At 36.2% G+C, this 70,959-nt stretch overlaps 1 protein-coding gene across 1 annotated transcript; it reads right to left on the bottom strand.

Annotated features, from left to right (window-relative positions):
• Window positions 1-11,746: 11,746 nt before the first annotated feature.
• LOC145684038 (uncharacterized) lies at window positions 11,747-50,110 on the bottom strand. Its single transcript, XM_081755864.1, has 7 exons — window positions 49,961-50,110; window positions 42,516-42,720; window positions 38,715-39,451; window positions 33,149-33,352; window positions 28,837-29,007; window positions 24,846-25,035; window positions 11,747-15,991 (listed from the first exon to the last, which is right to left on the bottom strand). The coding sequence occupies exons 2-7, from the start codon at window positions 42,606-42,608 to the stop codon at window positions 15,404-15,406; spliced, it is 1,983 nt and encodes a 660-aa protein (XP_081611990.1). The 5' UTR covers window positions 42,609-42,720; window positions 49,961-50,110; the 3' UTR covers window positions 11,747-15,403.
• Window positions 50,111-70,959: the final 20,849 nt, after the last annotated feature.

Raw genomic sequence — 70,959 nt, 5'->3', positions numbered from 1 at the left:
TCAGAACGGATTTGAAATAAACTGGAAAAACTAAGTTCATAATATTTTCTCGAAGGAAATTTCTATTACTACTTTAAATGTCACCAATATTCAATTGCCTAATGAACCTTTAATTAAATATTTAGGATTATTTCTTGATTTAAAAAAAATTAAATTGGAGACACAATTTACAGACATAACACAGGAAGTAGACAAATTTTCAGTTGTTTCTTTACGTCTCAGCAAAGAAATACGGCTTACATCCTTGTAGTCTTTTGACTATTTTGAAACAATGTGTTGTAGTTAAATTTCTTTATGATGGAACTCTTTAATTCTTCCAATATGAAAAAAAAATCCTATAAGCGACTGGAACAAATAGTGTACGACTTGGTTAAAATTATTTTTTCTCAATGTCTGTTCTGTCAGAAAAACAAACCTCGTTACGGCTGATTACTAAAACTAGCTGATAAATTTATTTTAGCAAGGCTTAGTCGCACTTATTCTTTAACGATAAAAAAACTTCAACGTCTTGAACATCTCTTTCATACAACACATCCTCTTATTTTAATATTGTTCTTGGATTATTCAAGTTTATCTTGGACTAGAACATTTAGAACTTTTTATTCAACACTTCTTTCTTGTTATTGTTGGCAATACAGTGTTATTTCAGGTACTCTTCCTAACTATAAGGTATAAATATTGATAATCCAGAATTCTGAAATAAAGTCTATCGACATATCTGGACAGAACACTTAAAAAATTTAAGACCTGATACTGTTTTAAGGTATACAGATGCATCTAAATATAAAGATTTATCAGTGGGAGCTGTAATCCTCATACGAACTAGAAACTTGACTATGAAGCATAAATTAACAGCATCCTTGCAATCCAACATTTTTGAAACAGAGGCGTTTGCTTTTTGCCAAGCTTTAATATATATCAAACAGCACATCATCTTCATGTATTTGCACACATTCGCTTAGTGTACTTCAGGCTTTGTATAATATCCATTGGAATGCCAAAGTTGTGTGCAACTTTATAAATATTCAACATCTGTATCCAATTCTTACAATAAAATTGAACATTATTATTTTTTATGCGTTTGCATGTGGGATTAAAACATAGTGATATTATAGACTCCGCTGGAAAGAGTGCATGCACAGATGGTAAGGCATGCCCTATTACAATTTCTTATCAAAGCTATTATTACGTCTTAGATTGCTATTACTCAATCGACTTGAAACAGTGGTAATAGAATAACAGACATAATTCTGGACAATTCAATTGGAGTATAGTGGGAATTCATCACCTTAAACCAAGGGATTGTACAACTAATTGGTCATGATTAGAAATTATTACTTATTACAGAATACTATTTGGAACTGCACTTACACCAACTAAATTATTCCAAATTCGTAAGAAGAATACTTACCATTGCTGATGCAACAAGGGTGTAGGTACTCTTTATCATATCTTGTTCGAATGTCTACTTTTTCAACAACATAGGGTAACCTTTCTCCAAAAATTAACTTATTTTCTCGGTATGGGTCAATTTTCATATTAATATATCATGGCAACTTACAATTGTATGGCTATAAGAGTTACGGTTAACTTCCTACTAATTAATGGAATCATATTATAAAAAATCAATTAATTATTTAATTGTATTACAAATTAGATAATAAAACAAGGAGGAATTACATATTCTTAATTTTCAATTTTTACAACAAGATCATTGCACGAAGTAATCCATTTTGAGAAGCTTTTTCCTGACGAAGAAGATAACTTAGCTGTTGACTGAAATATTCCTCCTTCAAAAATTAGAATGAAAAATTGCTCTTCGATTTATTTTTGGTTTTCTTAACAAATGTAACACTCGTAGCCTACTAAGACATCTTTAAGTCTGAGTACCGTCCCCCCCCTCTTCCTTTGTCACTGATAATAGTGTTAAGAAGAGAAAAACTGAAAATTAATAATAACAACACGTCAATCGCTTCTTTTTAAACAGAGTATTGTATATCCCATCACTAAGAAACATAAAGAATACTGCAATTCGTTAATCATACTTGTTGTGCGTTAATGTGCTTTTAATAAACACGTAATTATAACTGCTAACAACACCAAGTATGGAAGGAATAAACGAAATATCGCTGGAAGGGAACGTGGAATAAAACTTGTAGATTTAAACAAAAGTTTCAAATCTACATCAAAGTGCCAGGTCATTAAAATAAATCAACGGAAGTCAATGCAGCCATACTACTTATGAAATTGAAAAAAAAAAAATATATATATATATATAAAAAAAATTAGTTAATACATTCAAAGTAAGTAGTGAAGAGGTTCAAAGTTTTGAAAATATTCTTCAAATCCAAAGGAAAACATTATTAATGGCAATATACATATTTCACTGTACATTCAAGTTGAATGAAATTTGATTCGTTTGTAACTGACCTAAGAAAATTGGTAGACACTTACGAGTCTGCACAACAAAAAGACAGTGTCACAAGAGATAGAATAGTCGTTGGATTAAGTGATAAACAATTACAACAATGAATGCTATACGACTATATGGTATACTACACAAAGTGCATAGCATCCCAATTACCCCTACATCGAAAATTGTGCTCCACTTAGAATAAAAGGCGGGATCACAAGCAAAATATGCATGGCCATTGGCAAGAGTTATGTAATGCTTAAGTCAATAAGAAAGTGCATATTAAGATACTAAAATTGTAAATGAAGATTGAAATAGTTTTCATGAACGGTAATTGTTGTGTAGTAACCCAACGCACATTTTATAAGTAAATTTAGAGCATGATAAAAGTTCTTCAAGCATAAATCAATATATGTGTACATATACGTATATTCTCTCTTTCACAATATACATCATGATTCAAAAAGAATATACGTATTTCAAAACTGTGTGTTATCGAACCTACTAATTACTGAACAGCATGATGCTTCCTGGCGGAAGATAATATCTAGTTTCTATCAATTGCCGCTAGATGGATCATGAAGCACTTTTTATCTTCACGACTCTCACTAACTCACTCTGAGTGAAAATGACGACTCAGAAGCAGAAGGCTTTTTGTGTTGCCAAGTTTGCTACATGTAATTTTGTGATTACAGTGTATATATTTTCGTGTGAAGTAGCAAATCAATCCCCTTAATGAACAGAAAATTTACAGATGGTATGAACAGTTCGTAGACCGGTTTTTTAATGTAAACAAAAGTGCCCTTTAAGGCCGCGTGAATCGCGAGAACCGAAGCTGCTTCATGCAAGTCGGGAATTAGAACTTCCTCCGATAACAGTTAGAGAAGTCGGTTGGTTATAACTGCAGCACAAATTGCAGTTAATACATGTCTAAAGTAAAAAGAGTGCAAATTTGCTACTCAAGATAATGGATGCTGTTGAAGAGAACATCGATTTCATGGGACGAATGTGTTTAGTGACAAAGAAACAATCCATCTTAGTAGTAAGGCAAATAAACATAATAGACGAATTTGAGGCCTACAAAATTCATATGTTTACGTTGAGCAGGAAAGGGATTGTCAAAATTAGTGTTTCGTGCAATATCCAGTTCATCTGTATAAGCCCTTATTTTTTGATGTAACTGTTGACAGTAGAAACTACCTTGCTTACAAAACCAGCTGCTTCCGAAGCTGAATGAAAAACCTCCATTCTTCAACAAGATGGAGTATTCCTTCACTGGCGTTGTCATGTGCGACAATTTCTCAATGAAAATCTTCCGAACAGCTGGATTGGTCGCCAGGGTGCTAACGCCCTGACACTTTTCATGTGGGTTTCTGATCACCGGATATGCCTCCCTGTGACGACTTGTAGACACATTAAGGACAGTTTAGGTACCATCATTACCACAATACCCAGACGAGGTCCGCGATGGCTTAGTGGCAGACCGCTCCTCTGGCGCGTGAGGTCCCTGGTTCGATCCTAGCTCGGGGTTCTTCCGTTTCCTCACACTTTCTTCATTCCAGTATCACAATTACCATCTTCCTTAGCCTCGGTGTATAACCGTGGGACATTAAACTTAGACGACCTGGAAGAACTGAAAAATCGGATCACCACTGTTGCATCATCCATGATAGTTGAAATGCCTGCCCAAGTATTTGAGTAACGCTATGATTTTCGTGCCAGTGGTGGATGACATTGAACATTTGTAGAGAACTTTAGACTTTTAGTTGTACTATTTATATTTTCTCAAATATTCCTGTTTCAAATAGGTATCATCATTTTTTTTTTAATTATCTTGCATTTATATATAGAAGAAAGCCAGAAACAGGAATGGAAAATGAATTATTAGAAAATAATCAAAATACTATCACACAACACGAAAGAAAGCGAACAGTTTATTTGGAATCGGATTTCGAATTATGATATGATGTCAAATGACACTTCATAACTACTTCCATGTTATTTGCAGGGGCCGCGGTGGCTCAGTGATAGAGCTTTTACCTCTGGTGCATGGGGTCCCAGGTTCAAACTCTGCTCCCGCCAAGTGAACTTTGTGGTGGACAAACACCGTGTGCGTGGGTTTCCTCGGGGCTCTCCCGTTTCCTCCTACTTTCTTCATTCCACCATTTCATTAATTTCTCATAATCACCGTCTCCTTTAGCCTAGCCGGCATAACCATGGGACATAAAACTCGAAGATTTCATTTCATTTTTTCATGTTATTTACAAAAAGATATTGACGAATTTTTCGATATATTTTCACGGACGCTATTCAACGTAATTATTATTAATTCAACGTAATTTTGTTCGTGATTGTATTTTTAGTTCATTACTCTTCAAATAACTAACTAAGAACAGTGAAAGAAAACTTCAGAACTCAATTATGATTAATTAATGGATTCTTTACCTCTAAAAACTGCTATGTAATTCTGCCTTCGAAATTGTTTCCAAGTACTGAAGTTAGCTACCTTCCACAAGTCAACGTGTAAGTTCATGTGCTGAGAAAATGATGAGAGAAGTAGATTCATAGGTACACATCCGCACGATTTCACCAACCACGAATACAGGAAGTCAATGTCCTTATCTCGAGTCGAGAATCAAAACCACTTCACTTTTCGTAGTCGACAGTACTTGCGACTAAAGACTTACCAAGAGCAACATCATTTTAGTGCTGGGCCCAACAGATTGATCTACTTCTCTTGGATTCTATCAATCATCTATTCTCTACATCAATATTCTGAGCTATATATATCTTTCATATTTGTCAATGCCTAGCCATAAGTCAGTGTTGAGAAGTTACACATTAAAAACATTTCCCGAAAATCCTATTCTCAATAATAATAATAATAATAAAAAGAATGTTCATGAATATTGGTGTACGAACTATCGATGTCTAGATTTCTACGAAAGTTGGTTATTGCTATGATTACGATACCTCTCGCGTACGTCCCGTTCTACATAAATCATAGATAACACATAGCATAACCACAAAATTTTAAAAGACGGTTTAATAGCGTCTATAAGACTTTCTTGAACTATTTCAGCCAATTGTTCTGTAGCCTTTTTCAACAAGTAGATCACTCACATGATGATCGAATCACTTGTGAAACCACTTGTAAAACTACCCTCTTTTCAATTTTATAAAGAACCTTCGTACCAAAAGTTCCAGAAGTTTCCATCAAGTGATTTGCTCTTCATATCAGTGACTTTCCCGTAGCAAAGCACACAAGTGGCTGCAACAGTTCAAGAAGACTATAGACATAATTACCTCCTTAGCACCCAGAATAAGTTAAAAGATACATTTAGGTTTTGATTAAGATATCACTTAGGTGTCTTTGTATGTTGTAAATCTTGCATATAAGAATACTGCCTGTGTAATTCTAGTTTTAAGTTGAGCTATACAAGCTGCTTTACTTTGTATAATTTCAAAATGATATGTTGACTCTTCCATCTGCCAAGTTTAGCTAATCTTTTTTACTCTGTTTCACATAATTGACTCTAACATTCCCTACTGAAGAGATTGCCTGATACTAGAGACCTGCACGGGCCGAAATTTTCGGCCCGAGCCCAATCCAGCCCGAATGTACCTAGGCCCGGCCCAGCCCGGGCCCGAAAAGTTTTGGAGATTTTCGGCCCGAGCCCGGCCCGGCCCGATGTGTTTTTTTTAATTCTTGGCCCAAGCCCGGTCCGGGCCCGATAAATTTTAGAAGTTTTTCGCCCGACCCCGGCCCGATAAATTTTTTAAAAAATTAGCTCGAGCCCCAATCTTTCTCAAAATTTAGTATTAAACTTGACCTAAACCTCAGAAACATTTTCTAAACTTTGGTTCTCAACCTGACGCTTGCCTCCCGAATGGTACCATTGCCTCCTAAAACTTTGCCTGTCATCGAGAGAACAAAAACTCCATTTCCTGTAACAAAAATCTAACTTAATTGATTTTTAGCATAAAGTGAAGATGGCAATATTGTTTAGCGACAGGCAAAACTTTCCCACCCCTTCTTGTCATATTTGGGTTCAGTGAAGGTCAAGGTCAGAGCTCAATTTACCGCGCAATGCCTGAAATCCTCTATAATGATTGTGGGACCGCTAAGCAACACAAACTGTAAATAACTATTGCATTCTTTGTAACATTTTTCACGGGCACACTTCTTCAACGTTTGGCTTTATTCCAATTATCGTTTAACGAAAGTCAATAATTATTAAAGAATTGCAATTAATCGGCCCCAGCCCGGACCGACCTGAAGAGAAATCAGTGTCGGCCCGCCCAAGCCCAGCCCGGCCCAAAGAAATAACAGAGTCGGCCCGCCCAAGCCCGGTCCACGGGCCGGGCCGGGTGTTGTGTTTGATTCTGATTGAAAAATATCGGTGTACCTCTCAAGGTACAAAGGTCACTAGCTACAGCAATCTTCCATTCATTTCCTTATCGTTTAGAATATCTTTGAGTTTTTTGACTTTTCGAGATATACAACCCAGCCCTCTCCACTGGCCAAGTGGCTAGTGCGTGTGTGTGATGCCGGATTCGACTCCTGAGAGATGAGAGACCACAAAAATTTATATTTCACAATCATTTACTTTCATTAATCACCTGTCTCCTTTAGCCTAAAGGATATAACCGAGAGACATTATACTACAAAAAATAAACAAATAAAAGTCCTTTTCATTTTCGAAGCATTCAAGAGTGAAAGATATTTTGAAAGTGTTTTCTAAAGAATAAAGATCAGTAGGTATCGAAAATACCGAGGTGAATTTAACATTTATAGCATTGGAATAACGTTTCAATGTTGTCAGTTCAAAGTTACACAGGTAGCCAACTTAGAGAGTAATAAGTAATATAAGTCTTATGGGAAAATCCCGATTCCATAAGAATGAAGCCAAATTACGCAGATAGTAATAGTATTACAATGACATTGCTACGATGCTGCTAGCTCCAACTTAGACAAGTAGCCAACTTACAGAGTAACAAGTAAAACAAATCTTATATGAGAAAATGTCGATTCCATAAGAATGAAGCCGAAGTTACAAAAATGCCGAAGAACGAAGTTACCAGTTTCACTGTATTTTCATATACCCACGTTGAATTACTTCGTTCTAACTAGCTGCATATCTGGACCTTAACAGGGCCAATGTCCAAAAATGTCAATTTTGAGCTATTCATATCGTAGATCGAAAAATAGTGCTCTTTCTAACTGCATTAAGGATTAGGGGCCAGTGTTCTTCTATTTTGCTTTATATTAGGGTGGTCCTTAATTTTCGATTTCCGAATTTCTTTGCTCCCAACCCCTAAATGGTTCCATGTCGGACCAAATTAATCTGTGAAAAAAATGGGCTCAATCGAAGGATATTTAACCGACCCCCAAGCGACCTAAACATCTGAATGCATTTACAATGTATAGTATATGGCAAAAGTTTGTAATAAACTCTTGTAATTTAAAAATGGCTGAGGGAAAGGAATCATATTTTGGATAGAGGTTGTAGAAGTAGATCCATACCTGTTACTGAGTAGTGACTGAGATTAGGTATATCTTTACGTCCACCATCTTGGATTCAGGCACAAAATTTTAAATAAAAATGACCTCGTATGATATATCATTTTGAGGTAGCTTTTGACGACAAACAAACGTCTGCCTTTATTTTCCACATATCTCTGAGCATGTAATAATTATTAACTATGGAAAATAAAAGCTCCGAAGTAATAAAACTTAATATTCTGAGAGTTTATTTCTCTGTACGGGCTGCAGATTTATAAGATTGTTGAATAGTTTCCATTATTTGAATTAAACCATAAAGTAAAGAAAGAAAGCACATTCGTTTCTCTGCAGTGCGCAAGAAAAAGTAAGTATGATTCTTTCCTAATCAATAATTTAAACAATATGTTCCAATTTATCACTGAAAAAAAATATTCAGAATGGTTATTTATCTTTTAGAAAGGGGACTAGTAAAATGCATATCTGGGAACACTGAAACGATAACAGCAATGCTCAGCTCAGTCAGTTTATTTGAAGGCTTCGAGAAAGTACGATTATTTTCCTATGCGATTGTTTGTTTTAGTTTCTTCGCACACAGTGCTGTCGAATTTGTAGTTTTTTTTTACGAAGTGTAAACAATTTATGCAATGCAATGGCATTATCCCCGAAGTCAGCTTCGCGCTGTTTACGCAAAGACTACGAATGCGCCCTCATTGGACCTATTAGGAACCAAACTGTAGGAACAAAACTGCCTTCAAAACGACAAGTACTTAGTGTTTTATTTTTCAATTTGCGTGTAGTTAAGTTGACCACAGACGAAAGAGCGACTTTAATTGTGAAGGAAGTTCTTGTGTTTTGGGAAAAGGCACGAATTCCTACAAAACGAAGTGATCACTGTATTGAGAAAGTTCTAGTACTATACAAAGAATGGCAAGATTTATAGAAAATGTTACACAGAAAAACTGATGTGGAAGAAACTAAAAGAGCGACATTTATTTCCCAACTAGATGACTTGTTTGATACTGCCCACGAGAATGCGTTAGATTGATCAAGAAGGAAGAGGATAAGCAATTTTTAGTAATGCAACGCATGAAAGGACGACAAGGTTATATGGGTGGCATTGACCGCAAACTTAAAGAAACTGAAGAAAGAATAAAGGAACGTAGGAAAATGGAAGAACAAAGAAGAAAACGAACTTACGAAGAAATGGAACGAAAAGCCACAGTTTCGTCAGCAACATTATCTGGCAGTGATAATGAAGATACAGATTTCAATTCCTATGATTCCGATTCCACTCCACCTACCCAATCATGTTTAGGAGATCCAATGTTGGTGAGTGAACCAAGTGCCTCGGGTACAAGAGGTACTCAGGATATTTTAACTCCACGTCTATGCAAAGTACTGGACAGATGCAAAATCAGCGACCGCAATACAGTTCATCTTTTAGTGGCAGCAGCAAAAGCTTTTCACTGTAATATTGAAAGCTTAATTATTAATCTCTCTTCCATTCGACTTCGCAGGAAAGAAATGCGGGAGAAAAGGCAAGCAGAAATTAAAGGGAGATTTGATTTCGCCGATTCTGATGCTTTGGTGCTTCACTGGGATGGCAAGCTAGTTCCAGCTACAAGTAATATAGGGAAAGTTGACAGACTGGCGATATTTGTAGCTTTTAACGGCAAAGTACAATTATTAGGCATCCCAGAAATACCGTCATCTACAGGAGAAGCACAAGCCACAGCTGTTTACGAAGCGGTGGAGAAATGGGACATAGAGCACAAAATACAGGCGTTGTGCTTCGATACAACTGCAAGCAACACCGGCAAAATAAAAGGCGCGTGTGCAAACCTTGAAAAGAAATTTGATCGTGATTTGCTCTACCTACCGTGTCGACATCGCATATTTGAATTAGTTCTTCAAAGTAGCTTTCACGCAGTAATGGATGGTGCTACAGCTGCCAGTACAAGTCCCGGGCCTGATGTGCTTTTGTTTAAGATTTGGGCAATCCTGGTCGTCAATAGATAAAAGCAATTACCGAACTGGGGTAGATGATGTCCCGGAAGATATCCGTGTCAATATGTTTGAATTCATGCAACAACAGATACATCAGAAACATCATAGAGATGACTGTCGCGAATTATTAGAATTGGCCATGATCTTCCTAGGCGGCACCCCTCCACAAAGAGTTTCATTTCGCATTCCTGAAGGTGTGAGCCATACTCGGTGGATGGCAAAGGCTATATATGCGTTGAAGATACATTTATTCCAAGACCAATTTGAACTGACGAGAAAAGAAAAGAATTCAATCAAGAGACTATGCATTTTCCTCGTCCGAATCTATTTGCAAGCTTGGTTCCTTCCACCATTGGCTGTGAAAACTCCGTATCACGATTACAAGTTTTTACAGAAATTAATCGAATACAGGGAAGTAGATCCAGAAATTAGCAATTGTACTGTGAAAAAATTCGCTAACCACTTATGATATCTGTCACCAGAAACTGCGGCATTTGCATTTTTTGATGATGAAGTGCCACAACATGTGAAAGAAAAAATGGTTCTTAATATAAAAGGGAGTACAGAAGAATGTGATGCACAAAACCAAATAAAGCGATACTCTATAAATAGTGCGGAACTCAAAAGCTTCAAAAAAGAATTCTCAGACTTCCTTTCCGCAGATTCGAAGACATGTTTCTCAAGATTTTCGATAAATACACATTCTCTGCAAACATGCCCATATACTTGGAAAGAAAATGTGAACTTTCAACGTGGGTTGAATATATTGGGGGAAAAAAAAAGTGGTGGTGAATGATTTGCAGAGAGAGGTGTGAAACTGATCAAGAATACGGGGACATTTTAACAAAGGACGAAAAAGAGAAACAATACATATTGCAGATAGTCAGTGAACACAGAAAAAAGTATCCAGATGCTACAAAAATTGGCTTAATGATGCAGTAGAATTTGGCTAGTTATCCACAGCCTTCAGCTTTCTTTTATTATCATTTTAAACATTCATTATATTATTTATCTAATTTCATTTCATATAAATAATTTCTATATAGGCTGATGTGTATTTTGACGGAATGTAATTATATAACAACATATATAATTATTTCCTTGTTACATGTATGTAATAGTTTATTAATATTTCAGTAACCTATAAAGAAAAAAAAACAATATTGAAGGATAATAAACTATTCTTTCAAAGCTAAAAAGAATTAAATGACCCGAGATAAGTTGAAAATATAGGAAGATATGTTTTTATAATGAAAGGTTACCCAAAAACGGTCACAAATAAACATTTCCATTTAAAATTTTGGGTCCGAATACAAAATTGCGGACTTCAAAATGGCACCACCATGCTATTTCTCAGGGTCAGATGTGGATTGCTTCCAATCCCTGTATCCAAGATTTGGTCTCTTTCCCTTCAGCCGCTTTAAAGTAAGAAGGGTTTATTCCAGACTTTTCCTATATATTAACATATTGGATATGCATTCAAACTTTAGGTCGCTTGGGGGTCGGTTAAATATTGTTCCATTGAGCCTTTTTTTTTTTTTAATGGATAAATTGGGTCCAACATGGAACCAATTTAGGGGTTGGGAGCAAAGAAATTCGGAAAAAAAATTTCACCATGTAATTATGGACCACCCTAATATATATATATATATATATATATATATACATATATGAAGCATCAAGAAAAAAATCTGAGGTTTTGTGCCCCAACTTTGAACACCGTTTACTCAAGGCTTGGGTTTTGGACATTGTCCCTTTTAGTTCTAAAGTGCAGATATAGTTGTGTGTGGTCTTTTCTTAAATATGTACAAAACTTAAAATAACTTAAGAACACCACGTTTATTAAAATTTTCTGTAAACACAAGTAATTTCAGCGCATCTGCTAGTGTTTTCTCGTTAAATTTATTTTATACACTATTATTTTAAACTGCATACAAGTTCTGACACTATTGATGACATTAAAAATACATTACGTGATGCATTACATAAATAAATAAATATTTAATTTCGTTCCTTTTCTTCAGAAAAGATGAAATTTCGATTAATTTGAGGGAATGTTTCCCAGAACATCTATTATATATATATATTCATATTAAATAGATAACTATAATTTCGATTTATTTCTTTAAACAGCACAACCGTATTATAAAACACAGCTATTGCGTGTTACGCAAGAGCTAATGAGCTACCCCACATACCTTCAACAATGTCCAAAACTTATTTGAAATTATATAAAATAACATTTATTGTGATTTAATCTAGTAAGTGCAGAAAAAAAAAACAGCTATCAGCTTTACGAGTACAATTGTTCACAGAACAAATACGTATAACGATTACCAGTTACAATTAATTTTATATGCTTTTGCTTGAATAATTTAATTCAAACCGATCTTTCCAAGATCATCTCTACAATCGATATTCGATAAAATTCACGGTAAGAAGGTACGAAAAATTTCTTGCCAATAATTTTATGACGAGAAGTTTAAAGAATTAAAGAGAGAAAAAAAATCTGATGCAGTATTGTTCGACAAATACATGCTTTCAGTTATAAGGTACCGGGAATTCGGAAAATAAGTTCTTAACTCATAGGAGTGTAAAAATTATGAAATCTAACAAAGCAGTTTAATACCTTATAAACAAACGACTGCATATTTCAGTTCAACTTTAATGTTTTACGCGTTCATTAGCCCATTCTTGTCAAAGAATAGCCACTGCAATATACACAGCAGTAGTGTGTGTGTGAATTGTACGTAATTATTAGTTTCTTACTAACTTTTTAACAACAAGGATGTGTATATTCAGAAGTCTTTGAGAGTTGTCCTTCAAAAATGTCCCAGGTCATATGACATCTAGTCAATAAAAGATTGTCACTCAGAAAATTATTAGGTTAATTTTCTTCGAAGGTCTGTGAATACTTTGGGTATAAAAGGACAATGTTAACAGTATTCGTGGAACAACCAGGCGATATTATGCAGAAATCTTGTAGAATATGGTGCTATCAGGATCTCCACCGCGAATTGTGTTATCTTGAAAGACCTATCCCCGCACCTGACATTTGCAGATTATTTTCTATCTCATAAGAGAAATCTACAAAGAAGAACCGTCTACTATACCAAATCTCTAGGGAAACATCACGACCAAAAGACTTAATATTAACGTAGGTAAATTGAGACATCCATCACCAAACATGATAAAACGAACACAAGTATAACACTGTGGGTATGGCGGCATCTTCGGCATTTGAGGTGACGGTACGTCATTTTGTCAGGAAAACACAGGCTATTTGATATTATAAGAAGTTCGAATGTTTTATACCAGAGAAATATTCACATGTGTGACATTCCTAAATATTATACGCCACAATTAAGCTAAAGTCACAATTATTGTAGGTGGTGTCTTTGGAAACCTATTCTCAATCTATTAGTGTACCTTCCAAGTAAGTTTCAGATACAGTAGAAAGAAAATGTCCACCCTATCCCTGTTTTACTGCTCTACTAGCCCAGTCTACCGACTGGTAAATGGGCTGGAACATTCTTTGGCCACAACATATGAGCTCTATCGAATTTCCACGTTTGATAACAGTAATGAGCTTGTATAAAGAGTTTCAGAACCATGACGGTACAATTTTGTATATTTTCCCAATTTTCCTATTAAATTATTGACAAGAAATTTATAGGCACCTTGCATATACAGAGTAATTCATAATATTAGTGTCAAACTACGGGAGATCATTCCTAACACCAAATGAAAAAAGTCTTCCTTTAGGAGCCAGAGCTGTGAGAAATTTTATCAATGACAATTTCTTAAAGCTGTAACTTCCAAATAAAGCAACGTAGAAACGGCGATTAGATGTCAAATAAAGGAAAATATATTTGTTTAATGCCTTCACGACAAAATATTCGGTAAAGTTACTGCGCACTGTGCAAGTGATTCTCGAACATTGATGTTTTTATTTTTACCAAGGAGTGACCATTTCTCATCGGTTGTGATCCCAACGACCAAACATCTTAAATAAGAATAGTGTGTTATTTTAGAAATCAGATTCTAAATTTCCATTGATTTCTCTATAATAAAACCTCCATATATAATAGCCAAATCTCAATATGCTGAAATTTATTCAAGCGAAATACTCCTATTGACAGAAAATTTACTAGTGCATTCAAGAATAGTTCTTTCTGCTATTCTGTTGATCTTTGGTAGATCCTGAAATGCGAATGAGCATTATTTTGACACTCAAGATATATAAGTTTAGATTATTCCCTATGACAACATGAATAGATTTCAGGATATAAATACTCGCCTTATGAAGCAATTAAACACGTAACTTTTTGTAAATGGCATGGTGAATGGTAGGTAGTGACACACGGAAGCGGAAGGATCTACGTCATTGAATTCTCCGAGGTTGTCAATATCTTAATCTCGCATAACATCACGGTATCAGCTTCAAATGGGGTCCGTTTCGGATGTGGCTTAGTCGACGGGACAAGGTCCAGAAGCGGTCATGCTGTATATTGTCGCACTATGCCATTCACAAAGGAACACCGAACTATAAATCCACAACTCAAATGCTACAGTTTACTCTGCGCAGAATCAACCTACCTTCAGTGCTATTAAGACTTCGCTGACCACCACACTTAGCAAGCACACATATCACACACTTCTGTCTCAGTAGTGCTGTTTTTACGTTTCTGCGGTGTACCGTGTCTTTTGCATGTTGTCTGTATGGAAACCTATCAACCTCTGTACTCAGAAGATTTTTTTTTTTTTTTTATTTCAAAATCGCTAGGACTTTCGTTCTTATATTGTAAATCAATATGCCATTAGTAACTACATAATAGCAAAATTTAGGATTAAATTCAAAATATGAGAGGGGATGCGGTAGTTTAGTGGTAAAGCGTTAACCTCTGGTGCTTAAAGTCCCTGGTTTGATGCCAGCTTGCGCCAAGTATGTTTCGTGGTGCAGAAATACTGCATGCATGGATATTTTCGGGATTTTTCTGTTTCTTCCTACTTTCTTCATTCCACCATTTCATCCATTCTCATCATCACAATCTCCTTCAGCCTTCAGGGCATAATCGTGAGGGGTAAAGTTGAAACAAGAGGAAGTAAGTCAATGTGGTAGTCTGTGTCTTTTACTACTACATTCTTGTCAAAGTTACAGCTTTCTTGAAAATGTAACCGACACCAATTTCTACAACTCTAGCTTCAAACAAAGCGTTTTTAGAGAAAACACTAGAAATACTTTACTCAGAACGACAGACAGCGGGATTCAAAGCTTGTAACTTGAACTGCAAAGCAAGAGCACTTACTGTTCATCTAGTGTCAAGTATGACCTACCGAAGTGTTCCACTTCTATTACACATCATTTTGTATACGAAATACTTAACTGCATTTCACAATGCACTGTTTGAACAATGCAATCTATTATGCAATTAAAAGTTCGAGGACAGACTGTTTAAAAAATTAAATAAAATATATTACTTGCTTGGTAAAAGACTTGGAACAAGTGGTGATGAAGTTATGCTAAGATTAGCTGGGTTCACCTGAAAGTACTTATCACTGGAGTCTACATAGCTATTCATGGAGGAAGAGTAATTAATAACACCTTGATTGAGGGGCATATTAAGTGACGTAGCTGTGGAGATCTCTTCACTACGGGGAAACAAGTTTTCCATGAAATGGGCACCACTCTGCGAAAAGGACTTACACGAGGGAAGTCCAGTTCCTGACAGTCTTTCAACCGTTTGGTCACTAAAATCCTCTGTAAACCTCAATTGATCACTGTCTGTTGTTTGCATTATCGTGTCCTGATCTGCACCACTATCATTACCATCTTCACCATCCAAACTCGTCGCTGCTGCTTCGGCACTTTGTATCGTTGTAGATGAAGCTGCTGACTTATTAGCACGTATCGCGTTAACTGCTGCTTGAGCCAGCCTCAGAGCTTTCCATTCTTCCGCATGCATTCGTCGCTTGTGAGCACAGCAGTTGGCGGAATTAGCAAAGTCACGTGGACAGAATGGACAAGAATAGGGTCGACTTCCAGTATGAAGCCTATCGTGGTTCTGTAATAATTACAAAAAAAAAACTTATTACATGTTTTTAATGAAAACTTGTTTCTACTCTTCCACACTACTGAAAACTACAAACACGAACATTATCATTATCTAAATGAATGAATTAATTACTGAAGGTAATAAAACAGTAGGTCTCAAGAATAGCTTTAAAACCTTCTACGGATTTAGGAAGTACTTAACAGAGTATATAAGTTACTACACTGATTTAAGAGTTCATTCTGGAATTTATGAAGTTAATTGACAACCCAAGCTCATATTCACTGGTATCAAAGAAAATGTCAAAACCAGGATTAAAAAAAAAAAAAAAAAAAAAATTAAAAAAAAATTTAAAAAAAAATAATCTAAACATAACAAAACACCAGTGTCAGGATTATCCAAATATCTTACGGAAAGTAACTACACCATAAACAAGTTGTACTATAACTACCACCCTACGTAGTACCTACCGGAATAATTCATTTACTCCGGATAAGGTAACTACCGGAAATGGAATAATTCATTTACGAATCGTATTTTATTAGAACTAAGGAACCTAAGTTAAACCAAGGTACATGAACTCTGGACAAGAAATAGTATAACATTATCAACTAATGGACACAAAATATATAAATTCACAGCAAGATTCAAGATCTGGAATTCACCACATAATCAAAAACATCTACACAGAATTAAGAATGGTTAACATTGATATAAATATGGCGGATTTTGTTGATGTTTGATAGTATAAGTAAGATCAATCCTTAAAAATTTTAATCAGGTTATTATCTTATATATATAACAAATTCAGGACACCAGAAGATAACGTAAGAATTCTTCAGGTATCAGTTATTATATATTCAAATAAAACCCAAAGTCAAGAAGAGAATCAAGGTATATGATAATAAAAGTAAGAGTGTTACATATACACCAGGTGAAGGAGTTTGGTTTGTATGTCGTGACATTTTCTCATTTAATATTAAAGTCTGAAGTGGTAGTTGATTTCTACCACTTCCGGTTTTAATAGTGGAGATGGAATTTATTCTTAGGACGTTTTATTGGTTGCAGGAAATCGATTTTCACTAACCAATACAGTTTTTACTCTATAGCAATCACCGTTGAAAGCGAAAGTACTTGACCTCAGCCACTTCCAATTTTAACAGAGATATTAGAGGGGAGACAAAATATATTTGGAAGCTTAACTGAATGAGAGAAACAGCGTCTCTCTATACATTACCGTTTTTGTTCTATAGCAATCATCGTTAAAACCGGATGTTGCTGATTTTCTGCCATTTCCACTTTTAACAGAGAGATTCGAGTGGAGAGGAAATATATTTTTGGGACGCTTAATTCATTGCAGAAAACCGGTTCTAGCTCTCTGTTACTGTATCATCGTTAAAATCGAAATTGGTTGATTGCAGCCAGTTCCAGTTTTAGTACAGAGATTACAATGGAGATGGAATATATTTTTCAGACACCGAAATAGATTACAGAACACCGCTTCTCACTATTATTATTATTATTATTATTATTATTATTATTATTATTATTATTATTCTATGGCGATCAGCGTTAAAAACGGAATTGGTTGGTTTCTGTCATTTCCGGTTTACGTAGAGATAATTCAGTGGAAATAAAATGTATTTTTGGGATACTTAACTGACTGAAAAAAAAAATCGTCGCTACCTATTAAGGTTTTTACCTTATGGCGATCAACGTTAAAACAGGAAGAGGTGGATTTCAGTCACTTTTGGTTTGAATAGAAGGTCAGGAGAGAAGAACGCTAAAAGATTTCAAGAAAAGGCTTTTCGCAATATCTTACTGTTTTTGCTCTATGTATGCCAATATTGAAACCGGAAGTTGTATTACATTTCTACCATTTCCGGTTTTAGTACAGAGTGAAAGATGAAATGTATTTCTGAGACGCTTAATCGATTACACGAAATCTCTTCTCGATATATATTTTCGTTTTTGTTCTATAGTTGTCACGGTTAAAACCGGAAATGACTGGTTTCTACCACTTCCGGTTTTAATATAACCTCCATCAACAAATTCGCTCCCCCACTTTTGATCTTTTACATCCTAACCAAAATTGATGGTGATCAATCAACTAATTCTTGAGAGTTTTGTCTCCCGAATGGACGGACACACGGACAGACAGGGTAAATATATCAAGGAATTTTGATTGGTAAACGAATTCCTTAAAAATTCATGACCATTTCTTTGTATTAAGATTATTGGAAAATTAATGAACGGTCGCTTGATAAAAATGCATGCACTATTTTGTGGTTAAGAAAAGCTGGTGTCCCGACAGCTGAACAGACCATATGGTGCATTGGAGATGTTGCAACAATCTTAGAACGTTTAATAAATCATAGTTACATAATCTTAACAATATACCAGGTTTGCTTGTAACGTGTGTGTTTCAAACAACATAAACCATAGTATACTTGGAATATTTGACATAAGATTCAACCTTCAATATCGGGAACAACCCGGTCAGTGACCTTGACTGGGTAGAAACAGCGTGAAAAAATACTTCCAGTTGTAATAATTTTGAATTAACGGGTTCCAAGGAGCGAGCGCCCAATCGAATGCCAAACGAGAAATGTATGTCTACATTATATTTTTCACAAGGGAAAAACGTATATGTTGGAAATCAAATTCAAAGGATAGGTATTATAATATCTATCCTTTGTCTATATTCCACATACTTACAAGGTTGATTATGAGATAAATATAATAATAATAATAATAATAATAATAATAAACACAAATTAAATTACATTCCTGTGCAAACCAGAATATCAGATGCATAAGAACAATTTGTAGTTAGCTGTCTGCACAAAATCTCAACTCTCAATTTTGAGCGCGTGCTCATTGCCCTGCACATAATTTCAGACCCAAAGTGTTTTCGCCAGAAAACACTCTCAAATACTCTACATGTTGCAATTTTTATTCTTGCGTTGTCTATAAGCGTGTCCTTATTGACTATTACAGTTTATCTACTTGGAGCGGAAGCCTGAGATCTGCTAAGCAACAATTCTCTCATGGTCTCGGAGATAACTAAGAATAATGACCTATTGTATTCTAGGAATAAAGAAAATTGAGACCAATACACAGGAAATTGTCCGAATAAGTCCATTTTATTCTCATAAAAATAATGTTCAAAATAACGTAAAATAAAGCTATACTATACATTAATTGGCAAACAAGCCTTCATTCATTTTGTTTACAGCAGGTACAGCTAGCTATCTGTCAGGCACCAGCATTCCTTAACCACAAAATAGTGCATAGATTTTTATCAAGTTACTAATAGGCCACTTTAAAAGTTTTCCAATGATCTTACGATACTGATTTCAATCACGACGGTTCACTCGTATCCGGGTAAAAAATAGCACGAACATTATAACACGCAAGAAAGTTTTCAGATGTGCTTCTTAATACCCTGTCGAAATTCGAGTTCTGCAAAAGTAAAGCCAAACGGATTCTTGCAATATCGAGAGAAGAGTGGCATTGTCATCGGTCGACATCACAACTACGGGAATGATATTTTAACAATTTTACATATTTGTCCGAGTTCCTTGTTTACGCATATTATTACGCAGATTTGCTAACTATTGAGCTACACCAATCATATCACTTAAAGCAACAAGTTTCCAAATTTCTCCTGAAGAGTCATCATTCGATCAGCGAACGAGTTAGAATCATGTGCTAAGAAAGTTAATTTTTCATTTATAATTTTAGTTCATTTTGTTAAAAAAAAGAGAAAAACTAAATAAATACAATAAAATAAATACGTAAATGTGATTTGTTTTATTACATGACGCTATCTCTCTCTGAGTTCTGCGCAGTCCGCGTGCCACGCTTCCATTACAAGTTGACCTACTCTGGCCTCGATTAAAATCAACTTCTAAAATTTGCACTGAACTTGGATCTACCATAAAAAGCCATTAAGGTTAAATATGAATAGGAGTTTCTAATCTATAATATGTGAAATGATCTTTAACTTTTTACGATAAAGTATGTTTCTGTTTGCCTTCATGTTTCCACACAATTTCAATACTACAATTTTGATCGGCAAAGGACCATGGCTTCGAAGTCTGGCTGTTTATTACACTAAGATATGGATATATGTTATTATTATTAATGTGAGTAATTAGGCTAAAAATTTCGAGTTTTGCTCACCTCAGTATATATATAAACTACAATTTACGATTTTTAACAGGAGCTTATCAGTTATCACTTTACAGAACGTTTGTGCTTTCCTATTCAAAAAATATGTTGAAGGCGGCCTCTTGGATCTCAAACTATAGGCGTCAGAATAAAGTTGGATGGTACGAACATATTTTGTTCTGAGCTTTTTGTGTATAGTTGGAGTTCACCGATTATAAATCTAATCACTGTATGTAAAATTTTGTTCAAGCTTGGCAAAGCTAAAACGGAAACCTAAAGGAATAATGAGTAGCCATTACGTTCGGCTACATCCGACCGCTACAAGCGGAGTACTAGAAGGGAAGTCATTAGAATAAAACAAGAAGAATATTTTCACGCTTCAATGGTTACGAGTAAAGATGGACATTCTTGACGTTTCACCTAGACTCTGTATGTGACAATCACCATTTATAAGCAATACGGAAACCTGATTCGTATCAAAAATTTGTATTTACTTCATTAAATTTCTTGCGCTTTCTGTCAAATGATATATCACAATGATTTTATCTTTCTTCTGATATTCATCCGATCTCAATATGTAGTCAGTGCTGACTCCACATTATTCCTGTCCCCCTTCGCCCTCAGATTTATTTATTAACCTAGTCACCGAACACAATACAGATAATTCCACGATGGGTTTAAGTGCGTTGCATGGTGCTGGTTCTGGGAAGTCTTCGGGAAAGCCCTTTAGATTTACCAAGAACACAAGACAACATGAAGTCTGATCGTGGAGAAATACTTAATAATAATTCTGATTCATTTTCTTTGGCTAGTTATATTTTACAGGGATCCCAAACTACTTTTGAGGTCAAAATTACTGACTTTAAATCTGAAAATACTGACCGAATACTGAAAATACTAACTATATATTTATAAATATATCTATTAATATGTTAAAATAGCCACCCTACTCCCCACTGAACAGCTGTAAGCATATGTTAACTCAGTTATTAACTAATCTTGCAATAAGTATATTCAATTCAAAAAATGAAAAAAATACCAAGATTGTCTTTGTAAAACTGTCTAAATGTAAGCAAAACCAAGTACATAGAAAACTAAATTGCAGTAAACTCATTTTCATAAGTTGAAAAAATAATTACAGCTGCTCAGGCCAATTTCCCTTGCCTCCTTTTATTCAACCAATCTTAAGAACCTTATTATGATATTCACTCTTTTTTTCCCTTGAAAAAGGTAGTAATATGAAGACTTTCGTTTTTCTACACTCTTCTGAATTTTATCAGTCTTTTATTTCTTTTCATCAGCTTCTTTCTTCTTCTTTGTGGCACTGTCAAGCATTACTTGTGCTACATCGGCTGCAACAAAATCCTTGTTCTTAATAGCCTCTCTCAACCGTTCATTTGCTTCCTTCAGTAACTTATCACATGTTTGTGTCTTCTCTTCTTCTTCATCCTTTAGACGTTTTAAAATACATTATTTTTCTTCAATTGTTCCTTTCTCAATTAAAAGTTCTTTTTCCAATTCTTTTTCAGCTGCCGGTTGTTTTTCCTTTGCTTCTCCTTCATTTTCTTTGTATCCTTCTTTTTCCTTTGTTTCTTCGATTTCCTCTGCTGCTCACAGAACTTTCTGTAACTCTTGTGAGCAGTATGTGCCAGATCTAAAAAGCTCTTTAGATATATATATATATACAAGATGTGCCTTCCTTTCATATATCTCATGTACAGCTTCCAAATGAGCATTAAGAACCCTCTCTGACCTGTTAGCTCTATGAGGGGTAATAATGCATAGGGAGCTTGAAAACTCTGTTTCAACTTCAGCTGAGCCATATGAAAGTGAGATGGCTGCTTTCACAATTTTTAACACAGTTGGAAATGCATGCTCTCCTAAAATGTTAGTGGTTTGGAAAAATTCGTTCCAATAAACATCTATTCTTTTTTTTTCACTAGTTGTGATATCATCTTCTAACCTTAATATTCTCCACTCATCCAAAAGTGTGCCTTCTTTGTAAGGAATAGGCAAAGTTTCAGCTATTTTGACAATTTTCTTCCAGCTGTCCTCTTTCGTTCTTTCTTGAGGATTAAAATATTCCAAATGTTTTAACAAATGCTTAGAATCCAGAGACGTCTTGTTGAAAATATGCTTACAACTAGCAACATAGATGCAAGAAAGAAAGTTTACTCTTTTCTCCACTCTTCTTTTACACCTTCTCCGATGGAAATTTTTCTCATCACTGAATGTTTCCACAGAAAACCGTGCTGACGTTTTGCAAATTCGGTTCATAAGAGTGCTTGTTACGAACCTGAGCATATAATGCATGGTGTGCACAAGTGGCTCTTCCATTTGGAAGTATCCCGTGAATTGAGTAAATAAGTGAGCACTTGAACATACAAACAGTACTTCTGCTTTTATTGTGTCAATTTTCAACAGACTTACAATGTTTTTATATTGTGAACGTTTCATTAAATGACTTTTGTACTTTAGGATATATGTCAAGAAATATTTCATTACTGCTGGCAAAATTTAACACCTTTTACAAATTACTAAATTGCAGCACCTCCATAAACTATTAAGGCCCTTCAGTTATGCTTCATTCATCATTGGGAGCATACACAAAACACTGAAATTGCTTTTAAAATTTGAAAATTTTTGTTTAACCTTCCAAGGAGCCTAAAATACTAACTTTTACTGACCAGTTTGCATCCCTGTATTTTATTTCTGTGGCAATAGATTTTTGGATATTTTTAACTATGGAAAGCGTACATTATCAGAAACCTAGTGATAATATTATATTGAGTATATTTGTGTATTACTAGGATCTGACCAAGAACGTATGTAACTATACAAAAGTAAACACAAAAGCGCCAAACTTTTACCTAGATTTTTGCAGATGAATAATTAATTATATTCACGAAATAACAGAAAACAGTATTCACCATTCGTTAGTCCGAAGAACTCAATACTATATTTAAGCCTTAAGCGTCACTCGTCGGCTGTTACGTTGAAGTAAACAGATGTCTAGTACTAAATGTAAAACTCAATAAACGGTGAAGTGCCGGGATAGGTGGAGTAATTCTGTAATCCAGCTATCCTGGAGGTTAGATAGTGAGCTGCAAACGTCCTATACTATGAGAGTTAATCTTACAAGACAGTCTCTGCACTGAATTCCAGTTCCGCTTATGGTTCGGAGCAGTGTCGAAGCGGGAAAAAAGCAGAGGCGGTATGTTTTATTATGATTTTGACTCAACATACCGGCTATTTAAATATTGTCTTGATCACTAAAAAACTGGACACGGTATGTCCTCATTACTGAAAAACCAGAGGCGGTATGGCATACTACCGCATACCGTCTCACTTCGACCACTGGTTCGAAGCCCAGCTAACAATAGGCAGCCATTCATGGCCTCGGTGCCGTGTAACATTTAAAAAAAAGATCACACAAAACGCGGGCGATGATTTTATAGTGATTTTTACCCTACCATACTGCTTGGTTACCTGCTTTTACCTTCCTACGTATTTGACTGAACATGTTAGTTCACAAGCTATTTAAAATCAAAAATAAATGTTTAATACTTATTTTCGGATGGTGAAAACTTTTTCTTTTTTTTCTATCTGGAGAGTCTAATCTTTATTTTTACTGTGTTCATCTACCTGTTTATGCTTATGTTTGATAGTAGGGGGAGGGGAGGGAAGGCAAAAGAAATTAAACAAATGACTAAGAAAATAAATAATACAGGGTGAGACAAAAAGATGTTACCATTAAATAGATGTTCTTTTTGTTTTTGTTTTGTGGATTAAACTATGGCGTGCCGATATTCCATTGAAAAACGAAAGAAAATAGCTGCCTGGATGGAGGTTTTCTAGTCCCCAAGCATCGTACAAGAAAAATTCACGGCCAGAACCGAACGAGATGCACATTCGGGATTCTTCCAAGGTGAATGTTTCGTGTGTAATAAGCAAATTTGGAGTGATTAGACCCTTCTTTTTTGAAGAAGAGACCATTAGGGGAGAGAATTACCTTGCTATGCTGCTAGCACGTTCATGAAGGAGAACATGCCAGTTGTCATTCTCCAGCGAAGGTACTTTCAGCAAGACGGCGACCCTCCCCATTACAGTCATATGGTTCGGGATTACCTGAACGACACGTTCGATAAACGTTGGATTGGTATAGGTTGTCCTCTCCCATGGCCAGTACGTTTTCCCGACCTGACGCCATGTGAGTTTTGGTTGTAGAGCATGGTCAAGGATCTTGTGTATGCCAGCAAACCTAGCAACTGGGACGATCTAAAGCACCACATCACTCAGGTCATCGCTCTCCCAAAATGGCCCAGAGGGCCATACAATCAACAACGGTCAGACTCCATAAGTACATTGAGCAGGATGGGTGCCAAATTGAAACCCTGTACGTTGAAATCCTTGCCTTGTAATTTCACGTGAGTAAACCTTCATTTAGTGTCAACATCTTTTTGTTTCACCCTGTATTAACCCTTCACTGGACAAAGTACTAATTCGAAAAAGAGAGAGAAAATATTGTGGAACATGCACAGACTGGTAGTAGGAAATAGGTGAAGGGCAGAAGTGGAGGATTTCAAATATCTTTCACAGTAAAATCGATTGAACGGAAGCTTTGCTTTGATATACACAGAGAGATTATCTATATGTTCCTACAAATAATGAACTCCTCTAATCTTCTTACCTTTAAATCTTTTGACCTGCGAAATGCCTTACCGCAGATGGGACACTGATAAGGCTTATCACTTTTGTGAACCACTAAATGGTTACGGAGCGTTCTTCTTGATGACAGCTGAAGACCACACTGTGGACATTGATACGGTTGCTCACGATGAATGTCTGCATGGATTTTCAAGCGATACTTCGTCTTGAATCTGTAAAGTAAACAAATTTCATTTGAATTTATGATTAAATTTGTAAGTATGATAATTATAATGAATTCATTTCAACCATTAATTCATGAACTACAAGGCTCATTTCATAAATAAGTTATACCCAAAAAATCTGGAAAACGACTATGATTCTTATATATTTGTTGTTTTGTGATGGCAACCTAAAGCTATTTACATCTAGAGCTGGCACGCATGCATCACGCACGGGATGCTTGGAATTACACAAGATGACAGCATCCTTACAGAAATGCTCCAAGCTGAAGCAGTGAAGTGTAGTTAGATTTTTTTGTTCAAAGAAGGCGTAAGGTCGATAGAAACTCATCGCCGAATGACAGTTCAACACACTTACAACTGTAGCAGAAGGGAATGGAATGTAAGTGTATGAGGGGACTGACAAGTTCAAACACGCCATAATCATCGTTGAACATTCTCCGCGTCCAGGTTGCTCTTTCACTGCAGTCACAGAAAGCAACTTGCTACTGTGGATTAATTTTGTTTCGGGGTCACAAGTAGTGAATTCTTGAACATTACACGTCCAAACGTCCTAATATAAACAGTATGACCTCATGACTCATAACAATATATTTTTTCTTGGTGTATCTAACTCAACAGTTAATTTCCCACAATCGATATTTCAAATTACGCGTAATGATTGTTCCCTGAGGAGGAGGAGAAAGAAAGAAAGAAAGGAAAAAAAACGCATGTTGTTAAGAAAGTTCGTTCAGGCCAAATAGTAATAATCACTAATTATGTGATATAGCGATACACATTCGAGGTGTATAACATAGTGTGAAACTGCTTCCCTGAACTGCATACAGAAACGAACACTACACTACATACCTGCACTCTCTGGATAGGTAACACCCTATCTATCTGTATATAGGTTAGGCAATTCTATCATTACATAACTTCATCGTCGGGATTAAACAAGGAGTAACACTAGTAAAAATATAATCAAACACACTACAAAGTACATTATAAGCACTTTTACTAAAATACTTCATCAGATAGGAATGGAAGAAAATACAAAGTCAATCTGAAACACACAAAAATGGTAGTGAGGACTGCATGTGAGGGCCTCAGTTGTTTCATTTTTTCTCTCTCTCTCTTAACTCCTTCTCTTCTTATCTGGTGAAACGTGTTAGCGGAAGAACTAGTAACGTACGCTTCATACTTACAAATCATGCTGTGTTAAGTATGGGAAGACTTATAGGACGCTAAGGCCGTGTTTCAACAAGTATCAGAGCAAAAGCGGTAACAGATAGCAAGAAGCAGTTTTTTGGAACAAGTTCAGTATACCGAGAATAGGTTTCATCTCTGTTAAACTCTATTAACCATTTCCAGTTACAACATTGATCGCCACAGAACAAAAACGGCAAGTGAGAGTGATGAGCGGTTTTTAGGAATCGATTTAGCGTCCCAAGAATATATGAACTCTCCACCTTATTTCTCTACTAATATCAGAAGTGGTAGGCATTTACTACTAATTCCAGTTCCAATATTGATTTTGATAGAGCAAAAAGGTAAGTTAAACTGGAAAAATCCCACTTAAACTTTTGAGAAATTCTAGCATGGTTTCAAACTAGTGTACGTACAGCTATTATACTAAAATGTGATGACAGCAGTAAGCAATATTGAACTCTGTCCGACTCACAAGTTACATCGCCGATGTGAAATTGACGGCGAGGTATTTTAAATATACTTTGAATAATATGGATACACAAATTTAGTAATATCAAATCAAGTCACGATATTCTGTGTGACTCGAAATCTTGTCTAAGAAAGGGCCAAGTGAACTATTCTTGAGGAATGTTGGAGATTCAAGTTACTGTTGTGTTAACACTTTTCTTCGACTAACTACTTCATGATTTGATATTAACTGACTCCCTTCGCAGAATATATTCTGCTTCAGGTGTCCACAGCTTGGAGTTTTCTACAGAAACTAACTGAGATGGAAGTTATATTTTGAAGCAATTCCTGCACGATTTCAAGCCAGAGATAACGTGAAATGACTCTTTGATATGGATTCAGCGTCTCCAGAATAAGTTTCATCTCCTTCTTTCCCTTCTACTCAAACAGGAAATGATGGAAATCTATGATTTCCGGTTTAAACATTGCTCGCCATAATGTAAATACGGTAAATAGTGATAAGTTTTATGATGTGAATGCAATACCACAAGAACAGACTCCATTACGTACTTCATTGTTCTACTGTACCCGGATGTACTCAAAATCTACCAGTTCCAGTTCCAAAATCGATCTCCATAGAAAGAAAACGGTAGGAGACAAAACAAAAAAGTTTGATATGGATTTAGAATCCAAAGAATATCTTTTATTTCAAGTCTTCTACTGAAACCGGAAGTTGTAAAAATTAACATACCTAGATAAGTTCCGGTACCAATATTGATTTCTGTATAACAATAATAATTGTAACATAGAGTTAGAAATTGTTTTTCGTACCGGATTCAGCATCGGAAAAACAGGTTCAATCTCTGATTGCAACCGGAAGCTATACATCTATTACTTCCAGTCTCAATATTGACTTTCCATAGTTTCAAAGTCATCGTACTTTTAAATGTGTAACGAAACTTCTAACATTTTGTTACAAAATTAGAGAACTTTAACGGAATCAAACAAACTAGTGGGAGAACGGCGAGATAGTTTTAGTCAGAAAGTGGCGGCCATTTATGCTCATTGGTACTTCAGAGTTTAAAGTGCTACTTGGGAAACAAATCGTAATTATTTCATTATTTTAAGAGTTCTGTGTGTTACTGCTAATACTGTGCACATTCCCATATGGTCTAGAAGTGACACCGGATGTAAAAAAAATACATGTTTTTATGGCAAATACTAACATAATTTATAATAAATTTTGCAGTTTCTTCACTTATTCCGAAATAAAAAACATGTCTTACGTAAAATTTCATTTTGGCGGTAGATGCCAACTGCTTGAAGATGTTTGCTACCATCTAACTGCACGATGTGTAACTCTAGCATTCTACTATTACACGCTTTTTTCAAACAGAAAATGGGATCGCAGTGTACATCGATAGAAAACAAGCCATTACTGCGATAGCCTCGTCATGGACATTCCCAAGGAGATAAGGATTTTTTTTATTAATATATATATATATATATATATATATATATATATTACAAATAATTAAGTTATCAAGACGACGTCATTTCCAAAAATGATTTTATATATATAAAAATGTTTCTAGCTTAGTGTGGACATCTGATATACTTGTGATATAAAGTAAAACTTAAAGAAATAAGGATTCTCGTTCGGTTTAGTTTTATTAAAATGATAAACGTCCTAAAGATGAGACTCATTAGAAACTTCCCTCCTCTTGTTTCGTTTTGTAAATTTATGTAGTAAAGTTATATTCTGATTTTTTAAACATTTTTTTATCAGAACCGTTCCACGTCAAGGTGTGTCCACAATGGGTATAATATAACTACACTTGAACAATATATTTTTGGAGCATATTGTGTAATGACTTTGTCTGGTGTATGTGACTATGTTTTCACTATTCTCTGGTAAGAATTCATTTTCTATTCCCACTTCGGAATTATAAGACCCACCTGATTTAAATTACGTTCTTTTTGTAAATTATATGCATAATAGTATGTATTTTGTCATTACTTACGTACTTTGAAACAAATTATTAACTAATACAATAGACCTAGGGATACGTCACACTATGAATACTGGAAAAGAATATACGAGCAAATATTCATTCCAATAGTGTCTTCATCATTTGCTCTATACATACCTACCCTTTGTTACAGTGAATGCAAACGAAAGGCTTCTCCTCACTATGAATGGTCATATGCTCTTGTAGCACTCCTTTCTGAGCGAAGGCTCGTCCACACACTTCACACACAAAAGGCTTTTCGCCAAAATGAACATGTTTCCTATGTACATATAACGAGTTTTTAGTTCCAAAGCTGTGGGAAAAAAATATTTCATATTATTGATTCTGTGATATATATGTATAAAAAAAATTGCACAATCACAAAGCTAATGGACAAACAGTTAATCACTTCCTGCCATAAGATACCTCCTCTTGCTTTAAGACTAGCGTGCATCCAGTCCAATAATTTACTAGGAACGCTACGAGACAGCACATATGCAATTCAAGTTCCATCAAAATAGGTCGATAATTCTCCCAGCATTTCATTTACAGTTTCAAATGACTCAATAAATTATCAATAAGGGTTATATCTTGTAGCTTGATAGGTCACTGTTACTCAATTTTCTGCATTCCACTGTGACAAAATTTTAACCCAGTTCATTCTGGGATAAAGAATCCGTGATGTACTGTGAATCCACGAAATATGGGACAAGAAGCACAGTTTTGTCATTTAAAATGAGAAAGTACACATGCTGGCATATGTTTATTGGCATTTTATATGAAAATAATTCTAAAAATGATCGTAATAGGTTTGGCTATTTACAAGTTTAGATGAAAAGCGGAATATTATTAGAGTAAAACATAAGTGACATTCCCCTAACCGAATTACTCGTTTCATGTCTTTCAGGTGTATAGTTTTGATGCTGCCCAAGCATTCCAAATGTGCAACTTTATTATCTGATATTACCTGACTCCTCTTGCAGAATATTCTGTTTCAGGTCCAATGCTTGGGAGATTCCTAATGAAACTAACTGAGATGAGAGCCCCACTTAAACTTTGGAGCAATTCTTGCATGGTTTCAAACCAGTATACGTACAGCTATTACACTAAATACAACGACAGCAGTGAGTAATACTGAATTTTGAGTTGAGTTGATTTTGAGTTTAACGTCCTGTTCAGCAGCGAGGCTATATGAGACGTGGACCTACTGATTAACGTGGAATCCGAACCACATGAGCTCCCGCCGGGAATCGAACCTGGGTATCCCACGCCAAAGGCGCGTACGCTAACCGCTTAGCCACGGATGAGTTCAATACTGAATTCTGTTCGAATCACAAGTTACATCGCCGATGTGAAATTGACGGCAAAGTATTTTAAATATACTTTGAACAATATGCATCATTTAGTATTGAGGAATGTTGGAGATTCACATCTGTTGTATATTGGAGATTCCGTTTAGTGTTAACACTTTTCTTCAACTAATTAAGTCATTAGTGGAGTGAAATAAAACATAAGTGAGACTGAGAACTGTTTCTTTAATTACTATTAATCACCTACATAGGATATCGGTTAGTACTATGACTATGTAATTTGTGCAGTAAAATTTTCCCCTGCAGTAAAATTTACTTTAGTGTATTTCACTATATAAATACAGTAATTCAAGTAGTGCAGGATCTGACAGTGCCAACAAAAATGGTTTCTGCTTGTAACAGTGGCTCCATCCAGCGGGAACAAGCTGAAGAAAGAAACAAGTAATAGCATGAAAATGAGTGAGTAGTAGGTGTAAAAGACGAAATAAAACAAAAACAATACACCGTAATTCCAGACCATTCTATTGCGATATAACTTCTGTCTCATCATGCGAAATAATCCCATAATTAGGAATTAAAATGTGGTGAAATATGTGAGAGAAAATCGAAAAGTCTCTGCGCCTTTTTTTCCCAAGCGTGTAATATATTTTAATACAAAATCGAGATATCTATATATATGAGCGATGCAGTAGCCTTCATTTGGAACGGCTCCAGTGTAACTTCCGATCTCTCCCAACGCAAGACGCTGTTATCAATTGCCAAAGATGGCCGGAGTACTCAGAATGTCTAAGCCATATAAGCAGCGAAGTGTTATTCCTTTTCTATGGTGCAAGGGACACGCAGCCACAGATACTCACACGGAAATGGGTAGCCAGTGTAAGGTGACAAGCATTTAGCAATGTAAAGTGTGAAGTGGTAATGAAAAAAGTTTAAAAATAGACGAGAAAATATCCAGGACAATGAGTGATTAGGCTGACACCAGACAACATTACACGTGTTGGCGAAATAATGAAAACGGATCGACTGTTCATCTGAAGGACATTGGTATTTCCTATGACTTTGTCCACGATTCGTTGTGATATCGCAAGGTGTCATGTCGGTGGATTCTTAATCTTCTTAATGATAGCAACATGAGCAAGCGAATAGTCATGTCACTGAACATTTGCAGCCTTATGTCGAGGAAAGAAACAGTTCCCTGGCCCTCACTGACAACGAAACGCGGATACTGCATTACACTCCCGAGTTAAAACAACAGAAGTATGGTGTGGAAACATCCCGGCTTGCCAGCAACGAAGAAATTCCGAAAAACACTGTCGACCGGTAAATTGAAACTCTCAGTGTTTTAGGACAGTCAGATACTCCTCTTACTGGATTTCCTACCGAAAGGTGAAATCAATGACGCACAATGCTACTGTCGTACACTTTCCCATCTGCGAGCAATCATTAGAAAAAAAAGTGTCGAGTATTCGGGATATTGACGATATGATTTTCCTTCATGACAATGCAAACCCGCACGCCGCGAACAAACTATCACAAATTTCACTCTTTGGGGGTGGAAGATTATGGAGCACCTCCTTACAGTTCAAACCTTGGCCCGACTGATTACTATCCTTTTGGTCCACTTAAGAAATTCCGGGCAGGACAGAGATTTACGAACAACACCGAAGCGCAGAATGTTGTTCGTAGTTGGTTTCGTGATCAGCCGGCCACCTTCTACGCAGCAGACATCGAGAAACTCATAGTACAGTGGGATGTGGTGGTTAAGTGAAAAAAAAAAAAAAAAAAAAAGACAAAGGTGCGTAGAATCTGTAGATCTTGTTCCTTGTTTATGGTTTGTAATCTAGCAATAAATCAGTAGAGGCAAATATATGTCGATTTTCCCTCGTAGTAAAAAATGGAGAACAATCCATTCTTAAATGCAAATATCGACAAAGTTATTACAGTGTCATGTGAACCACAACTATATTAATTAATTCTTAATTAACGATACACTTTGTAAAGGTCCGAGATTATTCTTATGTCAGAATATTCTCGAACAATTTTCGAGCATAATCACAACAAACTAACGCAAACTGAAGTAAATAGTACAGTAACAATAAGGAAGTTTTTCCTCTTGGTCAGAAATTACTACTTCTTAAAAAACGGAGTTTTCTGCTGTTGTGCAACAAGCTCAATTCTATCTGGCACTGGAATGCTTTCTAGTTTCAGGTTCACAAATTTGCCGCAACATAGTACTGAAAGTATTTGAGAACAAGATCCTGAGACGAATATTCGGACCCAAGAGGAACGGGATTGGGGAATGGCGGAAACTTCATAACGGGGAACTACATAATTTATACGGTTTACCCAACATTGTTAGGGTCGTCAAGTCTAGGAGGCTTAGGTGGGAGGGTCATGTAGCTAGAATGGAAGAAAGTAGAAACGCTTTCAAAGTCTTGACTGGAAGACCAATCAGACAACGACCATTAGGAAGACCTAGGCGCAGATGAGGGACAATATTAAGATGGATCTCGCAAAGATTGGAATACAAAGTAGAAACTGGATGCAGTTAGCTACGGATAGAAGTCAGTAGAGAGCTTTTGTGAACGCGGCATTGAATCTCCAGGTTCCACAGGCCATAGAGTTAGTAAGTTATAGTACTAATAGTCAGAAACTGAACAACAGGTTCCTTGTGAATGGGAAAAAAGGTAGTGCGTTCGAAGGTGGATGTAATGGTATATGTTGGAAAGAGGTTATTATTATGTCCAGAAACAGCACAATATGCGGTAAAAGGTTAACAAATAAACGGAGAGATACAGGGGTGTGCAAGTAAGTACATTGTTCTATATGAAGATGTACCCTAAAACATCTATCACTAATTTACTAAGTGTTCCTTCTTTGAACAGTTTAAATAGTAATAAAAAAAAATGCAATAATACCTAAAAGACAGCGCAATTGTATAAATGAATTCGATACAATTTCGTTCATATAAAGTAGTTTGTTAACACCTCGTAACTCATCGCTCTATTTTTTATATGTCACAAAACTGCGAAGTATTAGATTTCACTTCGCAAAGTTTAACATTCGTTTCATTTGTACTCGTTGCCTTATTAAGTTTAAATTTTTTATACTTAATAAAATCGATTAACAAAATATATATCTTACGATTTACTGCAGATGTCACAGACCCAAGTATATCGTTCCTCAACTGGACGATGAATATTTTGGTGATGTCGAAGCAAAGACTTGTTATGGAAACGCCTACCACATTCATCGCACTGGAAAGGCCATAGCTCCTTTGGCCAATGAGAGATTGCATGAGATTCCATGGCGGCTCGATTAAAAAAACACTTCTTGCACTCATTACACCTGAAAAAACAGACACATGAAAAAAAAATAATTAACATACTATTAATTGATATCCTTACTTAGATTAATTTTACAGCATCTGATAGCTTTAACATTACTGTACCCACATGATACTTTAAAACCCAAGTTCACAGAAGATATTATAAACCCTTTAAAGTACACAATGAAATTTGTCGATGTTATAGTCATTTTCTTTCATAAAATTAAATAAATAAATATTAATGGGGTGACTGTTCTTCCTACAATATATATATATATATATATATATATATATATATATTCAAAACGTTCGTAAGAATTTCAAATCCTCAGATGAGATCTTTATTAACTCAACTAGAAAAAAATAGAGTTTGGTACTGGATTTTAAATTTTTTTTTCCGCATAAAATGTCAAAATAGTAAATTTAGTTGAGAAAAAATAATATACAGGGATCTGAAGCACACACAAGGAGCACAAGCTACAACAAATTTTATACTAATTCTGCTACAGGATGTTACAAAGTTAATTTATATATTATACATATACACACACAACAATTTTCAAAATTTTGCTGCTGTTTTCTGTTAGATGATCGAGAAGATTACTGGTTTATGTTTGTGACTACCATCAGTATTTAGTTAAACATGATAATTTTTATCTTTACGATACGAAGAAACCTGTGAACTTCGGCTTTATTTTGTTCAACTTATGTTTTCCTTTACGACACAAATCACATATTACTCCGTAAAAGTTCGCCACTTGCCCATCTTGGAATCTGGCCATACTGACAAAGCGATATATATGATGTTAACGTTAAATTCACTTCTGAATGGCAGACACATATGTATTCTTAATTTCCCAGAAAGCCTTGAATACCTCAAGATATTAATAAGCTCCATGGGATGAAAACAGAAAACTTGTCCATTGAAAGTAACTTCTTTATATATATATAAACATTAGAATTATTAACTGCTTTTTTTTTATCTTATTGCCAGCGAGCGTATGGATAGTTGGAGCCTATTAAGACTTCCCGTTCACGTTCTGTATTGTACGACATTTCGTAGTTTAGTTCAGATGGATTTTGAAGTCCTTTCTTACGTCAAATATATAAATACTTTTCCTTCTGAAAGCTTGTACGAAATTTAGAACAAATGACAATCGGATTTATGTTACAAGGCGCTATAAAAAAAATTAAAAAAGACAACAGGACACTCTTTATTCTTCTGCTCTTTTGGTTGCTGGTAGCAGGGCGAATGTAGCTGTTTCTAAATGAACAACAGGGTCGCTTTTGGTGCTTTGGTGCTTAGAGGGGTGAGAAAGTATAAATATCCGTGAGATGTTTTCTATATCTGTTGTCATAGGTGGGGGAGATAAAAGAATAAAGAATATGTCGCAGCATTTTTACGTAGTTCGTACGTTGCAATTACAACACAGTATGTGAATGACGAACTAAGACAGATATTTATGACATACTGTATTTCATAGTGCAGAAATAACTATTACTATACGCTATCTATAAAATGCAAACTATAATAACGCGACAATAATAATTAACTACTGCATTAAAAGTGCATATTATGATCTATACTAATTTTTGCTTTGAAGCACGTTGTGACGCGAAGGTGGAAGCAGCAGTTCGGCAATGGTGTCGCAAGCAGCCACCACAATTAATCCCCGACGGCACGAAAAACCTAATTTCTAGTTGGTGCAAGTGTGTTGCCCGTAACGGGGACTATGTTGAAAAATGATGCCACCATTTGTAGCTGAAATTACACGCTTTCCACTGATACTTGTATTGGTACTATCCGTCAAAACACAAATAAAGGCATCACCTTGGAAGCATTACTTTCTGAATCATTCCACTAACTTTCAAAAGCATGTAGAGACAAGCAAAGGAAACCAAGTATAAAACAATATTGAAACCAATGGCAACATACGCAAGATCTGCATGGACCCTAGCAAAACACTGTTACTGAAATGGGAGAAACAGATTTTGAGACAGATCTATGGACCAAAAAGGATAAAGTAGTCTTGTCAGATTAGAACAAATGAAGAACTGTACGAAATCTACAAAGGCTTAGAAAAAGTAAAATACATCAAACAACGAAGAATGAAGTGGCTGGGTAATGTCCAAAGCACGGAAGAAAACAGGTTACAATAGAAGATGCTAAACCGAAGGCCAGGTGGGAGAAGATTGATCGATAGGCCTAAGCTAAAGTGATGTTGAACACGACCTGTGAGAAATTGGAACTAAACAGTGGGGAGCCAAGGTCATAAACAGAGAAGAAATGGAAATGTGTAGTTGAGGAGGCCTAAGTCCTGCATAGATTGTAGCGCAGAGGCGTAAGTAATATTCTACTTTACTAACGCTCGACATGTTTTTTTTGTAATTCCGAAGACTTTTGATATGTACACTTAATACTTCCAACAGATGAACGATTGTTATTCCGAATAACAATAAATAGGAATAATAGGAAGAACAATTGTTCGTCTGTTCAAAATATTTCGTGTATACCAAAAAGCTTTGATGATAACGGAAACAAATCGCAGGTTATTAAAATGTCCTTGAACATTGTTTAAGAGTAGACTGCACTTTCAAGGATAAGATAGTCATGGTAGACAATAATTTGCAGCTACTAGACAGCATTAAAGAACAATCATCTTGGATCTTCCATGCGAAGTGTTGGCAGGATGATAACGCATAAAACTCTTGAGTTCGCAGCAGGGAAGCACGATGACTCAATGGTAAAATGCACATTTTCGGTAAGAGAAGCTTCTGGTTCAATCTAGGCTATGTGGGTTTAAGCTGCACAACATTGTGTTAATTATTAATAATAAAACTGTATTATGCCTTTTTTATTTATCTGGTTGGTGGAAGGAAGTGGTTTGGTGAAGGAAGTGGAAGGAAAAGAGACAATCCTGAGTATCCAAAGGAGGAAGAGAAAGTGGTTGGGACTTCGACCCTGCAAATTAGCAAATCCTCTCCATTCTTCTCTACCCCTACGGAGTGGCATATATCCTCCCCCAGGAATAGATTTTTCTGTCCTCTTCCCTTCAAAACGAAAGCAAGAAATACGATCTGCGTGAGGGAAAGGGGAGGGTGAGTAACAAGAAGAGACACTTGGCTGAATTTTCTTCCTAAAGGGAAGGGATCACTCTCATCTTGGAGGGAGAGAAGTCCCAGAGTTTAACGTAATAGTAATAATTATTCTTTCTCACTCTCACGATAATTCAATGCTCCGTTCTCAAAATTTAGAAGGGATTGCTGATTTCACAGAAAAGAAAGTTATGATGAAAGGAGAAGTTGAAAAAAAAAAATCATCTCTGTACTGGAAGGAGCTGGACCTTTCCTCTTCCATAAGAACACAGAAACTTTCATGAGGGGAATCAGAAGTTCCACCTTTCCTAACTAATCTCCCTCTTTTCCGTAAAACAAAAAGGTGGAAGAAATGAGTACACACGGTTTACTTTTCCGGTGCTTGGAAATATTTCCTTCCACTCTAGTCCTTACCCACATAAGCCCTGTGTTGGCCGATATCTATCTCGAAGGAAAGAAAAATGGTTGGAATTACCACCAGAAAGAGGTCCTCTTTCTCTCCCTCTCTCTCTTAGAAGAGGGGGGCGGCTCTTTTCTTCCTTCGAGACGGTAAATGACAAGAGAAAAAGAGAATCATGGACTCTCTTGCACGAAGGTTCGCCAAAAATAATTAACATCTGTAAAGCAATCGAAAAAACTAACGTTAATAAAACCGTTAAAATCTTAACGGGTACCAGTGACAAGCGTCTGTCCGTTACTCTACACGATAACTCTTGAACAAATGCGCTTTTTTTGTAATAGATAACTCGTTAATGGAGTCAATCCGTTACCCTCTACAGGTAACGGTGACTTTAATGGTGGCTAGCCATATTCCATTTTCTTATACTGTAATAAAGGTGTATAATTATTAAAAAAAAGCTAAAGTTAAACCGTTTCCGTTACATCACAGGAAAGATCCTCCTGCGGTTGTCATCTACTGGGCGAAACTGAAATTTTCAGGAGTCATGCCCTTTACTGGCTTCACCCGAGTTTATTATTAACTTAGTAATAGTGTCCCAGACCTTATACCGGCGTTCTGTTGTTTTCTCCCACATTTTCATTCTGCTTCTTCCATTAAAAACCGTCTCCTTTAGCCCATGGACATAAGTCATGCCAAGTTAACGATTTAATATTATAATCTCGATTCGCACCGTGACAGAACGTCTGTAGTGACTAAGTCCTTCTCCTTCAACATTCAGCATACACAGCCACTGAAATCCAGGCCGCTTTCATTAAGTGAAATTCATGGATATGTAACTACAGTTTACGAAAGAAATTGGTAGCTCGGACATGTCGTCACTACTAATCAAGAAGATGGCCAGGTGAAGGTAACCCTGCTGGACCATCACCTTTATTTATTTATTTATTTTTAAACCCAAATAAGGTGGACGTATTGTGGGTTCAGTCACGAGACATTCTATGCAAAGTGAACCCAGTGACACCTACTGGTTGTGTTTACCGTATTTCTGAAGATGACGTCAAAAAGAACTACCAGAGCTTTCCAGAAATACATCTCTTCAAAAGATTGTAGCTCTGCTTATAGATGAGCTACAGTTTAGTTAGAATGATTGCCAAATCTTACAACACAAGGAAAGTTTAGTGAACACTATAGGGAAATCATGTAAGACATTTTTTTTTTCATTGACACAATTTCCTCCGAAGTCTGATCTCTCGATCTCATAACGATCCCAAAATTATATTTTGATTGTATCTTTATAAAGACCTAACCTACATATAAGATTATTATTATTATTATTATTACAAATTTAAAATCTCCCTTTTTCGAAAAATTCGAATTTGAAAATTCGAATATTCAAAAATTCTTTTTAGTACACTCCCATTGATTTACATATCAAAAAAAAAAAAGCTTAAAACAATGGCTTTGCAATGACGTATGTCTTAGTTCGGTATGTTAATTAGAAGCAGACATATATCAAATTAAAAAAGCTAATATGCAATTTTTTAGACCAAAATTGAAATTTCGAACCGTAAAATTTTGAAAATTAATAAACCTAGAAGGTTGAAATTTGGTATTTTTCAATCTTGCTATGATATCTTCATGTGACGCAAAAATTATCAAAATCTGAAAGGGTATATTGAGTTGATCTGGAATGATCCGACAAGAGATGGATTATACTAATATACTTGGCAGTATAATATCCACTTTCACCGAGTCTACATGAACTAAAAGACATCAACCTAACTATAGATGTCATCAGGGGCTAAACCGCTTCCGATCACGGAACCTGTGCTCACATAGTATAGTATCTCATATTCAAAATATGTATATATAGAAATTTAATTTACCTATAATTAGTTGCATTTTCATGCTTCAGTCTATGTCTCATCAACGCCCTTCGACAAGTCATCACTCTTCCACATACACACGTCACTTGTGCAGGAACACTATGCTTGTTCTTGCAGTGTGAACATAATGAGGTCCATGAACTACACATCTGTTCACAGACATGGCATTTCATCGAATAGTAGCTTGCTAAACTCTTCTCCTTCTGCATACGCTTGTCAAGAGTTTTTGTCTGTATTTCATCATCACTATCAATATCTTCCACATTCATTTGTTTATGTTCCCCTGCACTTTTCTTACTGGAAGTCATTTCATCTTCCGCATCACCTTTTCCTTTTTCAACAGATAAATTTTCTTTACGACTATTAACACTGGAACTTGTACGCGTAACTGCACTATCACTTCGTCGACTGTTTACTAACTTCGGTCTCCCTTTCGAGAATTTTGGTTTTCGACCTCGTTTTGCTGATTTAACGCCACCTTGCTTTCCCTTTTTCTTTTGTCCCTTCGATGCCTTAGCTTTTTTACGTTCTTGTTCAGTTTCTGAAATTTCATCGCTAGTATTCCCTGGCGATGGCACATTCTCTTGATCTGATGGATTTACGGGAACTTGGGATTGGTCTTCCTCCGTCGGTCTCAAAATTGTGGTTGTATTGTCCACCATATCTATAATTCCGGATTTATCATCCGTCGTATCCACATAATTATCAAGGGAAGGGAAACCAATTTCTTCGTTGATCTAAAAATAATAATAAAGAAAATAATGTAATTTTTATTTTTTAAAACTAGATGAAGGTTGCAAACATAAACATGATTATAATAACTTTTGGCATATCACAATATTGCGAGCGGTTATTATATTCAATGAGAAAAAGCAGAAAGGCTATTACTCACCGCAAAAGGCTATTAATCACGGACTTTTGCGGTGAGTAATAGCCTTTCTGCTTTTTCTTATTTAACTTTTAGCATATTTCTCTATACATCACTCTACTGTTAAACGCAACTATACGATTTTGCGTTCTTGGAAAATGTTGCTCGTAATTCAATAGTAGTTATTTAAGAATAATCTTACCTTGTTCTCGAATTTTTGTAATTCACTCGAATCGCGAACTGTTCACTAACACTTTCTTCAGTAAGGTCTAATATTTGCTAAACTGGATGCACATGCTCACCATAAAAGAGAATATACAATTATCTAGAAATTAATTCCCGTTTCCACATACAAGATAGACAAAGTTTTTAAACTAAGTGGTTAGCATTTAGCCAATGCATTTTACACGTACTTTTTTAAGAAGCCATTTCATTTAAATAATGGAAAATGATAAACAGTTATCTGGAATTTCTTTACTACTTTACTCCCAGGAAGGATGAAAATCTAAAATCATTGATAAACATTATTAACTGCACACCACACGCCCCCCCCCCAAAAAAAAAAAATCACAGTGAGGACTGAGGTATCTACTATTTTCTCTCTCTCTCTCTCTCTCTCAGGTTACGACCAGTTTAGCACGTGTCACACGTCACTGAAGAAACTGTTTTCAGAGATTATTGAAATGATTTGAGTCAATCATAAACATTTAAGATACAACGTAAGAAAGAATGTTCTTGTTTAAGTACTGTATCCTGTAACACTTATCAAATGTCTACGCTATTAAAAGGCACAAGTCACTCCATCCATTTGGGATAGGACATACGAGACTCAATGGATTGGTGGAGGTACTCCTCTACACTTGCTTGACATCGGTAGCATACAGACGGTGTGGTAGATAAGAAAAACAAAGAAAGAAGGCGGGCAAAGATCGAACTTATTTTCGCCTATGATAGTCATAAAAGCAATAAATATGACGTTCAAGAATATGAGTATGAAGTTCGTTACATCTCTGTGAGATGCATATGCAACATATTGCAGCAAGTCACATAAAAAATCCAGGGAACAAAGCATGGTTGCTGATATTCTGCCAGTCTAGACGTTTTGTTTCGTACTTACAACAATAACTTTAGTATGAGGTGCTGCATAAACTACACTACACGAATGCTTGTTGATAAGTTTATTAACTCTAGCCTTTACAGAAGCTTGTTGATAAGCTTATTAACTCGAGTCTTTACAGAAATGGTGCCTGTTGATAAGCTTATTAACTCGACCCTTTATAGAAACAATGCTTGTCGATAAGCTTATTAACTCGACCCTTTATAGAAACAATGCTTGTCGATAAGCTTATTAACTCTAGTTTTTACAGAAGCTTGTTGATAAGCTTATCAACTCGTCTTTACAGAAACAATGCTTGTCGATAAGCTTATTAACTCTAGTCTTTACAGAAACAATGCTTGTCAATAAGTTTATTAACCAAGTCTTTACAGAAACAATGCTTGTTGATACGTTTATTAACTCTAGTATTCACGAAAACAAAAAGTATAGTGGTTAATGAAACACCCCATACTACATTGAGTTGATCTTAAGTTTAACGTTCCGTTCAGCAGCCACACACTACAATTCTAGAATAACATTTCGAAGAAAAAACATCTAAACTGGCAGAATATCAACAACTATACTTGGATCCCGGAGTTTTTTATGTGACTTACTGCAATATGTTTCATATGCATATTATGTCAGATGTAACGTTTAGTGCTTGAACTTCATATTTATACGCTATGCTGGGTTTTCTGAACAATTTTCTTTTTTTGTAACTATAACAGGCGAAAAAAGGCTGATTATTCCTTCACATGATAATGAAATTAACATGATCAAAATCTGACCCAAGCTAACTAAGAAATGGTCAATTGGTGCTCTCTAATGACGTGGACACAATTTTAAAAATGGTCAACTATTGTAAATTCAAAATTGCAGATGGAAATGCGCTTAGTGAAAAGTTTTAGGGATCAGATTCCAAGTTTAGTATTGAACGTCAATGTGAAATATATTTTGATGCACTTTTACTGGGTCAGCCCCAATTAGAGTGCAGCTGAACAATTTAGATATGTTCCCCATGGTAGAACTTCCTTTGTCTTTCTGCGATGAGTTTTTGTAAGTCAAAAATTGTCTGCAGGTATTCTACAAAAATTTTCTGTAGAATAAACACCTGTGATTGTTAAGAATACGCTTTACGCGACGTAAAAATCAGTTAAAACTATATTTATGCGAGTCGTCTGTGCATTTAAGACATCTACACATAGCAGGCATGTTTTTATACTTTTCTGTTGGTATTTTTTTTTCCCTCTGGCTTTTTTTTTCAAAGGCGCGGCAAATTTTTTGCGATCACATCGCAAATCGCTGCATGGGGGGATATAAGAAAAATCCGAGCAGTTGGAGTAAATAATATGCTAATCAGATGTCCAATCTCTGTTTTAAAAACAAAATCGCTTTCTTTCGTTCGCGTGCATCAAATTCTGTTTCTCATTGACTTCTAATGGTAAACCTCAATCCTTCATCACTTCTCTCTCTGTGCTCAGTTCCATCTCAAATTTTATATAGGCATTGTTGACCAGCTTCTAAATTATGTTTCTGTTTCGCAAATTAAAAGCGAGCACAAGCAAGTTATTTTCTATTTAGTAAATATGTTAAGAAATTCATTTCAAAAGGTTCACTCATTTTGCCATGATGATCAGAAATACAGTTTCGATGTAGTTTACTCCTACCTCCTTTAATTTACATGGTGCCACAGTTAAGGTCTCCACCACAATAATAGCTTTTCCTTTACATGAATCGATTTCAGCGAATTTAGGTAAGAAATTCATAATTTTAACTCATTAACAAATATCGAACTTGAGAAAGAAACTTCCCATGAAAATTTTGAAGTATAATTTACCTCTGTGATCTCTGTGTCACATTCTACTTTGATATCCATCTTGTCTTCATCTGTGTTTTCGTCCATTTTGTGATTTTCATTACTGTCCTCCATTTTTAGCAACGAATATTATTTCATCCAAATTTTCTCAAAAGTCATTCCTACAACAACAGGTACTATGGATCAGATTATCACTGCTTTGAAACCCCATCTCTGGAAATAATATCTGCAATGAAAAAAAGAGTACATGTAAAGAGTATAGATTGTCGGTATTAAAACCGAAAAATTTTGTATTTCTAAAATGCATCTTTATTCTTATTATCGGTATTACAATACATATAAAAATTACTGACCTCAGTTTCTCCCCAAAATGCTGATTTAGCACCTTCTACAAATTATTTTACGTCTGAGTGTTGTAGCTTTAGCCTATTTAAACTTGCTAACTGCACACACGCAGGATACGAAATAAAATTATTTCTGAATGTATTTTCAGTTCACATTGTAATCCGAACTTTCGTACTCTTACTGACTTCATCGTTAGGGACAGCAGAAGGAAAACAGTATTACAGGGAAACCCAACATTGATCAGTCCTACAGTTATGCAATTTTAAGAACAATATTCCTATGAAGACTTAGTCAAAGTTATCTTCTTTTATTCCTGTTCGGCCACGCTATATGATAGCTGCATTGCTAGGGGCCGGAATTAATAAAACGTTTCCTATATTCGCAGAAAAATCTACAAGTGTGGTCCAGGTTTTGTCTAGTTTATTCGCATTTAAATTTAATCCCAGATTATTCATTTTAATAAATAAAATTCGCACTTCGATACTTTATAACTGCAGCCACTATTATTAAAAAAAAAAAAAAAAAAAAAAAAAGTATAAAAGAGACTATTCAAATTAAAATTACAAAAATTCGGTAAGTTAGACAAGAATATAGAAATCAAACTCTATCTGCAATCCCCTACCAGGGCAAGAAAGAAGAAACCTTGAAGCCAATCAGAAATTTACACCAGCAAATTTCCCATATATCCGCTTTTATTTATTTATTTATTTTCTTTTAAGGGAGTTTGGGTACGGACATATAATTTAAAGTACTCACCAACTACTTCTATAAAAACTGTTGCGGAAGTACTGCACGATTCTGAAACTTCGATATTTGGATAAGGAACATACTAGTTCCTAAGTGAAGTCTTGCCCCGACTACGGTAGGTCCCATAGTTTTGGAGCTATAAACCTTCAAAGTTATATATATATATATATATATATATATATATATATATATATGTTTTCAGCAGCCTATAACTTTGAAAGGAAGCATTTGTGCACCCAGGCTGGCCTATACTTTTTGTCTCATTTTGGTGTCCGGAATCACCTCCAAACGCTCCGTGTTTATTAGTTGCAATATGGTGATGAAAGTTTAGGTGACTATATTTTGATCCTTTGGTTTCAAAATGGTAATAAGTGTTCACAGATAAACCACAATGGATACCGAAGTAAACATCAAGAACAGACAATTTTCGGTAATGAGACTTTCAGCAGTTACTCTCCACACTGTTTTGATGGTGGTGCTATCACACAGGATGAAGCGTGGTTATTTCAATCAGATCCAGAAAGCAAAATACGGTCAATGGAGTGGCGTCATGGTAGTTCTCCTTTATAAAAAATAAAGAAAGAAAAAAAAAGAAAAAAAAAATCAGACTTTCCAGATCAGGCCAAAAAATTATGGCCACCTTTTTTCTGGGATCCGCGTGGGCTCATTTTCATGGACTTCTTGGACCATGACTCCACAATTAACAATCAGCGTTACTGTTTGTCACTGATAAAGTACGGCGTGCTCTTCAGACCAAGAGACCAAAGCTACAAGGTAAGGTCATCAAACTCCATCATGGCAATGCCAAGCCTCACACAGCCATGGTGATACAGCAGAAAATCGTGTAAATGGTTCTTCCTATAGTTCGGACTTGGCTCTTTCGGATTTCTTCCTCTTTAATCGACTAGAAGCCCACCGATGAAGAAAAATATTCGACAATGACAAGCCTCTCATTTCTTGTGTGGAACAATAGTGTAAAAGTCAGCCACCTCAATTTCACCAAACTGCATTTATGTGATGACTGTAGTATTTGACAATGCGGTAGTTTAGATGTGCATTGCCCCAATCAGTCTCAATTGTGTTATCATTGTTGTAGAAGTCATTGATATTGTAGCATGATTAATTTGCAACACTGAATAACAAGTATGGTATCGTAAGTGTGCGTTTAACATATAGATTTGAAACATGTAGTAATGTGATATAGTGCCGTTTGAAAAACTATAGCTATGTTGGGTTATCTGTTTGTATTGCAAAATATTTGAAACAACGTCTCCGTGTCGATATCTGCATGGTACGAAATTCCACGTTTTGTATCTATTAGTTTACAACTTATTAGGGCGTACCAAGATAAATTATCTCTCCTGAATATAACGGATGTAACAAAAAGATAAGAACAATGGATAATCTCGAAAAACACACTTGCAGTTGAAAAAAAAAAAAAACACGAAAAATGTGTCCTAATTACAAAAAACTATCCTAAGACGAAATTGTCTACCGTTCCCTAAATAACAAACGGGAGAAATTAAAATTTCAAATAGACACACCTTTATTGCACATTGGGATTCTACAACCGAAAATATTTAACATTTACCAGAAGCATCTTTTTTTTTTCGTTATCTTTTTATAAGGTGATGTAATCACACAAAAGGAATAACACGTCAACTGATGTTCCGCTACTCCAAAGACACCAAGTGCAGTGTAATCATCATCATCTAAACATTTTCCCCTTAGCTGAAGTCGACTTTTCGGATCGCTGTGCTCCACTTATTTCTATCTTGTCATATCCAATGTGATACTACACTGCAAGTTCCAATCTGGTTGAATATTGTACGAAAAAGTGCGAAAAGTGATTGTTAAAATGTGAATCTTGGAAAAAAGTTGTGCAGATTTACAACAAACCGTCATAAAAATGGTAATTTTACGTTGGTCGCCACCAATTAAAATATCACATGCACTTACTACTACTAAGTACATGTTAATTAGGTGTTCAGCAGAGCTGAATCGTCATTGGTGTAGTAAATAAAAAATAATAAACTTTTCAGCACCCACGGAGTTGAGATTAGTTAACACGGAGTTGAAAATTGCTGTGGAGTTGAGAAACGTGATACATCTGGGTGATAAGTTTTGGTTTATAAGTGATTAAGCTTATAATTTACATAAAAATTGAAATAATTTTCCAATAGTTTTTGTAAGCTAAAATTATTCTCCTTATGTTGCATAAAATTCTAACAAACTAGATGACACGTAATTTGTTATACAAAAATACTCCAGAAAATACTGCAAACATATGAAAATATATCTAATGAAGGTTTCAAAATTGAGTATATATATATATATATATATATATATATATATATATATATATATATATATATATATATATATATATATGTGTGCCGTAAATAAGAAAACAAGAAATACACATACACCTATCGAATATTGAAAAATTATTGCGCTTTCAATATGTTGACTATCATATGGAGAGGACAAACTTTTCACATAAGCTTACGAAACAGATGAAGTAGTCACTAAACCTGTCTATTGTCTACTTCATTTGTTTTCTGAGCTTATGTAAACCGTCTGTCTTCTCTGTGTGATCAAGTCAACACGTCGAAAGTGCAATACCATTGGTGTTAGGAATCACTGTGCAGTTGGTGTTAGGAATCACCTCCCAAACGTTGTCGGTAGTTTTGAAACGCCCTGTATAATGCACACTAAATGACAGTGTAAGGCACTCATCATTTCTGTTTTCTTTGGATAATTCGATGTTCTTTGTTAAGTAGCCCTCATTTTCCACTCCAATGAAGAAATGTCTTGAGGAAACAGGGAAGGGCAGTTCTAGTGTACACAGAATGACAACTGCCAACGCTTTTTAAACGTCAGGTTTAGTAGGCCAGGAGAAATTCCTCCCGATCCGCGTCATAAAATTGACTGTCCGTACATTGTCCTCAGACTCTTCGACAACCCCTGAAAAGAAAACAATTAGCTGATCATAAGATTGAGACGTCAATAAGTTAAAAACAGATACCATCCATCTTGACTTGACTGAAGTTTTACCTCCGGCTACCTTACAGCCCCAAATCTGAACTTCCGCGAAACACTCCTTAAATGGGCTAGGACCCACCAGCCGGCCTTTGAGTGTGAATGACACGTGGTCAGCGTGTCGACCGTTGCGATGGTCTGCGCGATCAGGTTTCAGTACATCTCTACTCAAATGAGTTTTTCAATTGCCTCACTGTGCGAAGTAAACACCATTAATTTTTGAGCTTCCACCGGGAAACAAACCCAGAACCACGCACGAAAGGCGAGCATACTAGTCACTAGACCATAAACGAGCTTTATTTCTATCAATATATTGAAAGAACAAATATTTGGAAGAGCATGAGCATAACAAACACTATAGGATTATCAACTCCGTGAACTTGTCTCAACACCGTGGATTCCTTAGTTTTCAGATGGACACGGAGTTGAGAAAATCGAATATAATTTATCTTTACCGGCCCACTTTTTAACCAGTACATGTGAGTAATTGTGTACGAATTTCCTACGTTAAGGCGTAGGTTCCTCAAGGAAAAGAAGGTATATACCATACAAATACATTCAGTAATAAATACCATGGTGTTGAGTATCAATTAATATACGCACCTGCTTTCCACACACAAAAATATTTTTCCTACAGCTTTTAACACATGCACACAACTTTTTCTGTTCTTCAGTCAAACATATCTGCCTTGTCTTCTTGTGGGTGTTGCCAGTGTGGACGACCATGCTATCTGTTGAGAGCAATGATAATTTTTTCTATTGCCATGGAGTTGAGACGAAATAGAGGTGACAGAAACGAAGCATATTCAAGCTTTCGAAAATAATCGTTATAAAGGTTTACTTTCCACAAAACCGAAACATTGAAGTCTTCTCTTCCATTTAATTACAATTAAATGATGTTTGATTTGCGACTTCAGTTGTAATTTATTGATTAAAATCAGTCAACTGTAGTCTGTGACAGCCCACGGTGTTGAGAAATTGGGTAATAATTATTTTTTTTACGTATGTTGCGTGTTATATTTGCAAACTGTTGTTATACATGGCATATCTACTTTGTGACGGTTACTACCAAACAAAATAAAAATGAGGTGATTCTTTCTAGTAGTAGTTTGAAGAAATGCCCGTGACAGAAAATTTCCCTTTTTCGTGGAATCACCCATATATATATATATATATATATATATGTGTGTGTGTGTGTGTGTGTGTGTCTGTGTTTCACTAATCTCGTGTGAGCAAACTGTCCGTCCCTGACGCGCTCCCACACTGGCACCTTTTCCATACGGACGCACTCTTCTACTGGGGGCTCCTGTCCAGACTCGATTAGTTTACATGCGACCTTTAGTGGCCATTTAGCACAAGAGGATTGTGTTTTGTGCACAGGTTAGTGTTTTTCTAAATTAATTTTTACGGTATTTGGCTGGACGTGTGATTATACCTGTAAGGTGACATCAATTTGCACCATATTATCAACCTGTATGCAATTATTTGGGCAAGCGCTAAAGGAACAAGTGTGGTGAATGCCTTAGGGAACCATTTAAAGCATAAAAGTGAATTAGAATATCGTTCCTAATTTCTCAAGTGTATTATAAATCTGCACGAATAAAATATGTAATTACAGTTATTTCTAATGTAGTAATTAGAATGTTGAATATATAATGTAACCGGGTACGAGAGTTAGCGTTAGTGTAGGTAAATTTCGGCTGAAAATGTTTCATTAACGGGGAACACGACCATTGGGTTAGTCTGTATGAAGCTAGCCCAAAGTTACGTTATCATTCCTTTTGCGTTTAGCAATTACAGCACCATTCACGAAAAAGTGTTTCCGGTAAAAGTTAGGAATTTTGGTTTTAATATCCGGATCTGCATTAAAAACAGAGGGTTTCCATTTGAAATTAAGGAGGAAGCAACTTCGTTTTAAGGATACGAATGGATCTTTTAAAAATGTTGCAAAACGAATTTCCTGATTTCCTAATGGTAAGAGGGGTTAACTTTACAATGCCCGCTCCAACTAGTATACTTACTCAGAAACGAAAAATTATACTCTATTAATTTTATGAAAATGATTCAAACTTTCCTAATCCTGACCTAAACCGTTCCTACCCCTACCCTACTTATCTCTATTTTACTTTATTCTACCATACCCTTCTCTACAATACCCTTTTAAAGCAGTCTTACTCACTGATGCGCAACTGTAGCGTGTATTGTAAAGTTTACCCGGCAATAGTATTACTCGAGTATTTCACTGTCCTGACTTTTTTGTTACACTCGGTTTAGATATCGCACACCCGGTGGAAGACTGTTACAATTCTAAATTACAAGTTTGTGGGAACATGTCATTCTATCAAAATCGTTCTTGGAATACTGGTATTACTGCCATCTAGGGATTAATTTGTTTAGTTACGTTTATGCGAAAATACCACCAGGCAGAGCTCGCTTCTCTCCCTCTCCCTATTCTCTTTTGAGATGATAACTCAAAATTTCCAATTTTTGAGTTGTAACACTCTTTCACCGGGTGTGCGACACATTGGACGGCAGCTTTAGAATTGCACTCTACTCTCCTTACCTCTTCACTAATTAACAGGTCCCTCGTATGAAACTACACTCAAGAAATATTTTTTCCCGACTTCTTTAACACTAGTCCGGGCAAGATACTTTTGTAACGTAGACGGGCAACTGGTCCTTACCAACTCTATTAGCCTTACCAATTCGATATGTAACTTCGACTAATGACAGAATAATTCAGAATTTTAGGTCATCGAAATATTTATGGTTATTGAGAAATTCGGGAAAAAAAAAAAAGAAGCTACTGGGCTTGGGAGGCCCCGCTTGCCCAGATAAGGGTTAAAAGAGCATTATGATTAATTTAAATAAAACACTGGACTGAATAGTTCAATTTTGGGGCGCAACATACATCTTTAAAAAAGAAATGTTTTTCTCCTGTATATGGATAAAAACAAAGCCTTTTCAAAGAAATACAGTAACTAGATTGTTAATCTGATCGTGTGTTTATTTCTGATCTTCCTCTATAATTGTCCTTGCACTTCAACAAAAAAAAAATCAATTTTTACAGAGGACTTCCATTAGGACGTATCACACACAAAATGCAGTTCTCAATTTTCGATATTTGCAGACCACATTTCATTATCCTGATACGACATACCTGAAGTATTTAAAAACAAACAAAAACAAACAAACAAACAAAAAAAGGATTACATTATCAGTAATATAGATTAAACACTCGGACAATATACTGCAAATTTCATTAAGATTTTTTTAAAAATATATAAAGCACACACTATCAATACAAGGATTTGCGCGCTTATAAAACATACCTGGAATGTTTAAATTATTGCACACTCAAGAATCAACATATTTCTTCATTATTCCCCTGCGTTACGTACGCCATGTTTATGTGTGAGCATATTCAAGGTTGCCAAAACAGTATGCAACTATTCCACTAGTTCAGAAACCAAAATAATACTTTTACCCTTCTGCCCAAAATAAATGCTTTAGCAAACTACAGAAGCAAATGGAGCAAATAAAAAGCAATTTTTAGGAGAATTGTGAAAATGGTGATACAAGCAACAAATTTAGTGTGCTAGGTCACATCTGTCAGATTGGCCACCTGAAAATTAAAGATGGCGTCCATTTTTCAAGATGGCCGCCAAATTGACCTGAAAAAGTAAATTTGTGTCATAAAATTTGAACTATATGCTCGATTTCTGCCATCTTAATGCCGATTTCTATACTAATGAAAATATTCAGCCAATTTATGTTATTTTTATTCCATTCTTCAGTTCCATGTTGGTAAAATAGCCAAATATACACAAATTTAATGAAAATTTTACAATGTTACATTCTTACAATAATAACTAGAAATCTTACAAATGTTACATTAAACAAGTAATCTCATATGAAACGAATAATCTACAATTGTACGTATGTAATTTGGCGAAATAACATTCACGTAAGGAACAGTGGCTCAAATCTCTCTTCAACATTGGGGGGGGGGGACGGGTAAAACCGTTCCCAGAATCTTTTTTTTTAAGCGATGTTCAAAATATTTATCAAGTTGAAGAACAATGCTGTGAAAGATCGGGGGAGAAGAATTGTCTTCAACATTGAGAGGTGGGCAGATTTGAAGCTTATTCTGGGGGGACATCAATTTCATCTCACCTTCCTTTGTGGCAATAGGACACAAATCATCACATTTTCCCCCCAAAACACATTTTAAATCGGATTATTGAGGAAGACGGTCTCCCCCAGTTCCAAGATTGGAGGGGACATGTCCTCTTCATACCCCGGGAAATGCGCCAGTGGTAAAGAGTATATTATAAGAACGGTATGCTCTCTGTGAGCTTTTGTATATCAGGGAAATTAGTAGTGGTCACACACGTACACACACAATTACAGAGTATTGTACAGGGAAGCCTTGCGCTCAGTGATGCCAGACTCACAGCTCGGAATTATTCCAAAACCTGATCGAAATTATGCTAGATTCGGTCAAATTATGTTAGATCCTCACAATTACTAATTCAGGAGTTCTAAAAGAAAGAAAACGAAGTTGAGATACGATAACCGTAACTTAAAATACGCAGAGCGCAAGAATGCGTGGATAGAACTCAATACGTCACGCACCAAAGCTTTAACTCAACTATACTAGTGCAGTCGTTGCCAGACTCAATGGCGTATATATCGTATAAATGAATGCAAAGTGTTTGTTTACATATTTCGAAAGAAAATTACCTCGCAGCATAAGCGGAGTTGGGAGTTGTCTGCTGGGGGGCAGATTTTTGGTCGGTCTCGGACCTTTCATTTCAGGAATAAAGATGGTCATGAAGTCATAAATAAAGATGAAGTTGTCAAAAAGTTGGGGGGGGGGGAGAATGGCCCCCATAGCTCCGCCCATCCCTCGCAATTAAAGGATTAGAAAACCCTGGGTAGAGCAACACACACAAAAAGAGCCCAAAGCCTTTTCTAACTTACTTCGAAAAATAAAACTGATTGTATGGTTTACCAACTGTATGAAACAATGGTAGAGGATACATTTCTGCCGTCCTTTTTCTTCCCTCGACCAACTTCTTTCTCATCTCCAGGTTTTACGGCTTTTTGATAAACTTGCTGAAATTATGCTAGATTTGGGCAGGATGCTAAAAGGAAGATGCTACAGTGCCCGAGAATTATCCTGGCAGTGACGTAGACTTCGCTCTTGCTCAAATGCCATCCCACTGGTTATAGCAGACGCCTCGTTCAATTCAACGTCCAATCCCAGGAAAGAGAAAATGCGCGAACACAAATACCAACTTAAAAGCACGCTCCGTTCTCTACAACAGGAAAGCGAAAGGAAATGAACCGAAATGGGAGATTCGTTTTTGATAAATATACTTGTCCTCTTTGTATAACGATAACTGGAGTTCGAGGAGACATAAATGCTACTTATTTTTTTGCTTTTATATTTATATAACTTTCATGAAGAATATGGTTTATTTTATATTTGAATTTTATATTATAAGTATGTGGAAAATAATTTTAAATGATAGCCATTTATGTTTATTGTGTTCTAACAACAGTCAGATTTCAACATGCTACAAACTTTCGTTCTATTGAAGATAGACACAAATATGCAGTGGACGAAATGGGAAGGGAAGTCCAAAGTTTATTTTAAAGAAACCCCCATGTGTTTACCTATCACGGCCCTTGAGTTAGAGGATGATATGTGAACGTGTTTTCTGGTCGCGGAAACAGAGCGTGGGGGTTAGTGAATATAGCTTCGAAAAATATAACATTTACCAATAGGACATAAGAACAGCACTTCCAGGAAAAACAAACAAATTAAAAAACAAAAGCGAAATGAAATGAACTGAAAAGCGCGTGTTTTCTTTCTGTAGGGCTGTACAGTCTGTGCTGACTGGTGAAAGTTGTCAATCCTTTGTTTTATTCTCGTTCTCGAAATTTTGTGTATAAGAATGGGTGATAGTACCTTAAAGAAAGGCAAGCCGTTGCATTGTGATGCAGGAGACGTTGTTTTTAATGTTTACAACTTTTCTTGCAGCAAACAATAATAAATCTGACAGTGTTCATGAAACCTCCCGAGCAACATGTGTCAGTGAGAGATCCGTGTGAAATTGTAAAAGAGAAGGAGTAAAGTCTGGACAACCCGTCGTAACACCCTGTAAAGCAAGGCCAAATACACAGAAAAGACGAACAAATTTAGATTCTTTCGATGAAGTAGTAATTCGTAGAACAATTCACAATCTCTATGCTGAAGGCATTGTCGCCACCTTAAATAAATTATTGTGCGAACTTAAAAAAGGCATTGACTTCAAAGGTTCTGAGTGGGCATTATAACATATACTGCACAAGTTGGGATTTAGTTTAAAAAAAAATCTATTGGAAATAGAAAACTGCTTTTTGAAAGGAAATATATTGTCTTTTGACGACATAAATATAGGGTCTAATCTTATTTTTTCTTTCTTTGTCGTAACAATACACATATATATGCTAGTATTATTCAAATACATTGTTATCTAAATTTTCTCTAGTTCGCTACCAGCATTATTTTAAACTGTAGTTACGAACGTGACGTGCGAAGCGTTCAGTGTGCCATCTAAGCACTATTTGTGAATAGCGTAAGTTGGTAGCCTTGCAATTGAGAGTGTTGACGTCACTGCCAAGATAGCTCTCGTCGACTGTAGATGCTGAAGACATGCAAATTATGCTAGATCGAACATCATTATGCTAGATCTGGCAACGCTGCTTGCGCTGAAGCGCTTGCATCTTCCAATGCTTTTTTTATTTTTTAATTTTTTTTTTTTTTTTTTTTAGGAACACGTAAGTTGTGGTCGAACCTCTGCTATTTAGTACTGTTACAACAGATACTGCAGCCATTTCCACTGAACTGTTTTGCCAGAGCATATAGCGGTTGGTCAGCAACTGCGACTGGAATCTGACCTGAATTTAGAAAACTCAATTTATCTCGAATCTTCTCCATAATATGATTTATGGTTGCTATAGAGTGCGCCTGATCTCGAATTAACGGCATCAACGAAGTAATGCTTACTTCAAATTACTGACTTCTTTTCTGCGCTGCGTGGTGTGCATTACAAGTGATGGGAGCTTCATTAACCGCATTTTTGATCAGCGATACCTCTTCTAGTCTTGCGTATTCTTCTTTCATGTGTGACTTAATTAATTCATAAGCTGGCAATGATGGCACTGTTGTTTTTGGAGAAGCAGGATTCTTTGCAATGTGTGCTGGGCGAATATTTGTGTATGCTTCGGGAAGTTGTGAGCAGTGACGACGCCAGAGGGGGGCAAGGGGGGCGAGCGCCCCCCTAGTAGCTACTTCTGCCCCCCTGACTGCCACCTAGACTGCCCCCCCCCAGACTCCTACAGTCTTTAAACATTCTACATATAGTATTTTATATGAGTATCGTAACCAATCTCATTGTCAAATTATAGTCTACTTTCCATGCATTTACTATGTGGCAGATTAGTCCTGTCTCTCTTCTTTGAGCGTCTTAGTATGCACGCATATTTCTGTTTTCTAATTTAGCATCTTTAGAGGTAAATTTTTAGTTATACTTCTTTCTTATGATTTTTAATTATTATGCCTAGCGAACAATAGTAGATTTGGTCGACTTGTTTTCTTCTCATTGGATCAACTTCGATTGGAAACAAAAGAAAGGTAAAACCAGTTACGTAACTTGTTTGTGTTTGGTGCTTGGGTTCCCGGGTTCGATCCCAGCCCCCGTCAAGTGAACTTTGTGGTGGACAAACACCTTGCGCGTGGGTTTCCTTGGGGTTCTCCCGTTTTCTCCCACTTTCTTCATTCCACCATTTCATTCATTACTCACCATCACCGTCTCTTTTAGCCTAACCTTCATAACCGTGGGACGTAAAACTCAAAGATTTCATTTTTTGTTTGTATTTATCCAGGTTTGAAGTTTTCAGTTTCATATTTTGTTTTATTTAAAACTTCTTTTTTCTGAAACATTATTCTCGGCTTTCAATATTCAGAGGATGTGCTTATAACAGCTTAGTTTGCAACTACCAGGGCTTACTTTCTTGAAGGGGATAAAAAGAGTTGTCTTTTCCCTTTGTGCAAATGATAATAATAACTTTATGGAATTAAACTGATTCCCAATAAAACGTATTGTCAGAGTGCTGATCTTGCGTTAGTAATTGGTATATACTAGTGCTCCATTACTTATTTTGTTTCAAAGTACTGACGTGACGTCTACCGTATTGACTAGGAACTGTTGAAAAATTCGTAGCCAACCCAGAAGGAGTGCACGAGGAATGGTGAAGTTTTACTTCTTCTAAGCTTCCCCCGAGAGTCAATATACTACCTTGTACAGTACTCCAGTTTTTGCAGAAAAGTTAAAAAATCTGAAGATTTCCTTGCACCACTGTTCGTAGCACTACCTCTATCAGATCTAAAATGGAGTCCTTTCAAGTGCTATTTAAGTTTGGGAAATAAGTACACGTAATAGTTAGACGGAGCTAAATCTGCGGAATAAGAATGATGATCTAGACATTGAAACCCTAGATTATGCAATGCCAATTGTGTTCGCAGGGGCTTGATGGACAGGTGTATTCTCCTAAAGGAGCATAATTCCTTTCTTTTCATTTTCCGCGGCGTTGAACTTTGATTTTTTCTTTCAGTTTTGTATGTAATGTAGAGATTCTGGATTAAATATCTGACCGTTGCGGAGGTAGTCTATGAGTACGACTCCATACTTATCCCAGAAGAATGTTGCAAACAGTTTCTCAACCTACTTCTGTGTCTTGAACTTCTTGGGGCGATGGAGAAATAAATGCTACTACTCCATTGACTGTTGTTTCGTTTCAGGATCATGGTGGCGCAACCATATTTCGTCTATGGTTACTATTCGTGAGCGAAATTGATCAGCATTAGGGTCAGAAGAAGACTTCTCTTAATGCCGTTACTCTTTTATTCTCCTGATAGATATTTTGGGAACCCATTACGCCGTGAACTTTGCGCATACCCAAGCCATTCTGAGTTATGCTACCGACGAGTTCCAAAGAAATGCCCAGAACTGAGAAAGCGGGGTGCAGCCAGACCTCAGACTATAATAAGTATATTGTGAGTTTACTATACACTTTAAAAACTATATAAATAATAGCTTAAATTATTTTTGTCAGTTAAAAACTGGGGTGGCCTAGGCCCTCCAGCCCCGGGCTATATCCACCACTGGCTGAAATCTTGTAATTTTCAAGAATAATGTCACAAATTGCATCCATGACTTCGGGAAGAGTCATTGCTTTTAATCATCCTGGATGTAAAGCATAATTTGTTGAGAAAACGCCACGTTTATACTAACAAGGAAGGTTCATAAACCGCGAGAGTTGGATTTTGATGAAAATTAGTGACAAGATTCAGTTCGAGTCACTAAGTAACGTAGTAATAGTCACTGGATGCGCAATTGCTTCGTTGAGCTGCTACATCGACGCCATTTTGAAATCCGGTAGGCAATGTCCAAGAATACCCTTTTTGCACAAAACGGAAAAGGTTTTGGAAGATCTGACTTCACCAATGTAAACCCGGATAGGGCATTTATATGTGGGAGTACTTCCGGTGTATGATCGCCATCTTGAAAGGTGCCATATTGAATCATGGTCAAATATGATAAATGGCAAGGGGACCATGTGGGGTATTAAATAGAACTGAAATGTATTCCTGAATCCATTTCCGTAACCAAAATTTACATATCTGTTTTCACTACAAAGTTAAGAGCTCTCTCACCCACAGGAATATACAAAAACTGTGCGAGTTACATTTGTGTTAGGCAGTAGTAGTCACTTGCTATGAAGACTATGTTGCGAATAGAAAATAGTATTTATACTGATGAAGATTGTGACAAAAGTGCATTTGTTAAATGTTTGAACTCCTCCACGATCCTGTAAACTAATTATGGATCTCCAGGATCACAACTGAAGAGCGAAAGATTAATATCTAGGTAGGTCAATATTTGCTTATGTGCACTAGTTTATATTATTTTTCGAATATATATCCGAACAATCCTTTTAATATTCTCTGCTCGTCAGTACTATTAAATGTGTGTTTTATCGTCCATCAGTCTATTCTATAGCGTTTCCAAATAGGTACAATTTGTTGCAGTATTGCTATTCCATTTTTCACTACAGGTATTTCAATTTTAATCAACGATATCTCTCACTAGGCTCAAGACCTGATTGGTATAGTGGCTATTGTACATCAAGTGACTACTACTGCATTAGTTAAAAAGCTGCGACTGCTCGCATGACCGCATTTCATAACACAAATCTAACTCGCACAGTTTTTATATGTTCCTGTGGCTGAGAGATCTCTTAACTCTGAAACGAAAACAGATATATAAACTTTGATTACGAAAATGGTTTCAGGAGTAAATTCCAGTGCTATCTGTTACCCCACATGACCCCCTTGTCATTTATCATATTTGACTACGATTCAATATGGCACCTTTCAAGATGGCGATCATGCACTGGAAGTACTCCCACATATAGATGCCCTATCTCGGTTTACAATGCTGAAGTTAGATCTACCAAAAGCATTTTTCATTTTTATGCCAAAAGCGTACTCTTGGACATTGCCTACTGGATTTCAAGATGGCGTCGGTGTAGCAGCTCAACGAAGCATTTGCGCATCGAGTGACTATTACTACGTTACTTAGCATCTCGAACTGAATCTTGTCACTAATTTTCATCAAAATTCAACTCTCACGGTTTATGGACCTTCCTCGTAAGCCACTTACTTCTTCACCACTGTATATAACGGAGGAGAGCCCCATGGTGTTTCACTGATTTCCTAATTAATTTACTTCGATGACTTTCCTTGGTGGAACAAAAATGTTATAACAATTAGGATCTGGATGTTCGTTAAATTCGCTGTTTGGGCACACATAATCACTTCAGAGGCCTGAGAAACAATAAGAATTTCATTATTAATATGAAAATTTGTATTTGTACATACAGAGATATGTTTTTCTTAACTACGGTTTCATTTTTCTACCTAGTACCTACACTCCTTCTGGATTCGACTACGATATTTTCAGCAGCTCCTCGTAAATTCTCTCTCTCTCTCTCGATATATATATATATATATATATATATATATATATATATATATATATATATATATATATATATATATATATATAGAGAGAGAGAGAGAGAGAGAGAGAGAGAGAGAGAGAAAGAGAAGTAGCATATAGTTACTAGACGAATGTGTTACTTGTAGCATACGCGAATTCCATTTATGTTTAGGCTTCAAAAGTTTCATTGAAAAATATTTCATGTGGAGACGTTACTTATTTGTAGTAACAAAATTTACTTGAAATAACTTTAATTTATAATCATATAGGTCTAATATAAAAACAGCAACGAAATACACAATGTAATGTAAAATAAGTCAAACGTAATAAATATGTCATTTCTGGTATGGCAAATAGCCGCCCCCCCCCGAAAATGTATCTGCCCCTCCTTTGCCCCCCTAAGAACTTAAAGCTGGCGTCGTCACTGGTTGTGAGACTTTTTAAATGATTGCAACTGTGTTTTGTGTCGATTTCTCTCGCTTTCCACCAGAGTAGTTTTCATTTGAATGTTGAAAGATTGACACACTGGTACCATGAAAGAACGTTTCGGTCGTTGTTGATGTCGTATTATGGTCAATATTATCCATTGCTGTAGTCGTAAACAATTGTTTTCTTAAGACTGGTGGACATACGACTTCGTCTTCCACATACTTTGCTACTACTGTTTCACTTATTTGGGCACATATTTCCAAGACTCTGTCGTATGAGATGCTCATACCATTTTCATGCATCATATCGATAAGGTCCTTTTTTCTCGTCTTGGCAAATACTGACATACCGACATAGATAGAGAAAGATGTCTCACGGTCCTTAGAGTGTCTGTGGATGTGTGTTCTCACTTTTGAATTAGCAATACATTTGTACTGTAAGAGCTGAGACAAAGCAAAGGCAGATTTCGAATTTCTCTGCTTCATGCTCGACCGTGATTACAAAGTGAAGTAATGAGGGTGGAATGCTCTGCTCAATGCATTGGTCTTGAAACGATCCAGTGAAATGTAACTTACGTTGAAGCCTTTGCCAGATGGACCGTATCGCTGTACTTACTTGCTTGTGCTAGGATTTCGCCAACATCCTTTTCAAAAACCAGCAACACATTTCTCCCTTGATGATGGGCTTGCAGCCGAGGAATGTAGAAAAGTAACATGTCTTTCAGAAGAGTTGCATGAACTTCAGGTGATTTAACTCCCAATAGCTCTAGAATCCAGTAAAAAGATGTCATGTCTGCAAGTTTGAAAATGGGAGGCTCTTCACTAGCTGCTTTCATTTCTGTGATATAATTGACCAGTTCAGAAAAACCTCTACGAAATAATTCTTTATTCTGATTATTATCTTGCACTTCATCTTGCTGTTGAGCCTTATGATGTGCTCCTTCTCGGTTGTAAAGCTGTGCCAAGCAATGAGGATGGTATTTCAATTCTTGTCCCATAACATCTCCTGCACTTAACTTTGTAAATATCTTCCCATGTCTTACTCATTGAGTCTCTGATTTAGTTCCATTGTCATCGCCAGGGGTGTAGCCAGCAGGTTTGTGTAGGGGGGCCCGTCGTTTTTGAGGGGGGGCAGCTACAATGTACAAAGCAAAAAAAAGTGTTGCTACTAGTGTTTTTGAGGCCTGAAAGAAAGGAAAATTTTGGTTTCCTTCTAGAAAACTATTTTCGCTTCTTCTTCTTCTTCTTCTTCTTCTTCTTCTTCTTCTTCTTATTATTATTATTATTATTATTATTATTATTATTATTATTATTATTATTATTATTATTATTATTATTATCCACAAATTATATTCAAGATAGTTTTTAATTATGCTTAATCAAGAACTACTGCCCGGGACTAAACGCTATACTTTTGTGCATAACTATAAAGGTAACCAAGAAAATTCTGTCCCTTTTCGTGGAGGTCTGTGTTCAATTGGATCTCACACCGTCAGTTGAATGCGAGTGGAGATAAGGCGAACGTCAGTTGCTGGTGTTGGTATATCCATCATACTACCTGGTTGTGGCAATTCAGATACACCGTGAACTTGCGTAAAGACAAAGGGAACATGGGACATCCACAGAGCGTCATAAGAGAATGTATGCTGAACGAGTTCAAATGGAGGTCAAACGCCGCTCTAGCGGGACAGAAGATATGCCAGTCCTTTGGTGAGGGTGTCGTGACGACGCGGACATTGCAGCGATGGTTTAACAAGTTTAAGGATTATGACAAAACACCCGAAAACACCACGTGCCAGAAGACAAACACATGTACAAAGAGGAACTGGGACTGCAATTCAGTGTGTGGAGAAACCATTCGGCAGCACATCCATCAACTTGTGAAGCAATACAAGTTGGGTCGATGGGTCTCTCATATTTTGACTCCGGGCCAGAAGGCAACGCGGCAGTCGCCTGTGTTTATTTACTGTTTCGGAGCCATTTCTGGACAGGGCGTTGACATTTGATAAAAAGTGTGTCTTATACGAAGCTCCACGGTGCTGTCATCATTGGTTAGCATCCCATGAACCGATTTCAAAACAGCCGAAACCAGCACTGTACCAGAAGAAGGTCCTTCTATGTGTTTGGTGCATCGTGCATCGGGAACTGCTACTAGCTGGTCAGAGTATCAATGCAACTGTGTAGTGTTAGCAGTTGAGCTGTGCTCAGGAAAAACTCAAAACTCTGGAGCCATCACTTCTGAATTGCAAATGGGTCCTCGTTTACGGGACAACGCTAAGTCCCACATGCTAGGATGACTCAGGACACCATTTTTCGCCTTGGATGGGAAACAATATTGCAACCACTATATTCTCCGGGTATTGCACCGTCCATTATCACCTGTTCCATTCTTTGGACAATCACCTTAGAGGACGCCAGTTCAAATCCCTAGTAAAAGTCCAAAATGCACCTGATACTTTCTTCGTTTCACGGCCCACCAAGTTCTACCGCGATGGATTCCATGGCCTTCCAGAACGTTTTCAGAAAGTCGTCGATGCTGATGGGGACTATTTTTGATCTTCCAGGTTAGGTGACATATCGATGTTCGAAGGTGGTGGGTGAAAAAGCAACAAAACTTTTCTTGGTTACCTTTGTCTTTAAATTTAAGACCTTGTATACAGAAACTATCTACACAAGATTGATTTTCTTTGAAATTTCACTTAATTTCTTTACGGTTTCCTGACATAAATATTTATTATTCGTGACTAAAAAAAACATAATTATTTTATTACACTGAGTAGAAATAAAAGAGAGCGAATGAAATCCATTGAATAAAAGCATTGCTTCTCACCAAATTTTCCATCCTCTATGTCTTTTAAAACACTTGTTAACGCATATAAAAATATACTGTACTTAAATATCAGTTTAGTACTTTTGTTTTATGGCTGTATTTGTAGTACCTTGTTAAACCATTTGTCTTCAAACTGTCAAATACAAACCGCAGTAAATTCTGTAATCTGCTGTCACAAAAAACTATCCTATTTTTCGATCGGTATGGAAAAACAATATTTCTCCATACTATTTTACCGTAAATTATTAATTGTCAATAAACTTTGTTACTTTTAAATGAATCAAGCGAGATAATTTTACTATGATGTTTTAAAAGCTGGTCATTTGGGGGGGCCTGGTCCCGATGGGCCCCCCTTGGCTACACCCCTGGTCATCGCACACCTTAAGTCATTTTTTTCACATAGGAAACATTATGTTGTTTTGGGAATTCTAACCTTTCGAGGAATCTTGTTAGCTGGGCTTATCTCTGTAGGAACAGAAGAGATTGATCTCTTGATCACTCTGTTTAGTTTTGTGTTATTAAACAGTAGCCTGCAACTTTCATGATACTGAGCCTTATTTCTCCTCGCGGTTGCCTCTATTCCATTACTTTCAGCGAGTCTTGCAGGATCAAACTTGATTGGCATGCAATTCATTGAATAAAACTGCGGAATATTTCTTGCCAAATTCTTGTAACCATCATCGCATTTTTTATTAGGGTTTGCATGTGAAGATTTCAGATGTTTCTCAGCATCCTTTTGACAAAGACAACACTTATCCCCCCGGTCAGTGTGCCACGATTTGCAGGTAGATTCTGAATCAACCTCCATTTTGAATTTTATACTTTAACTTTTGTTGGGGTTTTCCTACCTTCACGGCTGATTTGGGAACTGGTTAAAGCAATACTTGATATACTTGCTCATGTAATATAACTATTATTTACTAATCTGATACTGTGGTTCTGAATTGCTCGCCAGTAATGTCACCAGTGTGATATGCAGTTCCTGACAATCACTTAATTAAGAAAAGGTGTATAATCACTTATTCAACCTTTAAAAAAAGGAAAAATAAGTAAAAAATAAGCGCTCGAATGCAAAAACCACATTCATTGGCAGGGCCCGGACTTTGTTGACCTAAAATTTTCTAAAAAGTGACCTATAAAATGACACTAAAATTCCTGTAAAATGACCCTAAAATTCACAAACTTGTAGTTTTTTAAACGTTGATTTCATTAAAACTAGTGCTGTCGAAATCGGTTTTTGAAAAAACCGAAAACCGGTTTTTGAAAAAAGTGAAATTTCATAAAACCGAAATGTCGGTTTTGAAAACCGCTTTTGCGGTTTCGGTTTTCAAAACCGCTTTTGCGGTTTCGGTTTTCAAAACCGCATTTGCGGTTTCGGTTTTGAAAACCGCTTTTGCGGTTTCGGTTTTGAAAACCGCTTTTGCGGTTTCGGTTTTTTAAAACCGCTTTTGCGGTTTCGGTTTTGAAAACCGCTTTTGCGGTTTTCGGTTTTCAGAAAATCGGTTTTCTGAAAAACCGAAAACCGCAAATTTCACACTAATATCAAGTAACGACGAGAAAACAGCTAAGAATCTTTCCCCACTCCGGCTCACAGTTGCCAGATGGAGGGAAATTTCCCTCGGCGTAGGGAAAAAATTATCAAAATTTGCAGAAGGAAAAGAAGTTATTTTTTCTTAAAATGTCTTAAAGTGAAGGAAAATTCTTGGTGAATATACTTTTACAATTGGCAGAATAAAAAAATAAGTTGCAATTTCTCAAAGAGGCACGGCTATCGTTATTGGGAAGTAAAAAGATACAGAATAAAATATGATCGGTGTTTCCTTCACGTATAAACTACTGCAGGTGTCTGGGACTTTCGATAAGAAACCAGTCAACACATGCAAAACCACAACATTCACATTTATCGGAGTGGCAACAAATCAACAATAAAATTGTGTATTGAGATAGAGATTTTTTCTTTCTTTTCTCTTTCTTTTTTATTAAGAAAGGGAGGTTGTGCCTTTTTGTTAACAAAAGAAAGAGTGGCAGTACTATTTTTAAAAACAAGGGGAAAGAGCAATAATAATATAAAAGATGCCAGTCTAAGTGGATGATATTTCAAATTGAATTTCATGAGTTGCATGTGTAGTGATCTTAAATAGGGATATACCTTATTTCTATTGAGCTTAGTGTTGGCTTATTACCCTATTTTAGCGGGTACCACCCGATTTTCAGGTTCTATATTCGTCTCCCTCTTAAACATATCTTAATCACGAAAAACCACCCGCTTTTTGGGATTGGAGAAAAATCTAAGAGGACTTAGTTGATAAAGTGTTGGTATGGTATATTCAACGTAAACCGCTACATCTCTGACAATCTCAATCGCGATTGAGTTAAATTTGGACTTGCGCTCAGGCTCAGGCTCTGGGCTATCTGAGCAGTGCACGTGTGCAGAATCATTTGCTAATAAGAGATCTGCTCTAATGCACAATGGTTTTCTTTGTGTAGTTCATGTGTTTTTAATGTAATGTATTGTAGGTTCTATACGAATGAATATTCGTTTGTAGATGTTGTAACAAACATACTTGAATTATTCATGCCTTCACAAGGTACAAAGAATGCCGAACGACAATTCCAAGACTCTTATAGAAGCGAATTTACGTTTCCTAGCCAGGGCAGAACTCAGTTTGAAGCAAAATGTACACTCTGGAAAACGGTTTCGTTTGAAACGTAGGATGCAGGGAAGCAAATTGGACCTCCCCTGATTTTTATATATTTTGTAAATTAGACCACGAGGAACAAGAATATGAAGGAAATTTGACATTCCGAGTTTCGGAACTCGAGATATTCGAACATAAAGTGACCACGGAAGTAAACCGGACTCCACCTGATTTTTATATATTTTGTAAACTAGATCACGAGGAACACGAAGCTGAAGTAGTTTTGACATTCCGACCTCCGGAACTCGAGATATTAAAACTTAAAGTTTAATATAGACGCTATCTATCTATATGAAAAAACACAATATTCTCTATACGAAACATATTATGTCCTGTGAGATATATAAAGATAACCAAGAAAGTTCTGTCGCTTTTTGTGGAGGTCTATGTTCAATTGACCCTCATACCGTGAGTTGAGTGCGAATGGAGATAAGGCGAAGGTCAGTTGTTGGTGTGGGTATATCCAACATTCTACCTGGTTGTGGCAGTTCAGTTACAACGTGAACTTGTGTAAGGACGGAGTGAATATGGAACCTCCACAGAGCATCATAAGAGCGTGTATGCTGTACGAGTTCAAACTTGGATCAAACGCCACTGCAGCGGGGCGGAAGATACCTCAGGCCTTTCGTGAGGGTGCCGAACAGTGGATAGACATGTGAGGAACTGGGGCTAACATTCAATGTTATAACAAAAGAGACACTGACCAAAGCTTAAAACTTTACTTTATTTTAAATTATAATTTCTAACTGTTTCGGATATCTAGCATATCCTTCTTCAGACGATCGAAATTAATGAAAATACAGACATATATATAAATGTTGTTATAACAAATTATAATTTAATTGAAATTGTAATTGAAACAGTTACAAATTATAATTTAAAATAAAGTAAAGTTTTAAGCTTTGGTCAGTGTCTCTTTTGTTAAAACATTTAATCCAAAGCCATGAATAGTCTTACTATTCAATGTTAATGGAGAAACCATTCTCCAGCACCTCCATCAATTTGGGAAGCACTACAAGTTGGGTCTATGTGTCCCAGATGATTTGTCTCCGGGCCAGAAGGCTACGCGTGCAGACACCTGTGATTCTTTGCTGTCTCGTCTGAGGAAGGAGCCATTTCTGGACAGGATGTTGACATGTGTTGAGAAGTGGGTCCTGTACGAAGCTTCACGGCGTCGTCATCATTGGTTAAAATCCCACGAACCGGTTCCAAAACAGCTGAAATCAGCAATGCAGCAGAAAGTCCTCCTGTGTGTTTGGTGGACTGCTCACAACATCGTGCATCGGGAACTGCTACCGGCTCGTCAGAGCAGAACATCAATACAACTGTATACTATCAGCAGTGGAGCCGTGTTCAAGAAAAACTCAAAACCCTGGAGCCAGCACTTCTCAATCGCTAAGGGGTTCCCTCGTTACGGAACAACGCTATGCCCCACATAGCTAGAATGAGCCGGGACACTATCCTACGCTTTGGATGGGAAACACTATTGCATCCGCCATACTGTCCGGACATTGTACCGTCCTGTTATCACCTGTTCCTTTCCTTGGACACTCACTTTAAAAGACTCCAGTTCAACTCCGTAGTAGAGGTGCTAAATGCACTTGATACCTTCTTCGCTTCACGGCAAACCAAGTTCTACCGCGAAGGAATCCATGCCCAACCCGAACGTAGGCAGAAGGTCATTGATACTGATGGGTACTATTTTTGATCTTCCAGGTACGTCTTAGGTGACATATCGATGCTCTAAGTGATAGGTCAAAAAGCGACAGAACTTTCTTCGTTACTTTTATACATATTACATAAAACTACTGTATAAGTTCTAGTATCTCGAGTTCCGACATTCGAAATGTCAAAATTCCTTCAGATTTGTGTTTCTTGTGGTCTAATTTACAACACATATGAAAATCAGGTGGGGTCCAGTTTGCTTCCCTGCAGCCGAAAAGTACATTGGAAGTGTCATCAAAGAAATAACTAAAAAAAAAAAGTACTAAGGATCGCAGGTCAGTATTTGTAACACAGAAGTTCACATCAATACTTACGGTTTAGAACCCCTCACTTTTCTGATTTTAAAATATGGCAACCCTAATTTAGCTGTCACTTGTACAACCATCGAACTATCCCTTTCGCACTGTGCTGCACATATTACAATAATAGCCTTGGAGCAAATAAAAAAAAGTTAAAACACACATATAAATCAATACATTTGTCTCGATCGATAGATGCTTTCACAATTGTTAAAAGGTGTAATTAAAAACAGCAAACATTGTTTCTGCTTTGAAAAGGACAATCCCTTATAAAACCGCAAACACGGTTTCGGGCGGCTTTCGCTTTCGAAAAGAGCTTTTGCGGTTTTGGTTTTGAAAACCGCTTTTGCGGTTTCGGTTTTGAAAACCGCTTTTGCGGTTTCCGTTTTGAAAACCGCATTTGCGGTTTCGGTTTTGAAAACCGCTTTTGCGGTTTCGGTTTTGAAAACCGCATTTGCGGTTTCGGTTTTCGAAAACCGCATTTGCGGTTTCGGTTTTGAAAACCGCTTTTGCGGTTTTCGGTTTTCAGAAAACCGGTTTTCTCAAAAACCGAAAACCGCAAATGTCACAAAAATTCAACAGCACTAATTAAAACATTGACAGTTTTTGAATATCTATTGGATTTTAATTACCATTTTTCACTCGTTTTCAAAAGTTTTGTTTCAGTTAGTTGTAGTCCATTGATCATTTGTGTCTTTGGTTTAAAAAAAGCAATAATATTAAAACTAAACTTTGACCAATAAAGTAAATAGCTAAGCATTTCATATTTGAATTACAGATGTATAGGCCTATATCCAGTTAAACAACATATAAACATTTTATAAGCTGTGGTACAACAATTTAACTCAGGAACTTTGTAATCGTCAGAAAATTTAGCTCATATCATATTCAGCATTGCAGTAGATAACTGTAAACATTGTTACGATTTTATTGAGTTATCAGCCTTAATTATATACGGAGCAGCATCTGTTACAAAAACAACATCGTCATGTTGGACCCTTCAGGCCAAAGTAAGGATATCGATTTATCGAAAAGTCTACATATTGCAAAATGGTTGACAGATTCCAACACTTCACCAGTTAGCAAAAATATTTTGCTGGGTTTGTCGGCTTTCATTGCCCCAACAATAATATTGACTATATTGCGTTCCTTCACATTACTAGTCGGGGCCGCGGAAGCTCAGTGGTAGAGCGTTCACTTCTGGTGCTTGGGGTCCCGGGTTCAATCCCAGCCCCCGCCAAGTGAACTTTGTGATGGACAGACACTATATGCGTGGGTTCCTCGGGGTTCTCCCGTTTTCTCCCACTTTCTTCATTCCACCATTTTCATTCATTTCTCATCATCACCTTTAGCCTAACCGGCATAACCGTGGGACGTAAAACTTAAAGATTTCATTTCACATCACTAGTCTATCTATAGAAACAAAAATTTGCTGAGTCCAACGTTCCGCTCTTATTTTTCTTATTGTGTCCTCGTTACACTTTGACATGTAATTTTTCCAAAGATTCGTTTTGACTGGATTGGAACAACCTGTATGATGTTCCAGGAAATCCCGCATTTTCACATTGTTGAGTTTCCAAAGAGGAATATTTGAAGACTGAAAAACTTCACACAATTTTGAAAACTGAGGATTTGAATTTACTATTCGAAGCACTCTCCACAAGTAACAACTGCGAGCACTTGGTTTTATGTTTGTTTTCCATTGCGCGTAAATGTTTTTCGCTTGTGATATGCTTTTGCACAGTGTGTCTTTTATCTGCTGCCACTTTTACTTCACATTACTTTGCAAAACAATATTGTATCGTCAGTACTAAAAACATCCTCACCAAATTCAGAAACAATCTGTCTTAAATGAGAAGCTATAGATGGTTTAGGCCTCGGCCTTCTACATACTGAAAGCATCAATTCACTCTCGAGTTGAAACTAGGAAGAACATTTAAAGAATAAAAGTTCGCAAGTGTAGATTGTAAACACCAGAATAATAGTTAAAAACCCTGTTTAAATTCTTTGTACGTCTTCTAATCAATTTTTAGTAATTCAAGTAGTCATATCCTTCGTGGTAAACAACCTAAGACCATCTGCTTTGGCCACTTATGAACCCCAGCTCTCGTCAACCAGGTACAGCTTAGTGTTCATTAACTTGTTAGGATTGCAGTTTTTCCACCCTAATAATCAGGAAGCAAAAAAAAAAAATCATTTAACTTTCTGTTTTTAAGTCCGTAAACAGTTTTCGTTTTAAGATTTATTTATGTAGAAGAAAAAGAATAAAAAAACAATAAATGACCTAAAAGTTACCTTAAAATATTAAAAATTGACCTGAAACTACAAAACGGCAAAAAGTGACCAAAAGTTGACCCTTAAAAAAAAATATTTTTAGAACCAAGAGTTGGTGGATAATGTTTTTATTTGAACTTCCCTTGTCCTACGCGTAACAGAAAAAAGTTGGCATGTCAATAAGATCCGGGCCCTGTTCATTAGTAAAACAAAACAGAGAAAAATTAACTTCTTATGTTTAAAAACACATAAATCAGCACCAAGACATCTGAATCGGCTAATAACTTTACATTTGTAAGTAGAGATGCAAGGGCTCGGAAAAAAAACGGCTTTTTTGGAAAAAAACTCGGTTTTTTCTGCTTTGCTTTTTTGCTTCGGAAATTTTGGGCTTTTTTCAAAATACTGCTTTAAATTGATAAAACAGACTTTCTATCGCTTCTTTATAACACAAAAAATCATTTAATTAGTGGTTGATGCTGATAATAATATAAAACATCGAAAATAAACTATGAATTTCGAAAAAATATTTCAAACAATTTTTCTTCAACATATTTACATTATGAATTCCACAGGATTAACCAATGTATATAATAAGAATTTTTTAACCTCCTATATACAAAAGTAAGCAGAATTGGCAAGAACCGTGGTTGTTTTTGAAAATGCCAAAAAACCGTTTTTGGGGGGATGTTTAAACCAGGCTTTTTTGGTTTAAACCTGGCTTTTTTGACTTGGATTTTTTGCTTTATGTATTTATATTACATATTCACAGAAATAGCCTAAGTTTGTTTCGCCTTGATGTTATTATGCAACAGCGGGGTTATGCCGGAAGAACTCCCATAAGCTTAAAGAAGTGCGGTCAGTAAATTTCTTAAGTTGAGAATCTCCCGCCCTAGCCACTGGGAAAATCCCGTCATTACTTGAAATGTAAGACAATAACGGGAAAATCCTGTTATTGCTTTGCATGTAAAATTTAAAGGTCAACGTACCATAATCAGTACGCTAAAACTGAGGTATTAAATTACAAATTTAGTACCGGTACGTAGATATCATTGAAAGTCCAATCCAAGCTAATGTTGGAAGCTACATAGGCATTCGATAAATTTTGCCAATTTCTATCAATATATTTAAGCAATATTGGCTTCTTTATAAAACAACACGCATTTAGGCATGTAGAAATATACAATTTGGTTTGTTTCGTATATTTAGGCTTAACATCCTTACGAAATACCGAGGTTATCAAGGACAAGACTTTCGCTTAAACTGACATCCGAACCGCTACTTGGGTTATGCATGAAAGAAGGATTGTGGTTCGACCGAGAATTGAACATGGGACACCTTGATTAAAAGGTGAAAGGGAAATAAAACTATTGCAGGTGGTTTGATATCTGGAAACGTTACCATGAAGTTCACACGATTCGCATTTTTCATTCTTTTTATTTTTGTGGTTTAAACCAGTTATTAAAAAAAAAAGTTGGTGTAAATCAGCCAACCCTAAAAGTAAACACTTCTTTTTAAAGAATACACAAATAACTAGCAAAATAGTATGTAGTATTTTTACTTCAAAATATTCCATACCCTCTTTTTGAAACAAAATAAAATTAAAATCTTATATATAAAAGAGAACGCACAAATCCTTTGTTCCCTCATCACGCTAATACGGCTGAACCAATTTCTTTCATTTTTGGGGGGTTATTAGGATTTGGACCCTAGATGGTTTTTATCATATCACTTTAATTTTTAATTACCAGTGTCTTGAGATAATTGACCATTCAAGTGTCCATAACGTACAAATCCTTTGTTAGTTCATCATAGGTAAAAATAAACGTATTTATATGCAACCCGCATGACCGTGTCACTCGGCGGGTTAACATAAATGACAGGCGATATAATGTTAACATTTACTGCAATCTTCTATGGTTTTTATCATATCACTTGAAAGCGAAAAAGTAAAAATTATCTAAGTAACAAAGTTTATTGCGTTCCGGGGTGACCGCAGCGAAGCGGGGTGAACGCTGCTAGTAAAACATAAGAGAAATACTTAGATTTCTTTTGGTTCTGTATATTCTTGAAATTCTACAGTTAAGTTTTATAGAACCACCATCACAGTTTACCCAATCCTCAAGTTTTCTGAATTTTTAACAAGAGGGATTCAACATATCATTACGGAACTCCCCCCCCCCAAAAAAAAAGACTACGGAATATATTTAAGTTAAGCTAAATACAACTGCACAACAAACATGACTGAGTGATTAGCTTTTGCGCTTCTATCGGGAAGTCCGGGATTCAACCATTCTGTCAAAGCTTTTCTTCATTCCATCTGTGAATGTCGAAATAGTGCGTGTACTGTGAGTTGGGCGACTTCCTTTTTTATTGTTTTTAAATCGTTATTATTACTAATTACCAGCAGTGACGGTTTTGCGAAGGTTAGGGGGGCGGTCTTTCGGACTGAAGCCCGTTCCCCAAAGTTACGGAATGTCTGCAACAAACGAAATATCTATTATTTATGCCTTTACTCATAAACTTTAAGCTCCCGTCAAATAAAAATTACGAATGTTTAAAAAAACTAAACATTAGTAAGAAACCCTTCCCAAAATACTTTTCTAAATCCGCCACTGATTCTCAGTATAAAATGATTTTTAAAGTTGTATCCGGAAGATTATTGCTAAACATATAAACGAAACGAAATATTAGTTATGCCTGTACTCATAAACTTCAAGCACTTCCCAAATAAAATTAGGACTTTTTAGGAAACGAAACAATCAGAAAAAACCCTCCTAAAGTACTTTTCTAAATCCGCTACTGATTATTTGTATAAATTGGTATTCAAAGTTGTGTCCGGAAAATTATTGCTAAATCACTTCACAGCTACAGTATAACAGAAATGTGGAAGTACGGTTTGACATATATTGAAAAACGTACGCTTTGACGGATAAATAGAAAAACGGGCAAGTTTAACTTT

This window comes from Thermobia domestica, chromosome 4 (genome assembly GCF_964235325.1).
Source record: "Thermobia domestica chromosome 4, izTheDome1.hap1.1, whole genome shotgun sequence".
NCBI classification, from domain to species: domain Eukaryota; kingdom Metazoa; phylum Arthropoda; class Insecta; order Zygentoma; family Lepismatidae; genus Thermobia; species Thermobia domestica.
The sequence above is the reverse complement of the archived record's forward strand: the minus strand, read 5'-3'. Positions and strand labels throughout refer to the sequence as shown.

What these genes read in the sequence shown, in the direction of transcription:
- LOC145684038 (XM_081755864.1), bottom strand. Translation starts at nt 42,608, where the DNA reads ATGGAGGACAGTAATGAAAATCACAAAATGGACGAAAACACAGATGAA. An exon ending in GTGACACAGAGATCACAGAG is followed by an intron (nt 39,452 to 42,515) that starts GTAAATTATACT and finishes TATTATTTTTAG; the next exon opens with ATCAACGAAGAAATTGGTTT. An exon ending in TGTGACATCTGCAGTAAATC is followed by an intron (nt 29,008 to 33,148) that starts GTAAGATATATA and finishes TTTTTCCCACAG; the next exon opens with CTTTGGAACTAAAAACTCGT.